The sequence below is a fragment of the Lycium ferocissimum genome, chromosome 8 (genome assembly GCF_029784015.1).
Source record: "Lycium ferocissimum isolate CSIRO_LF1 chromosome 8, AGI_CSIRO_Lferr_CH_V1, whole genome shotgun sequence".
Taxonomy (NCBI): Eukaryota; Viridiplantae; Streptophyta; class Magnoliopsida; order Solanales; family Solanaceae; genus Lycium; species Lycium ferocissimum.
The window spans coordinates 48,990,368-49,055,435 of NC_081349.1; the positions used below are offsets into that span (position 1 = coordinate 48,990,368).

Genomic DNA, 65,068 nt, shown 5'->3' on the forward strand with positions numbered 1-65,068 from the left:
AACAATTAATCCAAACAACAATAAAATAAATAGAAGCAGTAGAAGTCTAAATCATAAATAAACATAAGTGCGGAATCTAAATACAACCCCAGATCTGGTCTGAATCATACAAGAGCATCTAAGTAAATGTCTAGAAATACAAGTCCAAAATGATAAAATATCTGTCTGAATGGAAGAAAATAAAGACATAGATAAATGAGTCTCCAGGCAGCGGCTCGTCAGATGCTCACCCTAGACACTCGAAAGCAGGGCCTCGAGATCACTCGCGAGGGCTAGAAGTAGAGCCTGTCACGAACTCTGCACTCCGAAAAGAATGCAGCAAAGTAGTTTCAGCACAAACACTATGTACTAGTAGGTATCATATGCCGACAACAGTTAGATAACATAAATAAAGAAAGGAACTGAAGAATAGGCATGCTCGCAATCAAGTACAACCACAACACAATCCAAGAACAAATACCACAGGTGATAGGAATATCAAGTTAGAATCAATATAATGTATGAATGAAGTAATGAATGTATATGCAATGCAATGATATGCACTGGCCAAATGTAAGTCTCCGTACACACATGCTACGGACGGAAATACCTCCATGTCTCGATAGTCATGATCCATACGGGACCCGCAAATTCCATGTACTAGTCACTCCGCACATAGTCCAGAGATGACTTCACAACACCAACCACTCCGCACACATCCCATTGGTGGTTCCATATCACTAGCCATTCTGCACACAGCCCATAGATGGCTACTATATCAAGTACGTCCAAAGAATCTTGGATGTTCCCTTCTCACTTATCATCAACAGCACCAATCATAGGTAATATCAATGTATCATGGAAATGAGGATGAATGCAATGCATACTAACAATATCAAGTGAATCATATCAATCTCAATCTTGCCACGCATGGACACATGTCACAATATCAATATCAAGTCAATTTCTTCCTCTATCTATGATAATGTCTAGATAAGTGCGAGACAACCGTAACACAATCATAATACGACAACTAAGTGTCAAGTCCATTATCACACATATGGCAACAAGCTAATACATAACAAAGAGGCAACAAGCCCACAAATCAGTCAACAGTACCAATCCTAAGTAATCCATCCCAACTTTATACCCGAAGGCGTAACATGCTTTCTCCGACAATAACTAACTCTACATATGCTTCGCTAACCGGACTCTAACCAAAAGGTAAGCCGTAACCTACATCACCGCCGAGCTGGAGCCACGAACAATCAAATTTGAGCCTTGCCCTTCCGAAGAGCCTCCAAATACTCAAAGTCTAGGCATTATCGAATTCTAAGTTAGAAACGAGAAACAACAGTACCCATATTACTATACATTCGTTTGGATCAAAATCAATTAAGTAAAAGAGAGAAAACGGGCCTACAAGGGTAAAACGGGTATTTCAAAGATGCAATAGGTAACCCAACATTCTAGAAGTTCAATTCTACTCCCTAATTGCTAAATTATCTCAAGTATTGCTCAATTTCATTATTCAAGGCAAAACCCTCAATTTGGGTATACACCCTAACTTTCAATCTTTCAATTCCTCAAGTATAATGGAAGATTCAAGCCTATTGGTTACTAACCCATCAAATTGCATGCTTAGATTAGTCAAATCCATCAAGTAATCTCATAGTAAAAGACTAAAATTCAAATAACAATGTAAAAGTCAAAACCCATCTTCTTCCTTTAGATCTATAGATTTTCTACTATAGATTCAAGCTTAGGAAAGGTAAATAAAGGAAATCAAGGTTAGAGAGACTTACCCCAAGATGAATTCACTTAAAACCTCTTCAAATCTCCTTAAATACACTTAGAAGAAATAATTTTGGGAATGGGAAATGAAGGGTTTAACTTAGCATTAAATACAATCTGTCTTGCGTTTTCCACCGCAGAAGTAAGGGGTCCGCTATAGCAGAGCTCCGCCTGCTGGAGTGAAATCCCACTAGTCCAACTAGCTCGAGCCAGTGGACCAGGGACAATCACTCGAGACCTCCCAGATGCAAACTAGACATGTAAACATACATAAAAACACGCTACGGACTTACTCGAGGTCTCGAAATTCCCAACGGAGGTCTATTTGACCGGGTCAACACCCAATGGCCAAAACCATCTTTCCAACCAATAACCCAAAACGCCCCCGAGTGCGTCGGGAACCGAACTGAACATCCCACCAAGTTATAATCGACCATCCGGACATCTTAAAATTGACGGATTTTTGAAAAAGGTCCGTTTATTCAAAAGTCAACTATCGGTTAACTGTTTTTCTCTTTAAGGCTCTATTTCTCATAAGTCATCATAGATCTCGCCGATTACCTCGGGAATCGTGCTACTCATCCCTGCGGGTCAAAATTGTACTAATAAGCCTCAGGAAAAGGTCAACCGCGATAAATGGTCAAAGTACTATAATGATCAAACAGGTTTAAGGCAAGGAGAAATAATGTACCCTTTTTGGTTTGTTCCAGCTATGAAGTATTTCAGCAAGCTGCTAAAATCTCTAAGGAATGAACCTAATTTTAAGGTTCATCCTAAATGTGCTAAGCTGAATCTCATACAATTGCGCTTTAAAGACAATTTACCATAATTTTGTAAAGGTGGCAAGAAGTGTACGACACTGTTATATGAGTAATTTCAAAAGTTTGATGCATTATTGATAGCCTAATGTCAACACGAGTTCCATATACTTTGGAGTTGTAAGGCCTGATTTACAACAATGAATACTTGGTATGTTGGGTTTTGCTAGAGTATACCTTGGAGTACCTTTGAGCATTAAGAGGCTGTTTGTAATCCAATGTCTGCTAAATTTCTGTCATATGCAGGGAGGTCTTAATTAACAAAGAATGTCCTTTTTTAACAAAAGTTTCTCATCCCTTGGACTTCACTGGGTATGTTGTTGTCATTGTTGTTTCTCATCCCTGATATTTGCCATACCTAAGAAGATTGTACAAACTATTTAGAAAATATGTAGGAGGTTCCTATAGACAGAAAAAACTAAGATATCCGCGAAACCATTGCTGGCCTGGGATAAACTGTGTCATCTCGACCAACACGTGATCTTCATTTTTAAATGTGTTATTGTGGAATAGAGATGCAATATGTAAACTTCTATGGATACGTGCAAGAAGCAATACAAGCTATGGGTCAAATAGATGCATATATATTATGGGAAAGGAGGACCTATATGGATGCGGACACAATCAAAACAACTTTCGTGGGTGGTTCAGAATACTTTCAAGGCAACGAAATACTTGGAGAACACTTATGTTCTACTAGAATTGTACTGAATAGAGAATTCTTTTACTAATAATATGTATAAGAAATTACAAAGTACTTTCCAGAAATTAGGGTGGAGAAGATTGATGTGGAACAACCAAGGTTCTCCCCAATGGATATTTATATGTAAGTTAGCGATACATGAGAGACTATCTACCAGGGATAGACATCAGACTGACTACTTGAGGACTACCTACAAGCTTAACATGCCCTTTGTGTAATGAAGATAATGTGAGCATACAACATTTATTCTTTTACATCAGTAGGGGGTCATTAGAAGTCACATAGGTTGATAGGAGGACATAGGATGGAAGAACAGTATTTTAAAGGGAGTAACATCAAAATTGGCATATACAAATGTATTTAACAACTACAGTTTATTACCTATGGCTAGAAATTAAAGGAATCACCAAGTGTTCTAGAATAAGAGGAAAACAACTCACTCCATCATCTAATTGATAGAGCAAGAGGTGTATTTTAGAGCTAGTTTAAAACCTCAAATAATGATATCTTACATAATTTAATATATTTTCCTTTAATCCTAATGGCCTTAATGGATGGTGGTAATTTTAAAGGGGAGGAGCGATATGAGTGGCAATGTGCATACATAAGAGTGGGAGCTTCTATCCATGTCCGGTTTTGGTTCTATTTCTCTTTATTTGCTTTCTTTTTCTTGAGTTGAAATTTTCGTTTGATAGTAAAAGTCATTTTAATTACAAAATTTTCAAACCATGTATTGAATCAGACTTCTATTATTTTATATTTAAAGATAATATAATTTTAAAAATAATCTATTTCTTATATAGATGAACCAAGAACATAAGCATCATTTAATTGATGTTCAACTATGCTTAGAGTCTGTTTGAATGGGTTATAAAAGCACCTAAAAATTATTTTGACTTAAATACAACTAAAATAAGCCAATCTAAACATGATCTTAATCATACTATTTCATAAGGACCAAAATTAAAATTTATTAATATTCTTTTTTAAAAAGGAAAAACATCAAAATGAACACAAAAGGCCAAAGCCTGAGGTTTTATTAAACCCTCTTTTGCTTCCCTCTCTCCTGTCCGTCTCAAATAAAACCCCCTAGTCCCACCAACGCCAAATTAACTTCATTTCAACTCTTCGGGTCTGGTCATATAAGTCGTCAATGCAAATAAACAAATAGAAGATCAAAAAAGATGAGCACGGTAGATAAGATGCTCATAAAGGGCATCCGTAGCTTTGATCCAGAGAACAAAAACGTCATCACATTTTTCAGACCTTTAACCCTCATCGTTGGCCCTAACGGTGCCGGAAAAACTGTATAATCCTAACTCTCTATATTACTTGTATAAAAATGTTACTACTACTCCATTAGGTATTAGTCTGTTGCATAAATTTGTTGCTCAACTTCATTCATGTATTTACTTTTTTCGTATTTTGAATTCTAATTTTATTCGAGGATAAGTTCTATTTACGAACGTGAATTGCTATTTTCCTATCTCAGTGTAATTTCTGCATAAAATTGTTACTGCTAGTTTATTAGCTATTTGCTGCTCAACTTCATTCATGTATTTACTTTTCTTTTTGTTTTTATAATTTTAATTTTAATTTTGAGCAGAAGGTCTATGAACTGACGGTGTAAAAAAGATTTAGGACCCGTTTGGCCATGAGAATTCTTCACTTTTTTTTCCATTTTATTTGAAAATCAGCATTTGGCCATGAAAATTCCAAATACAACTTCAATTTCAAAAACGCCCGAAACCTTGTTTTCACTTTTTTCACTTTCAGTTTTGGACCATTGCATTTATTTTTTCTTTTTTAAAATTTTATCTTAATTTTTTATTTTTATAAAAATGTCCCCATTTCTGTCGGCCATCAAACTGTCGCATGTTCTACTATCCATTACCCAATATTCTAAGCTTCATAGAGAAAAACTGGACACTCTTTTGGTGTTGATCAGTTTAAAACAAATAATAAACATTAGAGTAAACGAATGTGGTTTTTATATATTGCATAAAATAATGCGGATTAGAGTTAACGAATGTGGTTTGGATAGAGGAAGAAAATAATAAGGATGGCAAATTCAGGTGAATTAGTCAGGTTGGGTGGTTCTGCTAGTTTTTGGAAATTGGGGTTATAAATTATATTTCATATTTTTTTAGGAAAAGTACATCCAAACAAACAAATATTTTTTGCAAAAACTATAATCAAACACAACTCCAACTTCAAAAATTCCAAATAAAGTGAAAAAATATTTGGTTTCTACGGCCAAACGCCTACTTATACTATCAGGTCACTTAAAATGCAACTGCAGGTAATTCTTTAAGCTCAAGTTGGGCACTTCGTTTTGCTTAGGCGCTTTAGTACAAGCTATAGTTGGCAAAGTGATTAGCTATAAGAAATTAGAACGTTATTGTAAAAAACCGTAATCGCTATTCTATCTCTCCCTCTATTTACGAATATGAATTGTTATTTTCTTATGTCAGTGTAATTTCTGCTTAATATGTTACTAGTTCATTAGGTATTAAGCGTTGCATAAATTTGTCTCTCAACTCCATTCATGTACTCCTTCCGTCCCAATTTATGTTGCACCGTTTGACTTTAAGTTTTGATTAAGAAAGAAAGGAATACTTTTGAAATTTGTGTTCTTAAAACAAATCTTAGACATTTGTGTTGTTGTAAATCATTTCATTAAGGGTAAAACAAGAATTTTAAAGTTGAGTTGTTTCTAATTATCGAAAGGTGACATTCTGTGTGGGACAAACTAAAAAGGAAATGGTGCCACATAAATTGGGACAGAGAGGAGTACTTACATTTTCTTATTTTAAATTTTAATTATATTTGAGTATAATTTCTTATTTTAAACGTAATTACTACTCTCTATCTCCGTTATTCACAAATATGAACTGTTATTTTCTTATATCAGTGTAATTTTTACATAAATTGTTACTAGTTCATTAGGTGTTAGTCGTCGCATAAGTTTGTTGCTCAACTCCATTCATGTACTTACTTTTTCTTATTTTGAATTCTAATTATATTCGAGTAAAATTTCTATTTTCAATGACTATAAGTTCTATGAACTGACTGTGTAAAAATAAAAAATTGCACTAAAATGCAACTGCAGGTACGCTTTAGTGCAAGAGTATTAGTGGTTGCATGAATTTGTTGCTCAATTCCATTCATGTATTTTCGTTTTTTCAATTTTAATTCTAATTTTATTAAAGTTCTATGAACTGATGGTGTAAAAAAAAAATTTATACTATCAGGTCACTTAAAATGCAACTGTAGGTAATTCTCTAAGCTCAGGTTGGGCACTTCGTTTCGCTTAGGCGTTTTATTGCAAGCTATAGTTGGCAAAGCGATTAGCTTCTTTGTGTAAAGAACCTGATCATTACAAAATTTAAACATGTTTGATTCTTTATATATTTTGACTGGATTGTAGCATTTCAATTGATAAATCATTTTATTTCTAGCTACAAATAATTATTATGTGCGTTCAACATTATTTATTCATGCAATGAATATATAACGTAACTCTTTCTTCATCAGTGCTCTTCTTTAATAAAGTCCACATTTAATTGTGCTTTGGTCCATCAGAATGTTTCTATGTTTTTCAACTTGGACATCTCTGGGTAGATTCCAGTTAAGTAGTTGAAGATGATCTTCATGTGATTGAATAACAGGCTTTCCATTGCCAGAGTAATTTGTATGTTCATTTCTTTTTGTAATTATTCTTCTTGCTGTGGGCAGACTATAATTGAGTGCTTGAAGGTTGCCTGCACTGGTGAGATGCCGCCAAATGCTCGCTCTGGTCACAGCTTCATCCATGACCCTAAGGTGTCATCTTTTTGGACTTACTTGAGAAGGAGTAAATATTTTTTAGGATCTTTACACAAATAGCTGGCTGGATTCATTGTTTATTTTCGTAGCCGTATACATCCATTATACACTGATTATATACATATTATACATGAATTACTCATATATTATACATCCGCTGGCTATTTTTAGTTTATTGGTTGGGTGTGCGGCTATTTAGTTTAATTCTTCTAAATTTTTTAACAACCTGGTCGAATTATCAATGGTCACCCAAAAGTTTAAAATCATGTTTTAAATAGCAGACTATCCTGACCCGATAAATCAGTCAATGATCCCATAACTGATACGAACTGGATAGTTTATTGTAGTTATCTTCTGTTTATATTATTTGAAGTTTGTGGATAAAACTGAACACTATGCTGGTGAAGGTGGCTGGAGAGACGGAGACAAAGGGGCAGATAAAGTTGCGGTTCAAGACAGCAGCAGGGAAAGATGTGGTGTGCATTAGGTCTTTTCAGTTAACTCAGAAGGCAACAAAGATGGAGTACAAGGCCATTGAGAGTGTTCTACAGACTATCAATCCTCACACTGGAGAGGTATCACTAATTTATTTGACGGTTTTGGTCAATTTGGTACTTCCCTGTCTTAGTAGAATTAGTCGAGGTTATATGTCTGCTGAAGAGGAAAATTTGACCATCGAGGGCAGTGATATTAACCTTGTATTCATATAGATCACATAAGACTGTTGAGGGTCATATATATATGAATGATAAGGATAAATAACAATTGAATGCATGATTTGTTAGAGATTATGTTCTAGAAATAAATCATGAATAAAATATTGATAAATTGGTTGGGTATATGAAGTCAGTAGCATTCTTGTAATGTTTTTCCGTCAGTTTGATTCGGTGAAGGAAGGACTTGGGCCTGTTAATATTGGGGTCAAAGGGAGGGAAATACTGCTACACAGGGAGGAGTTGTAAACTTGTAATGACAGTCCGTCAAGGTTCTGAAGAAGTGTTTATGTGGGGAATGGCGGGAGCTAGTCAAGAACTTCTTGTGATTTATGGAGGATGTAGCCAGATTACCTCCATTAATAGGAAACTGGAATGGGGGGTAGAGGTTTAAAGACGTAGTTTGTGGAAAAACCTCATGTCCAATTTACAAGAAGTGGCTCATTGTAGTGCTGTGTATTGGTCATAGCATCAGAGGATGAGCAGGAGCTGATTCAGATCCATCTAAAATTGCATGACTTGAAACATTAAATAAAAATCATAGAATTTTAGTGATTTTTTAGATTGATCCGATTTGGTGGAGGACCTGATAGCACAACAATAACTGGTGTATGAGGCAAAAAACAGTAGTGCGAAGGCTTGTTAGCTAATTATTTAAAAAGAAAGAAACTATGGAGTTACTTTCATTAGTTGAATCCACTGTCCTGCTCTAACAAGATCTACCCTACCATTCTCTCGAGTCTCAAGCATTTTCCTTAGTTTCTCTCTAATTTCATTCTAAAATTGTTGCAGAAGAAAACACAGTTGAATGATGATAAACAGGTTATGCATATTGCGCATGCACAATTGAAAGAAAAATGACATGTAAATGATATGATAACCAACAATGAGGTTTCCCCTGTAAAGAATATTATTACCTTATCCAGAAGACTTTAAAAGAGATAAGGAATCAAGGATACCAAATGGAAACTAAAGAAGCTATAAGCACAAGATGATTTTAAGTTTCCCTGCTTCAAAGGCTCAAAAATTGCCGGCATTTATACAACCTCTCCTTTCCTGCTTTTCATAACCTAATTTGACCACACAGGGAGATAAGGGAAGAACGTATGCAACGTAGTTTCAACCCATACCTCCTGGGATTGTTTGTAATTTAGCTACCATTGGTCAAGTTGTATGTGTTAAAAAAGAGAAGTTCAAAGAAACAATACCACTCCAAGTACAAAATCATGTAAAATATTTTCATTGCATGTGGATTTGGACTTGGAAATGCATCAGTCTTTATTTCTCAAAATAGAGACAGGATCATACAACTTTTAAGTATATCTCTTTATTTTTTTGGCATTGGTACATTTTTTTTTTGATGTGGATAGATGGGAAGAAACCACCTAGTGTTTTTTGCCTCCAATGGAAATTGAACTTGAGGCGTCATGGTTCTCAACCCACTCCACTGACCATTAGGCCATACTCTTGGGTGCTTTTTGGCATTGGTACATATTGTTTCTTTTTCTTTTTCATTCTCACGGGTAATTGTAATCTGTATTTTTGGAATATATGTGAGCCAGATTAAACCAAAAAAAAAAAAAAAAGAATCTACCTGAGCTAGATTAATTGCTCTGCTTTGTCTTTGTTATACTTGTCCAGTTAATTTCATATCTCTGCGGCTTGTGATATTGTCTATCATTTCCCGTAAGCGTACTTTATCATAGCCAATAGTAGTTCTTAGGATCTTTCTTGACAAAAAGAAGTTCTTAGGATTTTGCTGGGCTGATAGTAGAGGCTTAGACTTTAGCAGTAGGAAGAAATGGTTGGACAGGGAAAAAGTTTCTTTCTAAATTCCTAGCTTATTTACTTGCAGAAAGTCTGCCTAAGTTATAGATGTGCTGATATGGACCGAGAAATCCCTGCGCTCATGGGTGTCTCAAAGGCCATTCTTGAAAATGTGATATTTGTTCACCAAGATGAGGCAAACTGGCCATTACAAGATCCGTCTACACTGAAAAAGAAGTTTGATGATATCTTCTCCGCTACTAGGTATTTCTTGTTATCAATAATGGAATTGTCAATTCATTATCATAGCGTTTGTGTTGGAAATATGCATTCTTCTGTATTAACCGGTATAATCATATTCCTTCTTGAATATGCTTGAAATTCCAACACACTTCATTTTACTCAGTGAAGAACATTAAAAATAAGACTAGTTTCTGCCTCAGCCTTTGCGACATACCTCATTTTTTAATTTACGACATGTATTTTGTGATTGATCAGTAGTGTTTTAACGGAAAAGGTACCAAAAGGGTGTCCATTTGCAGTGTCAAGAATCACATATGCACCAGTTAGTACGATCTTTTTATGTGAAAATTGCACAAAACCTGGAATAGAATATTCAATCTTCCTCCGTTCAAAGCTCTTTGAATCTAATCCATGTTCATCTCTATGCTTTTTTCTGCAAATTGCTAGAGATACTAGTGCTTATAATTCTGTGGGTAGGTTCTTTCGGATTTACCGGATTTAACACTATTTAAGCTAACATTCTTGGTCCCCCAATTCTCAAGTTAGGGTATCTAAGATTTAATGGGTTTACCTGGATTCATGCATGCCTTGGTGCTGTCAAACTTACTAGTTTAGTTCTCTACGAGAGAAGGTTATTTGTTAACCACTTATTGAGTCATTATCATGATATCATCAGTGGAATTGAAATTAGTATGAGATTTCAAGCTCAATACCAAAAAATCACGGCTTCTGGGGGGTTAACCTTTTCACTAGATTTGGTTCTTAATCAGCATCTGGAAATATTAGTCAGAGATAAATTCAAGCTTTACAGTAATTTTGGATGGTTGTTCTTTCATGGTTACTTTTTTTTAAATTATCAAATGTGTCTTTTTCGCTGCTGAGAGCTTTTCTTTTGATTGGATCATTGGAAAAGTAAGTATTATTGATGTAAAAGAAACCCGCATTAAGAGAACACAGGGAGAAATTACATCCTAATTGAAGAGCTCACAGTGTATGTCTAGCTGCTGATTCAGAGCTTAGTTCATCATCCTACAGTGAAACAACCCATTTTGATCTTCAAATTTATACGGCATTGATCATCTTCCTCAAACATGTCTTATTTGGTGTTCCTTGAGAGGCTGAATTCTGTCAAGAGATAATTAGATAGTTAATTTGGTGCATCTCTCTGTGAGTTAGAGGTCCTTCATTATTATGGTCTAAATAGGTAGGTGATTTTCATGCAACAGCAGTTCTATGTGCGGTTGAGCTGCTAGGAACCAAAATGAAAGTGGTTTTCTGGTATGAAGGAAAAATTTTTCTTGCATTTTTGCCGATTTTCTTGCTTGGTGCATATTGTTTTTGATTTCTCTCCTAAGGCTCAAAAATGGATAACACCATGTCAGTACAGTTTAGTATTGTGCGTGTAACTTATTCAACTCACTCTGTGCGTTAACTTATGTTTTCTTTTACTGTTTAGATACACGAAGGCATTGGAGGTTATCAAAAAGCTTCACAAGGATCAATCTCAAGAAATAAAGACATATAAGTTGAAATTGGAGAATCTTCAGACATTGAAAGATGGTGCTTACAAGGTAATCAGTTCTTTCCTTCTTCCTAGTTCAGTGCAGTTGATAGAACTTATGCTTCTTGATATTTTTACTCATCAATTTATGATGTTAGAATCCTTTTGCTTGAAAATGGAGGAACTATAATTTTTGAATACCTTGTTTTAGACTAGATTATATAGTAAAGTGAAGATAAACTCCTATTCTGAAAACCAAGATAAATTTCCTATTCTGAAACAGAGGAATTTACGTTGTGTTTGGTATGAAGGAAAATGTTTTCCTGGAAAATGTGTTCTTGGAAAATAAGTGAATTTCTACTTATTTTCTCATGTTCGGTTGGGTAGTGGAAAATAAGTGAATTTCTTACTTATTTTCTCATGTTCGGTTGGTTGGTAGAAAACATTTTCGGAAAATACCCACCCAAGCCCCACCAACCCCATCCAGTACCACCACCCACCCTTTACTACCCACCCGAAGCACCCACCCCACACCAACCCCACCACCCACCCAACCATCACTCTCGAACGCACTTCATCTTCACCCATCCCTACCCCAACCCCACCCCCCCTCATCCACACCCTCCTAAATTTTCTATTTTATATATTTTATTTTATTTTTATAAAATTTTATAAAAAATGGGAAACTTTTTCTTACCCACCTCCACCCCACAACACACTAAATTTAACCACGCAAATTTCCCTTTTTTTATAAAGGTAAAAAAAAAATTCGGGGCCGGGGGGGGGGGGGGGGGGGTTGGTATAGAAACCAAAAAAAAAAAAAAATATGAAAACTTTTTAATTTTTTTTTTCTTTTTTTGGGGGGGGGGGGGGGGGGGGCGGGTTGGGGGTGATGGAGTGGATGAGGTTTGTGGGGTGTGGAGGTTGGTGGAATGTCACTTGTGGTACTTGTTTTCCCTAATTTTATTAGGGAAGTCATTTTCCTCATTTTTGAGGAACTCGTTTTCCTATAGAAACTATTTTCCAAAATTTTTGACCAAACGAACATGGGAAAATTGGAAAACATTTTCTGGAAAATGTTTTCCTTCATACCGAACACACCCTTATTGTGCATTTTGTTGAGCATGGTCGATAAGTTATCAAGATCAGTCCCCCACTTCGACAAACATCACTTGACAGATATTTTGTTGAAGGCTTGTTAGTGAGCACCACCGTCTTCACGAGTTCTCTGTCATAAATCAATATTGCTGTCCACTCTGTCAAAAGATTTCCAATGAACAGAAATACCTCCGCTATGTTAAAACTATTTGCTACTGTCTGTCTTTCAGCTGGTGGCGAGTGGGACTGTTCCCTGCTTCCCCTCTTATGCTGCTGTTAACAGTTGGATTCTTCTTTTAATGTACCCCAAGGGGTCGTTATTCCTGTGTATGTCAATACTTGAAAACAGGGTAACATCGTCTAACTGATGTTCTTGTTAGTGCTTAATCTTGGTTTTGAAATTTATTGTGATCTCCAAATGAACGTACACATTATTTATTTTACCGTGATCTTCCAGAAATTAATACTTCGTTGTTTTTATCTTTTTAATTTTCTGACCGTTAAGTGATGTGAATATGTAATTCTCATACAATTTTTTTTCACTTTAGTTGAGGACTGCACGTAATAAATGAATGCTATATTTAAAACATGTGCTAGATCCCAGAGGCAAACTTCTTGTAATTTGATCTTGTGTCTTGATCTAGTTGCGGGAAAGCATTGCCCAAGACAAAGAGAAGACAGAGGCACTGAAAAGTCAGATGGAGGAGCTTGAAAAAGAGATTCAGACTCTAGATAGTAAGATCCACCATACTGAAGCAACTTTAAAGGACCTTCTTCAATTGCAGCGAGACATAGCTACTAAAAATGCTCAAAGGAGCACATTGTTCAAGGAAAAGGAAAAGCAGTATGCAGCACTTGCAGAGGAGAATGAAGGTTTGCTGAACTGAATACACTAATATATATTCTTCTCTTCTTTCAGCGCTGGAGTAATGGCCAATTCATAACAGAAATGCATCAAGCCGAACTTAATTTACCTTGTTAATAGCCTAAAGTTGTATTCTTATTTTGTGTATCTTTGTGTGTTCATCCACTGAAATACTTTTTGGCATAAATTGATGTATTCAAATATTTCCATTTTGATTGTTAGACACTGATGAAGAGCTTAGGGAGTGGAAGACAAAGTTTGATGAAAGGATAGCACTTCTGGAATCAAAAATTAGCAAGTTGGAGAGGGAAATGAATGACTCAGAGATAAAGAGTTCCAACCTTAAGCAGTCCATGACAAACTATATCGTGGAGATCAGCAAGCTTCAAGCTGATGCTGAAGTAATTTGACTCGGCCTATGTGCTGGTTGATTTCTTAAAGTTCTCTCACATCTTGCTTCCCGTTCTTAAGGTTCTTTTTTCTTTCACTTTTTTGTGCCTTAGGCTCATGCAAAGTTAAAGAATGAAAGAGACTGCACTCTCAGGAAGCTTTTTGACAGATACAACTTAGGGGCTGTTCCAAGTGGGTCACTCAGTGATGATGTTGCTTTGAATTTAACAAATCGTATAGAACAACGATTAAAACATTTTGATAAGGATTTACAAGATAAAAAGGTGATTCTTTCATTGTATCAGACTATATATACGTATATTTAGCTATGCTCTGTTGTTTTAAGTTGTCAGTTTATGATTTGTTATTACTTTGATTCAGCTATATTGTAAGGCTTGAATGCCCTTCTCTCTTTGTTCCATTTCTGTTGATTATTCTATCCAATGGGGTATACCTGGGTCTTTAGTGGGCAGTCTTGCTGCTAACAATGAGTCGAGTCTTCATTGAAATGAAGTTTAGCTTCTTCATCAAACAAAAGTTTAGCTTTGGCAATATTTTATTAAATTTATCTTTTTAGGCATTGATCTTTTTCTTCAACTTAAAGTAGTCGTCTTTGGGTCCTAAGTTTTAGATTCTTTTTCACTATATGCTGTTTCATATAGTGCCTTGTCCAACTACAGAAGTTAAACGACATCATACCCGAAGTCTTAAGCTCTTAGATGCAGTCAATTGATCCTGTAAATGCTTGATGTTAGTGCTCCTGTGCGCACCCAAAGGGTTGCGGCTTCGGGTTCCCTTGTCATAAAAATAAAATAAAATAATTAAAATAATTCTATGTGCTTATGTTGAAGCTCCTCTATGTGGAGTTCAAATATCAAAACTTGGATGGATTTGATCATGTGGGCATACCATGATATTTCTGCTAAATGGTTGTTTTATTTGGCTTGGGTACAAGGGATTATGTTAATAACAGATAAAAGGGATTCTCCTTGCCATTTGTTAATTATAAGTGTAGGTTCAACCGTTCAAGTAGTACATTATTATGTATATATACTCTTTTAACAAATTGAACGTATGCGTTAACTATTAACCCTGTATTACCCCTATTTCAAGATTAACAAAACTCATATATGTTTAAGCAGTTATTTCATACCTCAACTATCAAATTGTACAAAAGCCAAAGTTTGTTCAAAGGTGTAGGTTTTCAATAACTAAATAGTCATCTTCTAATGCTGAGGTTGCTGCTGGTTCTGCATTATTTGTTCCATGAGTTAAGAAAACTTCCGGTATATAAGTTGTATATAAAAAGTAGAGCATCTGTACAATGGTTCTCTACGGAGGAGACACAATTGCCAATTATCTTTTTGACAGGAAGTCAGGAACTTCGTTAGTGCACCAAACTTCAATCAGAAAGCAAAAGATTAGCTCTCAGCTGACAAGATCTAAGCTGTATGCGCATGAAACTTTGATCTCTTTTCTATTGAGTTTGATCATTAAAACAAACGGTTTTTCTCTCCTCTCATCTCTCTTTCTAATGGTACCAGAGTTAACATTTGGTAAGCTTTGCAGTCACGCTTGTAAATTCGCATTAAAGTTGAAGTATGAACCCTAAAAAACGAGTTGCATGCCCGGGAGAGGGTAGAGTTATATAGTTGTCCCACATGTGTTGTGTAAGGGCTTCCAAAGGGGTTATGTATGTCTGGTGCTGCTCCACCTATTTGCGTGGGATGCTCAGATTCTTTCATATGGTAGTATTAGAGCCAAGAAGAGAAACTGATAGACACAGAGGTTTGGTAATGGATAAAAGAGATAGAAAATATAAAGGGCATTACAACATACCTTGATTTTTATTTATATAATAGCCAACTCTAACTACTTCATAATCATTTTGGATGAAGGCAGATAACTTCTAGTAACCACAAGGAACTGCCAACAGATAACTTCTAATAATTGTAAGGAACTGCTCAATCCTCCATGTGTGAAAGCTCCAGGAATTTGAGAAGATGCAGATCATTATCTTCTCCTATATTTCTTTGCTTCTTCCTCCTTGAATTATGTATGGAAGATACGTGGCTTTTCAGAAGCCACTGTGATTTAGGTCAATATAGTCGCCTGATAAGTTTTTCTGCAAGTTCGTGTAGCATCTTGTCATTTCCTTGATCTGTCATTCTCGAACTGTCTTTTTATCTAAATTTTACTGACATCATATGAAGAAGCTAACTTTCGCTTGGAGTAATGTTGTTCTAGGAATCGAATGAGGCAGAAATTGCAGCTGCATGGCATCAATACGACATTGCAAATCGCAAATGGAGCGAAATGGAGGCGCAAAAACAGGCTAAAGCAGATATTAAGGTTTATTCTTATGAGTAATATTATTTTGTATGTTAATGATGCTAAAATTGGCATTTTTACACATGGTTTGGTTCCATAACCGGATGCAGAATGGCATTTTGAAGCGCATTAAAGAGAAAGAGGATGAGCGTGATAAGTTTGAACTTCAGATTTCTGATGTTAATGTGGCTCATCTTGATGAGAGGGAAAAGAAAATGGTTTGATGTCTCTGCTTAATATTTCAACTCTTTTTGACGAACATTTTGGTAATGTGGCTAACACATCTTTGCCTTTCAGCAAATTGAATCTGAGAGGAAGTCTAAGCAGCTTGAAGAAAGAGAATTCGACTTAAACATAAGGCAAAAGCAGACTGAGATGTACATCGTAGACCAAAAACTAAATGATCTTCGTACTGAAAAAGATCATATGGCTGCTGAATCTGAGGACAGAATTAAGCTGTCTTTTAAGAAGGCAGAGTTGGAAATTCTCGAGAAGAAACATAAAAAGATGTAAGTCACATTTCATTTCATAATTTACATCCACAATTTTTATTGTGTTTATTATGGCTAAAGAAGAAACAGAAAAAGATGCAAGTCACAATTCCCTTTTTTTTTTTTTTTTGATGTGTGTATTACATACACATTTTTTATTGTGTTTATTATGGTTATACTCTTTTTTCCACAAGAGATGATGCTTTCTTTCCCATGAAACTAACAGAATGGATGATAACAAGGATAAGATAAAAGGAGTGTTGAAAGGAAGGCTTCCATCTGACAAGGACTTGAAGAAAGAAGTTACTCAGGCACAAAGGTTCGTTTCCCCATCTCTTGTGTACTCTTAATGTGTATGATCTTTTGGTTTTATTTATTGAAATTTGGTTATGAGACCATTCTTAGTCTTTTTAAGGCATGGAAAAATATTTCTCTTTTTGATATATGAAACAAAGGCGTGACTGCCATTGTTGTCAGATACGAAGCAAAATGTACTACAGGCATCAAAATGTACTCCACAGTGTTGGGGTAAAAAGGGCATTATTTGATATTTTTCTTTTTTCTTTGCTTAAAATATGCACTAATTGAATCACAGTTGAAAGCTAAAGTGCATACACGTGCAGATGTCAGTACTTTTTAATCATAATGACATATGTATACTTTAGTGTCATAGGCTTTATACTCTGTTCTCTCCCCAGTTTGAATACATCCTTTTGAAAAACTAAAATCCTAATCCCAATTGTACCCTTTATATTACTGGAAAAGGTGATCTCTTAGGAAGCATATGTGTCTGGTAGTCAAACAACTGAAATGACTTGGACTAGGATCAAAGTGAACGAGTATACTGCGTATGTTCAAGTCATCCTAGGGGGAGCAGCTTCGAGGTCACATGGAAGGCAAGCATTTTGTAGCCAATTGGCATAGACAGTTTGGTGTCTGAGGACCAAAGCTTTTGCAGGTGTTTTATGGTGCTGAATTGGAAAGTTTTTACCACTTTACCTGGGATTTCCTCTCGGAGCTATTATAAGGCAAGCATGATATGGGATTCAATGTTTGAGGATTGAGAATAAGCTTGCCACTTGGAAAAGCAACACATATCCAATGGAGGTCGATTAGATCTCTTACAATATGATTAAGTGTGATTCCTAGTTCTTATTCGAATATTGGTCGAAAAGAGATTGGATAAGTTGAGGGATTTCCCACAAAATGTCACCAAGTGCTATTGAATAGGCGTTGCTACCAGAAACAAAGGGAGCGTTGGGTGATAGGAGCCTTAGGAAGCACAATGAAAGCCTTTTTGTCAAATGAGAATGGAAGCTTTTAATGGAGATGGAGGATCTGGAGAACTGTAACTGTAAAGATCTGGAGAACCTCAAAATATTACTTGTAAAGATGGATGGATCAGTAATATAACTAAAGACCTATAAAAAGATATCACCCCTATTTTGCATAATAGAACTAAAGCTCCTCTTGGGTCTGCATTGTGGAAGCACATCATGATAGGGAGGGATGATTGCTTCGAATTTTACTGGGCTGAGGTAGAAGTGTGGGGAACATAAGATTTGGGTTGGACACGTGGCAATTTAGAATTCCAAGGCTGGTTTAACATCGCTGTACATCACAGACAACTATTGTGAAGAAGATAAAAGTGTACAATCAGCAGCAAAAGTGGAAAAAGACGGATGGCACATTCAATAACAACTACAACATACCCAGTGTGATCCCAGAAGTGGGATCTGGGGAGGGTGGGGTGTATGCAGACCTTACCCCTACCTTGTGTGATGCTGGGACATTGCAATAAATAATTCTTAAGAATAGAGAGTGGCAGCAAAAAAGCAAGGGATTTAGGAGAAGAAGCATGGCAAATCAATGTTACCCAAATGAATGCGCATGGAAGGTTGAGCGTCCTGATTCTGGACAGGAGACAGGATGGTTAATTCCTATTGAAATCTTACTCATCCATTTTAACAAATGATTTTTTTTTTTTTTGACAATGGTAACATTTCTATATATTAACAGGTATACTATACCAAACTGTATAGTCCCCAAGTAGACAATTACAAAAAAAGGATCATTCTAGCTATGTTTCTTTTACAAATTGTCTAGAACATCAAAAATATCTTCTGTTTCCCCTGAACATTCCTGTTTACACCAAAAATAAAAAAGGGATAAACAATTCATCTTCAACTTCTGTATGCTGCACTGCTTTTTCTCAAAACATCTCTGGTTTCTCTCTTTCCACACAGCCCACCAAATACATGCTGGGACAATCCTCCATCTCTCTCTCTGCATGGACAAGCTTCCTTCTCTGCTCCAGCTGTGTAGAGCATCTTTTGCCCTTGCTGGCATTACCCAACTGATCCCCCTCCAAATATTGAATAATCTCCGTATCTGCTCTGTTCCCCTCGAAAAAAGCATCTAGAGCATAGCTGAACTCCGGTACTTTTTAATTTTTCCCGAGTCAAAACAGCTTCTTTGGCCACCAGCCAAGTGAAACACGCTACTTTATAAGGAATTTTTACCTTTCATATCATCTTCCAGGGCCAACATACTACTTGGTTGTTAACTCTGTTCAAATCTTTGTATGCCTCATTCACCTTGTATTTACCTTGAACATTCCCTTGCCAAACCATACAGTCTCCATTTCCAGTGACCCCTTCAAACTGAGCTAAAGAACTATAGAACTCAGTTATCCTTCCCAATTCCCAGTGATTGAATAGTCTCCTAAAATTTAGGTTCCATCCCTGCTCAGACCACACATCAGCCACAGTTACCTCCTGTTGTTGACATAAGTTGTAAATATCTGGGAAAAGTTGAAACAGAGTTTCCTGGCCAATCCTTTTATCCTTCCAGAAGGATACCTTCATTCCATCACCAACTTTAAACCTTACCTTTCTTATCATCTTTGGCCATAGATTTCTGACTGATCTCCACACACTGCACCCATAAGGAATTGCTACTGGATTGGCGGTCCAGCTTCCTTCTTTCCCATATTTTGCTCCAAAACCTCCTTCCATTGAGGGTTTTCTTCCGAGGCAAATCTCCATACTTCATCAACAGACTCTGATTTTGAGCTTTCAAGTTCCTGATTTCCAACCCTCCTTTCTTGTTGATTGTTAAGATATCCCACTTGACTAAATGGATCTTCTTTTTGTCACTGTTGCCTTGCCATAAAAAATTTCTTCTGAGTCTGTCAATTCTCTACACTAGGGTAACAGCCTAACAGCTATTGGGAATATGGACATCATATATGTAGGAAGAGCATCCAAGACACTGTTGATAAGTGTCACTCACCCTCCCAAAAACAAGTAATTCATCTTCCAATTTGTCAACTTCTTCTCACATTTCTCTATATCTCCATTCCAAATCCCCACTGATTTACTCTTGGCTCCCAAGGGCATGCCTAGGTAAAAGTAGCACGATAGCTTCCATGTAAAGTCATATTGGATACCTGCATGGCTGCAAGCCTTAAAGATTCTTTTTAAGGTTGAGCTGTAGATCGGGAAGCATCGTGATACTGGGGTTCGAAGGTGCAAACAACAGCGTGTGAAATGCTTTATGCGTGAAAGAAAGTAGACAATCAATGACCTGTTTCATTGGTGAAGCTGGCTTCTGGGCAATGGCGTATGTTCTTCTAGATCTGGGAAGGTAATCAGTGCATAAAAACCTAAAGAAATTGTAGAATGCTATTCCTTTTTGCACCGAATGGACATTAATGGCGAGGGTAGAAGATGTTCTGAAAATGAAGTAACTAATTCTAACAACATTGAGAGAAAAAGTCTGTATACTCTTCTAGTTCAAACATGTAACTTCTAAAGATCTTCAAACTCTTTAGTACCCAAAGGGTGTGGCCTAGTGATCAATGAAGTGAGTTGAGAACCATGAGGTCTCAGGTTCAAATCCCAGCGGAGGAAAAACGCTAGGTATTTTTTTTCCCATCTGGCCAAGTCTTAGTGGAAAGAGGTACATGGTACCTCTGCTGATGGGAGGTAGCAAGTACTCTGACGTGCTTTGAAATGCTTTTCCTTGAGCTGAGGGTTTATCGAAAACAACCTCTCTACCTCTCAAAGTAGGGTAAAGGTCTGCGAACACTCTACCCTCCCTAGACCCCACTTGTGGGATTACACTGGGTATGTTATTGTTGCACGCAAGTTGGTTCGGATGCCACAATTAATAAAAAAAAAAAAGATCTTCAAACTCCTTTAGGATCCTTATGGCGGTAAGTATAAAGTTGTTGTAGACATTGTAATACCAAGAGAGCAAATCTATTATGTGAATAAACTGATAACTTATTAAAATTAGGAGTCTCGTCATAAGGAGGTCAAATTTGTAGGTGTTTCTTCTTTTTGGTATACTTCTTATACATGTGCATTTTATTGCCCATACTTTAAAAAATCTATTACTTTATCAAAAAATAATAAAACCACTTTAAAAAGGCACTGAAATTAGATCAAACACCTATTTTAGTTTTCTTCTGGGTGAAAGGTAGTTTGCATAGGCACAATTACAATCACGGGCACACCTCTATGTTATATTTATCTATTCTTTTTTTGGTAACATTTCATATTTACATCCCGTGTATGCGAATGGTTATTCGTCCATTTCAAAGATGACGTGGTTTTTAGTTACTTGATTGTCTGACATCTCTTTTTAATTGCTTACTTCTAACTTATAATAGTGTTCTATACATAATATAATTGGCCAAACCCATCGGGAGACACCTGTGGTTAACAACATTTTTCACTTAGACACCTCAACTAAACCTTGTATGTACCAATTGAGCACTCAGACTACATCGAATTTGTTCCAATTAGACACTTTTTGGACAATCAACTAAAATTACAAAGTGAGTGTAAGCCACTTGCAAGTAACGTGGCATGATGGCTAATTAAAAGAGGACATGTGGCATTTTGGGTGCAAAATAATAATTTAAAAATAAATAAAAAGGAAAAAGAAATGAAAATTTATTTTTCAGCAAAAGTAAATAATTAATTCTATTTTCTAAATCCCACCCCACGCCTACCGGACTACAACGTGCAAACCACCACGAACCACCAACGCCACTTGCTCCGATGAACTTCGAGCAATGAGCCATTGTTGATCTAGCCGAAACAAGTTCGACGCCAGCGAACTCTGAACGACTACGAACCAACTAAACACAATAATTTCAATTTCAAGACAAACAATTTCAATTCCAAAGTCAAGCTCATTGTTACCTGTTAGTTTTTGTGGCTATAGGGATAATTGATTTCTAACAGAAAGGTAAAAGGAGAACCATAAACAAGGTTTTAAATAGTAAGTTTTGCCAAGGCAAAAAATAGTCATATTAATGGTTTCACAGCACCCTTTTCTTGATTCTTGACATTTCATTTTTAGCTCATAATTTCCATTGACATAGATCGAAACCCAAGTTTATACTTCCACCATGTGGGCCGTGAATCACCACCATCCTTCACTCTTTTTCGAGTTCCGATAACCACCACAAAACCATCGGATTTCCTCCTTTTCGAAAATTAGTGTGGTGGTGGTCTGGTGGATGGTGGTGGAAGGTGGAGTAGGCGGCGGGTAGAAAGAGTGACGAAGAAGGAGGAATAAAATATTTTTCACCAAAAAAAAAGCTCCTCACGTGCTCAGAATCTAGAAGACACACAATGTGCCAAGTCGTAACGGAAAGTGTCTAAATGACACAAAAGTAGGATCCTTCACTGTGTGTCTAAATGGTACAAGGTTTAGTTGAAGTGTCTAAATGAAAGATCGTGCCTACCACAGATGTCTCCCGATAGGTTTAGCCAATATAATTTTATTAATGAAGCGGCAAAAGCACCGTATACTAGTATACCAAAAAGTAAAAAAACCTTACAAAATAACATGATTTTCTGCGAAAGATATGCAATCTTCTATACATATAGGAACCTCATGGGTGCGAATCATAAAGAAAAAGGAATAAGGGGCTATTCCTCAAAAGTAACGAAGTTATTCTCTACTTTTGTTAGAGCTCTACTATTTCTCATTCCATGGGGTCCACATGAGTACTAATGGAGCAACAAAACATATCCTGTATCTTTTATTCCGTCTTCAGAGGGTCCAGTTGAACATTTCTTCTTTCGCAAGACCTACCATTACCCACTGAATGTATAATGAGATGGTCCACGTCTTTATCGAGCATTTATTTACACATGAAACACCAATTGATATATGTAATTGTCCTCTTCCTCAAATTTTTAGCTGTCGAGATCACCCTTAGCTAGCCAAGTGACAAGTGAAAAACACACCTTTCTCACCCTAGGGATCCAAATAGTAAATATAGAAAAACTATCTCCTACCTTACCAGAAGCATCTCATAATAAAAGTAATATAAAATACTCCATCAGTCCCGCCCCCATCTCCATACATCAAGGTTATACTATGTAGTGCTTTGTTTGTGATGCAATTCACCTAGATTTTAGAATTCTGCAATTTCCCAGTCTTGCAAGTTCCTCCAAATTTGAAATCTCACTGGACTTCTTGACCTTGTAGCCTTCGTACCTGTTGGATTTGACATCTCCTTTAGGCATGAAAGTTTTTACATGTTTGAAAGTGTACTACTCAAAAGTGTTGGTCCCGCATCACCAGTGACCTCACAAATTTACCCTACTCCTGCACCTATCCTCCCAACCTTCAAAATATTCCTCAGCAGACCCCACCCATGAAGACGTGTGACATTCTCCTCCTTTATCCCCCCTCCCAAGACCCTGTATTTCTCCACAATGACCTCTCTCCGAGAGCATCATCATCCCAAATGTCCATAGTCACTTTTCTTTCCAGGCATTATTGAAGATCTTTGAATCTTTAATCCAGTTCTTCCCAACACTTTGGTGTCATAAGAGTTTCTCATTTTACCAAGAGAAACTTTCTTGCCCCGTTTGTCAAATTCCACAGAAAATTCCTTCGAGCTTTCAAAATGCTAGAGAACTTGATAGTTCAATAAAATGGAGCAGAATGCAGAACCATGATATTTTGTTATCTGTTTTCTACTTTTGTATACTTCTTGTATATGAGTGCTTCTTTTGCGCCCATTTCGTTTTTAATCAAATTATTACTTTATAAGAAAAAATGAAGCACAGATGATTTATGAAGATTCTCCAGTTATTTAACCTACTGATAGAATGGCACTGGTTGGTTTACAATTGACCCGTGAATCTTTGTTTTCCTCTGGATATGGCAAGCCCATCACCTAACACCACTTCACTACCTTGGTTGGAGGTGGAAGTCCTTTCACTATGCAATGATCAGCGGATCTTACACTTCTTTCGATCTCTGTTATTTTCTTCTATGTTTCTCTGTGCATCTTTATGTTTTTCTTTTATATATTCTTTTTAAGCTGTACCTTCCTAGCACAGGGCTCTCCAGAGAGAGGTTGATGACTTGAGTGTCAAAGCCCGCGAAGCTGAGAAGGAGGTCAATATGTTGCAGATGAAAATAGAAGAAGTTAATCATAACTTGACCAAATATCACAAGGACATGGACTGTAAGATTCATCTGTGCTTCTGTAATCTGATTCATGAAAATAGTCTCTTTTTTTTTTGTGATTTTTCAGAGGTTCTATGGAAAATTCCCCTATTGCAACTTGATAAAGTTTAAATAGTGTCCTCTATCAGATTCTATCTGAATCGTGTAATCTGGTTAATACTAGGGGTGGGCACGGTATGGTATATACCGAATACCATACCGATACCGAAGTTTTTAATAGAGATTTGGTATGGTATTTGGTATGAATTCTTTCTTTGGTATTCGGAATTTGGTATTTATAAAACTTGAGGTTAAATATATAGGTCATTACATCACATCTCATTTAATGCAATTTGTATCTAGTCAAAAACCTTTTATCCAATAGTTTCATGTCATGTCAGTCCTTTAATTTATTTTTCACAGACTCGAAATGGTGGAAATGGCCTATTCTCTCTGTATTGTATAGACTAAAGATTATGTTTAATTTTGGCTAATGTTTAAAATCATTCAAATTAAGTAATTGATTAATGACGAAAATTGCTTGTACTTTCTTTTAAATATGTCTATTTGTGTATGGTGTTAGTTTAATATAATTGAGAAAAGTGAATCCTTTATTACATGAGTATATGTTGTCGAAATCAAATAAACTATGGTTAAGTCCCGTAAAATACCGAAACCGAACTTAAAAAAGAACCATACCGAATTAGTTTGGTATGGTAACCACGAAGTTTCAAATATATAGCTTGACATAGCAAAGATAGAATTCTTTCTGAGTATTGAGGTTAACAGTCATTTCACTCGTGACTTGTCAAAACAATAGCAGTCATGTCAGTCATTTATTCACAACCTGTATTTTCAGTCATGTTTAAAATCATTAAGAGTGATACCGGAGTTGAAATTCTTATTGTAACCTTGGTAAGTCCCTCAAAGATAATTCTCTTAACCACTATATAGCTTGACATAGCAAAATAGCAGTATTGAGGTCTTCTCTTCCCGTCTTCTTTATTCCTTTCATGCAAGTTAATTAATCTCTTCAATAAAGTATCTTATCTTGAGCTCTTTTTTTCCCATTAATCTCTTCGATGATAATCCTTTGTGTAGAGGCCTTACAGAGATCTTTTCCCTACTGCACTGCAGCAAGAAAGAGATTTCTGGAATCAAAGCTCCAGTTGATGGACCAGGAATTTGCTGGTGTAGAGTCCTATCCCAAAATTATGGACTCAGTCAAAGAGAAAAGGGATGTCCAGAAAAGGTTGGTCAAAATAGCCCCATTTCCTATCACGCTTTCTGATATTCAATCGTTAAAGTTTTACTTTGTGCTAAAATACATAGGAAAGATTATGTTTTATATTTCTCTTCAGAGTTATCAGTTTGATGAGATACTCTTTTTGATTCTTCTATTTTCGAAATATTATTATGCTTAGATGAATGTGGTTGTGTTTTCGAATTTCATGCGATGATATGCAGCAAGTTCAACATCGCGGATGGTATGCGGCAAATGTTCGATCCATTTGAAAGAGTTGCTCGTGCTCATCATATTTGCCCTTGCTGTGAGCGTCCTTTCTCTGCTGAAGAGGAGGATGAATTTGTTAAGAAGGTCATTCTATTTGTTATTCTTTCTGTTGGAGGGCCATCTTCTGACTACTACATTCCTGATTCATTTTTTTGCTTTCACTGCAGCAACGAGTAAAAGCTGCAAGCTCTGCTGAGCATATTAGAGTATTGGCTATGGAGTCTTCAAATGCTGATTCTCGTTTCCAACAAATAGACAAGCTTCGTTTGGTTTATGAAGAGTATGTCAAAGTTGGAAAGGAGTCAATACCTCAAGCAGAGAAGAATTTAAATGAGCTAAATGAAGAATTGGACCAAAAAAATCAGGCTCTTGATGATGTAATTTCAGTTCCCGTTATATTTTATATTCTAGCATTGGAGCTTTTTTTTTTTTTTTGGATAATAAAAGGGCAGCCCGGTGCACTAAGGTCCCGCTATGCGCGGGGTCCAGGGAAGGGCCGGACCACAAGGGTCTATTGTACGCAGCCTTACCTTGCATTTCTGCAAGAGGATGTTTCCACGGCTTGAACCCGTGACCTCCTGGTCACATGGCAGCAACTTTACCAGTTACTCCAAGGCTCCAATGAAAAATATAAATAAATAAGACCAAGGTCATCCCTCATGTGAATGCCTGCTTTACTGGAACATCCTCTGCTTGCCTGGGCTTTGTCCCTCTTCAACTTCTCTTTATGCTTCCCTTTTTCCTGAGAAACTTTTTATGCTTCCCCTTTTCTGCTGCATTGCTGCTCTTTCTGCTGTTGTCGAATGTAAACCCTTTTACTGTGTGTAAGTTAAACCGCATATCAGGATCTGCTCGATTAAGTTAAACACCTTTTTCTATATGTTGATTTCGTGTTTTCTACTATTTTCAAATGCCAAAAAACTCTGCATTTGATTAGTTGGGTGCTCCGGTACATTGACTTGACAGAGTTTTGAAACGCGGATTTGGTTATATCCAAGTTTCCAATGTTGCTGCATTGTTGTTTCGAGCTTCCTGAGCTTCCTCAAGGCTTTGCTTAATAACTTCCTCCTGCTCTTAAACCACAACTTATTAGGAGTAGTAGATCCGAACCTTAGTTCACACCTAGATATGAAGTAGTCACGCGTTTGGTTGCTTTGGACTTCCATGCAATAAAACTATAAAATAGTGCGCGCCAAGCTTGAGGTTCAGGTGTTCGCGATAATGATCATCTTTACTAGATAAACAACGTATCACATCTTCTTTTCATCCACTGCTTATCATGTGTAGTTCTAGTCACAGCATTTCTGTATTACATGCCAGTAACCTCCCCTAGTTCCCTTGCGTGTTCAATTGTCTATAAGTAAGTTTTCTTGATTGAGCAGTTCGCATAGTTTTGACAAATTTTAGGCATCTTTGAAGTTTTATTCTGCTTGCGATTTGGCAGGGTTGGTGTATTTTGATTGAGTACTGAATTATTGATTCTTGTTGGACCTAGAAATATGTCAAAAGGATTTGATTGAAAAAAAGAGAGACTTATTTCAGAAGGTGTTAATGAACTCAGTGGCAGTGTTATCAAAAGCACAAAAAAGCTCTAAGGTCAGCTGGGGCTTTAAGCGCAAGGCGCAAATAAAGCGCGGGCTTTAATCAAAAAAGGCGCAATGGTGCAAAAAGACAAATATATATATGGTTAGACCAAGACTAATAATAACAAGCATGAATGAACAAATATATGGACAAAGAAAATGTAAAAACATTACGTTGAAGTGAAATATAAATTATCTAGTGTCACCTCTTGAAGAGAGGCTCATTGGCAAGGAAAAGTATGTCTTAGAGCCTTGATGATGACATTGAAGCGCACATAAAGCGAGGCGAAGCACTCAACCTGTTTTGAGCCTCGCTTCAGGGCTTAAGCGCGCCTTTGACAACACTGCTCAGTGGCATTGACACACAAAAGTGATGATCATTGCTTTAAAAAATTCATAGGAACGTCCTTTGGAGATCCTATTTGATGAGCAATAAGTTGTCACTGCTGCTTCCTCTTAGTGGTTAACTTTAGCTTAGAAGGCAATATTGTCTAGCATGACTGTGTAGGTTTTAAAGTACTGAAATCAATCAAATCATGCTATCAACATTCAAATAATGTTATTTGTGATATTGGGCACGCATTTCTCAGAGCTTGTAAGAGAAAGGGAACTAAATATTCATGCATGTAGTCTATAGAATTTTCTAATTGTACATGATAATCCTTTTTGCTGGCAGGTGTTAGGTGTTTTGGCTCAGATAAAGGCTGAGAAGGATGCAGTTGATGCGTTAATAAAACCTGTAGAAACATCTGACAGGCATTTCCAAGAAATTCAAGCTCTGCAGAAGCAGGTTGATGATTTGGAATATGGTCTTGATATGCATGGGAAAGGAGTAAAATCTATGGAGAAAATTCAATCAGAATTGGATGAACTGCAGAGCAAAAAGTATATAGTTAATTTCTGTCCACTAATCAGAATTTTTCTTTTCTGTATGTTATTCCAAAGTTGGATCATTTTATAAATTCTAAAAGGGCAGCCCGGTGCACTAAGCTCCCGCTATGCGCGGGGTCCGGGGAAGGGCCGGACCACAAGGGTCTATTGTACACAGCCTTACCTTGCATTTCTGCAAGAGGCTGTTTCCATGGCTCGAACCCATGACTTCCTGGTCACATGGCAGCAACTTTACCAGTTACGCCAAGGCTCCCCTTCATCATTTTATAAACTCTATTTTTGAATTTTAGATACTTAGGCATATCAGTACTAAAATGTTGTATACTTTCTTACGCTTTTAGACTGTAACTATTATCATGTCCTATAACTGACAACCAGAGACAATTTGTACACGGAGGTGGAGAAGCTGAGAAATGACCAGAGATACATGGAAAATGAATGTGCAAGTTTCCAATTAAGATGGGCTAATGTAAGAGAAGAGAAGTCACAAGTAGCAAACATATTGGACCAATTTAAAAGGGTAGAAGAGGAATTGGATCACATTGCTGAGGAGAAAAATCAAATTGAGCTTGAAGAGAAGGTAATTGTTTCACTATCAATATTTTATTAGGTTCATGATTATCATAGTTGCCTTTAGCTAGCCAATCGCATATAGTTTCATATGTTTAGGGCATGTACTCTTCTTCGTTAGTCCCTTTTCTTAAAAGGGGTAAGTTGTTTTGCTCCTAGCATGTATCGTCTTCGTGGAGTCTCGTAAAGGAGCAGTATATTGATAGTTACATGAAAATAGCACCTGTGATCTGTCACTTCTGTACTTGTTCCACGTCTGTCCCTTGTGTATCAGAAACTTGCAAGAACTACTCTTTTTTTGTATTAAAAATAACTGAGAAAAGGGCACATGTGACATACACCTTTAGTCATTACCTAAGTTCAGAGAGAAACTGATAGTTTTGTAACCTTTCTCGAAATAGGTGATGGGTAATACTGAAATAGGGCTCAAATTCTTGAAATGTTTGTTTACCCTGACAAAAGATCTCGTGGAGGGAGGATGATAATATTTGTAATCTGTCCGCGTTGGAAAATACCCAATGAAAACACATTTAAGGGCTCTAGGATCATGTTTTCCAGCATTCCTCTTGTGGACAATGCAGCCACAACCATACATCTTTGGAAGAACAATATATTCATTCTTAGTATCACATTGGACTTCAAATAAGTACCAAATCTTTTATCCATGTATTTTGTGCCATTGTCAGTTCTCATTTTTTATTTTTATTTTTATCTTAGCCTTAAATTAAGTAGAAATCATTATGAAATGACTGAAAGCAATAGAAAACTTCACTTTTAGCCTTCAACAAATGCACCCAAGTCATCCTCGTATGACAATCAATAAAAGTAACAAACCATCGTCTACTAGGCAAACACTATTTGAGTAGGACTCCATAGATCAGAATGAATAGTCATAAAGGTAGTCGTACTTTTATTATCACTCAATGATAAGAGTTTCTAGTATGTTTTCAATATTCACAAGCATTACAAAATAATGATTGAGTTCTTGAAAACAAACTAGGGTATAACTTATTGAAAACAAAAAACGATGGGTGCCCTAACCGTCATTCTTAATAAATTTTAAAAAAGGCCTGACCAAAGTTTTGAGTTCCATAAAAAATGTATAAGCAGTCATGCTATCTACTACTACTACTACCAATCCTCTTCCCGTTTGAAGATTTTCAAAGACACAATGATCAGGGAAGAATTTGATTGTATAATTTAGAGCTTTGATGATGGAACTAACAGAGAACAAGTTAACAAGAAATTCAGATACATGGAGAAAGGACGAAAGTTTAATATTAGGTGTACAAAGGCAACATACATAGTTTACCCGCTGACCTTGGACCAAATCCATGTGATACACTCGTTGAGTACAGGCAACCCTATACACACCCAGCCTTTTCAGAGTGCATCTAAGACACCATTTTGTTACTCCCATTAATGAAGTTACAAATATGGAGCTTTTGGCTACAATCTTAGGTTGTGAAGTTGTTATCCTACCAACTATCTACCTTGGAATGCCTCTGGTAGCCTAAGTCGCTTGGACTCTTCAAAAATGTTGACCGGTGCATGTCGGATCTTCCAAAAGTTGTGTATTTATGGAGGATCCAACACGGGTGCGGCAATATTAGAGAGTCCGAGCAACTTAGTGGTAGCTGAGTCAAAATCTACGGAAATCTGGAATATTGTGATTGAGAAGTGTGAAAAGAAATTGGCCAGATGGGAGACTCAATAGTTTTTGGTTGATAGACTGACTCTCATTAATTCAGTTCATGATGCCCTCCCAACATACATGGCGTCCTTGTTCCCAATTCCAACATGGATCATCAATAGGTAGGTTGGATAACATCAGGAGGAATTTTTTGTGTGGAATACAGAAAGGAAAGGATTTCACTTGTATAAGTGGAAATCACCGACATTTGGAAAGAGTTATAGGGGATTGGGAATTAGGAATCTGAAGATAAAGAGCAAGGCACTGAGAATGAAATGGTTATGGAAGTTCACTATAGAAACTCAGTTCTTGTGGGGGAAATTCGTTGAAGCAAAATATGAGGAGGAAGATAAATGGATGACCGAGGAGGTTACTATACCTTATGGGGTAAGCTTATGGAATCCTAACTTATGGCTCTTGGCTTATTTTTTGTTATTTTGGCTTAAAAACAAGTGCTTAAAAGGACTTTTTTATTTTACCCAAAACACTACAAAAGTGCTTAGTAAGTATTTTGGCTTAAAAGCACCTAAAATAAGCCAATCCAAACAGGCTCTAAGATTGAAGTGCTTATGGGGAAAAACATACTTTTGGAAGGCAGTGTTATCAAAAGCGAAAAGCGCAAAAAAGCTCTAAGTTCAGTTGGGGCTTTAAGCGCAAAGCGCAGATAAAGTGTGGGCTTTAATGAAAAAAGGCGCAATGGTGCAAAAATACAAATATATATATGTGTAGTCCAATACTAATACTAATAATAATAAGCATGAATAACAAATATATGGACAAAGAAATTGTAAAAACATTACGATAAAGTGAAATATCAATTATCTAGTGTCATGTCTTCCAGATAGGCTCATTGGCAAGGAAAAGTATGTCTTACGGCCTCGATGATGACACTGAAGCGCACATAAAGCAAGGCGAAGCGCTCAACATGTTTTGAGCCTCTCTTCAGGGCTTAAGCGCGCCTTTGACAACACTGTTGGAAGGATGACTGGCGTGAGGTTAGCAGTATGGAAATGCTATTACAATCTAGTTCTACACCAACAAAGGACTTTAGTAGAACTGTGGACACCTCAAGTTTGGAGCTTTACTTTCAGAAGACAGTTTCTTAACTGGCCAACACTCCCTCATACGACAATGTTGGTCTGACCATTGCTCTATAGAACTTACCCTTCAGCCTTAGAGGCACCTTCCTATCGCACAAAACCCCAGAAGCGAGCCTCTATTTCACTCACCCTGCTCCAATGTGGTGCATGACATCCTTGTCAATCTCCCCGGTACCTTGTATTATGGACCCTAGGTACTTGAAATTTCCTTTCCTAAGCATGGCTTGTGTATTGATCTTCACTTCTACCTTTGCCTCATGCACTATGTTACTGAACTAGCACTCGAGGTATGCAATCTTGGTCCTGATTAACCTAAAACCTTTAGACTCTGGGGTCTGTCTCCAACTTCTAGCCTCTCGTTAACTCCTCCGCGTGTCTCGTCAATCAATACTATGTCATCTGCGAACAACATATACCATGGCACCTCCCTCTGGATATGTCATGTCAATTCATCCATCACCAAGACAAACATAAACGGACTGAGGGCTGAACCTTGGTGCAACCCTATCATGGCCGCAAAATGTTCCGAGCTTCCTCCCACTTCTCTATTTCAACCATTCGGGTATTAATATGTGAGTTACATCTTTATCTTCATTCCATTCTCCTGAACGAGCCTAGAGATTTAAATTATTTGCATTTTGGCCCTGCAGTCCCATCTAGTCTCACCTCAACTTCTCTCCTATCGTCTTTGTCTAAATCTGCATGTATTTAGTCTTACTTATACTTATTCGAAAACCCTTACTCTCTAACGTGCTTCTCCATAGTTCAAGCTTTTTGGTTGACATCTTTGTTAGTTTCTTCAATTAACAATATCATCAACAAATAGCATACATCATGGAACCTCTCCTCTTGTATTGTGTTGGTTACCGTAAACAAATAGCGACTCAATGCCAATCCCTAATGTAGACCCACTGTTATGGGAAGCTCCTCTGTATCACGTACCATTATTTCACGCTTGTGATGACTCCTTCATACATGTCCTTGATGACATTTATATATTTAATATGAATTCCGTTCACCCACCAAAAGACCTTACGTGGTACTCTATCATATACTTTCTCTAGATCAATAAACACCTTGTGTAGGTCTTCTTTCCGTGATTAATTTCCATCAATCTGCTTAGTAAGAATATAGCCTCCGTTGTAGATCTACCAGGCGTAAATCCAAATCGGCTCTCTTTCCCTCTTATCGTGTTCCTAAGTCTACGCTCTATCACTCTTTCCCAGAGTTCCATCGCAAAACTTTGAATATCTCCTTTGTTCTTATAAATCGAAACCAGGGTACTCTTTCTCCACTATTGGGCATCCTGCCACTTCTTAGTATAGCATTGAATAGCTTGGAGAGCCATTCGAATCCTACATATCCAAGGCCCTTCCAAAACTCTATAGGATGCTATATGGGCCACAAGCTTTTCTAATCCGCCTATTTTTCATAGCATGCTTTACCTCTGACGTTCTAATTCTATGAGTGTAGCAAATGTTTTATCATTCACAAACGTGTGTAGATCTAAAATGTTGTTCTGTTTCGAGTTGAACAATTGATCAAAGTAGTCTTTCCATCTCTCTTTGATCTCGTTATATCTTGTCAACACTTGTTGAGAATCGTCCTTAATACATTCACCTGGTTTAGGTCCTTGCCCTTCTTCTCTCTTAGTAGTGAGCCAATTTTAACAATTCTTTCTCCCCTTCTTGTGTCCCTAGCTTTTGATACAAACCATCTAGAGCTTCCCCTCGGGTTTTACTAATAGCCTTCTTAGCTTGAGCTTCCCTCTTAGCTCTCTTGTATTCTTCAAAAGCTTCTTTCTTAGCTCTCTTGTATTCTTCAAAAGCTTCTTCCTCCTCTGCTTTTGGTAACTTCCTTTAACTCCGCATATATCTCCCACCTTCTTAAAAAGATCGATGCACCAAAGATGCGCGGGTAGACCTACTAAGTTCACCGCCGCAAGATCGTTTGGAAAGTGAGAATCTTCACAACCAGTTTGCTCCACCCATTCTTCTAACTTCAGAAAATTGCCATCAAACCATCTCCTACCATCATACAAAACTTTTGAAGCCTGAGACTCATCAGCTAATCTGAACAGAAAGTGGGTGTCACCCAACTGGGTCATTTTCAAAACATCAGCAACTCTCCAGGCTTGAAGAGCCCAACTTCTGACGGCCTCCGAGGATCCCACCCACTTGGAGAAAGAACCCAATAAACAAGTTTTCAAGGACCTTTTTCTTCTATGCACATGTTCATCTGGCATATAGAGTCGAGGATCTTTACCTGATAGGCATCATCCTTCTAGTTCAAAAACTGGCGATTCATGCATTTCGTTGAAGGACCTTTTCTTGAGCTTACTCGATTCTAGAGAGAAGTAGGATCTTCTTTCACTAGACTCCATATCAGATTCTGTTACTGTAAGCTAGATCCTTATTTATGTTCCATGTGGAAATTTTTTTTATCTTTATTTGAACCCTATCTCCCTTCATCTTCATCATCAACACCACCAAAAACCACTTTCCTCCATTGAAGCACCAATTTTCACTTTTTTTTTTTTTTAAAAAAAAAAAAGTGCAACTGATATGTTTTTAAAGAGGGTCCGTGTCCACCTCCGTCTCCACTGATAACCAGACATTTTGGTCGAATCGGCTGCGAGATAGAGAAATCCATCTAACATCGCCTCCGAACTCTCCGTGTGGCTGGTTTGGAATTCAAATAGGTTCTTGACATTAGGTAGAAATTGTGGGCAATGGGAGTGAAGAGTACAAAAATAGCTTTGGATATGAAAATTGTTTCTGTCTGTGGTGGATTTGGGCAAGGATGGTGCTGAGATCCTTTGCTCATAAATGGTGGGTGGTTGTTAATGTTTTGGTGGTAGCCATGGATGATGAAGACGACGAATGGAACTAAATTTGGTGCTTCTGGATGAAGATTAAAGTTTTTTCTTGGTGTTTATTTTTTTTTTTCCGTGGTTGAGAATGGAGGGTTGCTAGGTTTTAAAGAAGTGTCCGGCGACTGATTTTAGGAAGATGAAGAAGATGGAGTATCCTTTGAAGTGTTTTTATTATTATTATTATTATTATTTTATTTTTTTTATTTTTAAATTAACTAGATAATCTAAAGCCCGTGCTAAGTAGGGGCCCAATATGGCTGATTTCAAATTTTAGATTAATTTTATATATAGAAAATTTAAAATTTCTGGTACTATTTTGCCTTATTTAATAAAAATAAAAATAAAAATGAATTCTTGTTCACAAAAAACTTATATAGTGTTTTGACCAACATTCTATTGGTCCTAGCCAAAGTTATAGTACGTTGGTATTAATTATGAGAACATTCATTTCTTAAGTTGTAAAGCACTAAGAATTTAATATTCTATCCTTTTTTACTATCCCTTAATGCTATAAATCTATTAAGGTTGTGAAGATACATATTTGCTTCTTAGATTGAATTGTATCTTATACAACAACCGTCAGTCATTATATGTTGTTCTCTTGAAGGTCAATCCTTTCTAATTTATTGCTCACAAATAAAAACTAGAAAGTTCAGCGCCTAATTAAATGCGCTATCTTAATTGATAGCAGAAAAGCTGTTAGCATGATACAATATTTGCTTTTGTTCTTCTTTCATAGTTGGAAAGTTATATTTATATCAATTTAGTGAAAACATTACATGGAGTCTCACATCATAAGTGTTTTTTCTTTAAACCCTTTAATTTAAATTTTACTTACGTTTAGGATATATAGTTACATATCAAATTAATTTCTCAGCCCAGGTATTTTTCTTTTTTTTTCTAGGAGGTTTGTTCTTATTAATGTCAATTGCTTATATGATTTCTCAAATTGCAATTATGCATTCATTATTTTGTCATTTTTTCTTTCACTTATATTACCAATAAGTTGTATGTTTAAAACACAATTAAAATAATACTGTAGTTTGTGCTATGTATCCAAAACTTTATTATATTAACGTTTGTTATGAAAATAAAGTTTGCAAAAACTCAAATTCTTCCATATGATATTTCATGTGAATTATTAATACTTTTCAAAAGATATGACTTGTTTAAAAGGAAACTATTTCCCTCTCTTATCTGAGACAAAACAATAGCAATATTTAAGCATCAATTGATAACTTGAATTTTAATTTGATTGAATAGTCTATTGTTAATGTAGGTAAACTGGACCCAAACAATACTTATTATTTTTATCAAAAATTGATTTGGATAATTCTAGAATTAAATCAAACTTACATTAGTTCAAATTATTAAATTAATTTTACATGTTTAAAATGAAACAAAGTAGAAATTTGATTTTTTGTTTAAACGAAGAAGTACTATTTTAAATTTTTTTGTGAACACTCTTAGTTTACTCTAATTTCAAGTACTCCATCTAAGTCATTTTACTTGTCATGTTGTCTTTTGCACGTTTTTTTTTTTTTGGGAGGAAACGTCAGTTAGAAGAATAATTTGCCTAAATTAACTTTATTTTATGCTTGGACCTCAATTTAATATTATTTTTTCTTTCCCGACATTTATCTTTTTCCACACTTATTAGAGTAAGAATAAAAGTAATAAATGATTAAATTCTATCTTATTTTAAAATACAAATATTTTAAGTCGATTTATTTTAGTAAACATAACAAATAAATGACACGGCGGATTAGATTAGATCTCAGGCTATTATAAGAAAAGAAAAAGAAATTGTATGGTTTTGCTATTTACCTTTTGAAGAAAAGCAATAAAATGGGGTCCACGTCTTTAGCTTTAACATTGATTGCTTTTGCTTCTCCCAATGCGTTGATACACACGTGGCAGAATCTACAGCTATTGACTTAGTGGGGGATACATTGGGAATTACATGGATTTTACCTGATTTTTTTGAAAATTCAACACTTTCAGTGCACAATGTACAACTGCACTAAGCTAGCTTTTTGTTAAATTACGAAACTGCCCTTGGTTGTCCCAACACTCCACTCTTCTATATAATAGAAATGACATGTGTCAGAATTCATTTGCGTGTGCCATACACTTGTTGAGAAAAAGTGGTCAAACACCAAAGCTGTGTGTCTTAGACACACTGAAAAACTTTGGTGTGTAAAGAGTTGCGCGTGGTCGATGGGTGTCACACGAATTGTAAACTATGCATTCTGCCGGTGGACAAACAACGAAACTTGTTTCAGTGACAGGGTTTAAAGATCCACTGGTTATTTTGACATAACCCGAGAAGTCCTTGGGAGAGCTTGTCATGTGTCTATTCACACCAGAACCAATAATCCAAGAAGAAAATTAAGGTGAGCATTAAAAGTAGTACCTGATTACACATAATTAGATGTGGCAACAGTAGATGAGTCAAGTTTGAGAGATGCTTAATTTCATCAGAAGACAAGGTTTCTTCGTAGTCTGGCTCCTAGGATGTCTAGACATATTCTGCCGTATTTGCTTGAACCCTTGATATACCTGCTTGTTCTCTCCCATGACCTATTGTTAGTCTTCATCAGAAGACAAGGTTTCTGGCTCCTTGGATGTCTAGACATTTTCTTCCATATTTGCTCGACACCTCTTTATATACGTACTCGTTTTCTTGCACGACCTCTTGTTAGTCTACCATGTACCTTCCAGACTGTCTCCTTTGTATGATTGACTTTCCACAATAATCACAGTGCAAGTGATATTTACTAGAAACAAGTGCCTTTGGTTGTTCATAAGAAGCAGTTAACCCATATTTCTCCTGTGGCTCAGGATAAGGCATGATACCTCGTTGGCTTTCTTCCTACTGGACATAAGAGTATGCATCCTCAAGAGAAGGAAAAAGAATTTTATCAAGAACTTGAACCCTGACTTGAGCATACTCTTTGTTCAAACTGGCCAGAAAATCATAGGCTCACTCCCTTTTTAACCAATTTTTGAAATAGGACTGTATCCTCGAAACACATTTTTAGAGGTCCTGATAGTACTCTATTTCTGATGTAGCCCACTGAATTAGAGTATAATCAGTGATGATCAACTCATCTTGCTTTGTGTCGTGGATTTTATACCGAATTTTGAAGATCGGGGCATCATTTCCCTTGAGAGAGTAAGTGCATTTAGTTGAATTTCATATTTTTTTCCAGTAGTGTCAAGCAATAAATACAACAACAACATACCAGTGTAATCCCACAAGTGGGGTTTGGGGAGGGTAGAGTATACGCAGACCTTACCCCTACTTGGTAGGTATAGGGCTCTTTCCGATAGACCCTCGGCTCAAGTAAAACAGAAACACGACAATTATGAAAACATATGCAATAACAACATCAGGATAGTAAGAAAACTGAAGCAGAAGAGACAACAAGTAGTAATAGAAAACTAAGAATAGGAATACGGGGATATTAAAATAATACTAAAAAGACGAAAATTATACTAATTCTACTGGTTAAGAAAATAATACTAATCCTACTGGTTAAGAAAATAATACTAATCCTACTTCTAGCCTTCTACCTTAATCCTCGAGCTCCACACCCTCCTATCTAGGGTCATGTCCTCGGTGAGCTGAAGACTTGCCATTTCCTGCCTGATCACCTCTCTCCAATACTTCTTCAGCCTATCTCTACCTCTCCTCCAGTCCTCCAGTGCCAGCCTCTCGCACCTCCTCACCGGAGCATCAGTGCCTCTCCTCTGGACATGACCGAACCATCTCAACCTCATGTGATTATAGGCTATTTTCTCGCACATATTGTCTTGGTCATCGAGCATCGAGGCCACTCCTACCTTATCCCGAATATTTTCATTTCTGGACATGTCTGTCCTGGTAAACGCGCACATCTATCTCAACATCCTCATTTCCGCAACAGTGTCAAGCAACAAATACTGTTTAGAAATTCGAGGGTGCATGGTATTCAAAAGTCATGTCATAACAAGAGAAATATCAAGATTCCATTGACCATAACATCAGTCAAGTCAGGTGTTTTTTTTTTCTCTCCAATTATATAACCAAGTAATTTTCAAGTATTAATATCTAGTTTCACGAAGCTGATTTGTGTGAGAGATTTTTTATTGACTACTTTTGTGTCCCCCTATTGTTTGATTAACAATCCAAGCATTTTTTTTTTTGTGGGGGGAATTAGAACTCCCTTAGGGAAGAAAAAATTTCTAAGATGAAAATTTGCAGAATTTGAAATCCTAAGATAAAACCTTCAGAGAAGATACTATGTCCGGAAATAGGATTGGATTGCTAAAACTGGGCTGGGTAGGCTCGAGATAGGCGGGAGACCGCCAAGGAGTAAAGTTTTCCTCTAAAAGTCGTTGGAAAAAGTTTTACTCGCTGGCATGTGAAGCTAACACGTCACTAGAGCTGGAGCTGTTGGTGGTGTGCATGACAGCACTTATGGCAGTCTTTAGTGGAGCTGCTTGTTGGGTTTGGTCACCAGCTATAGAAAGCATGAGGTGGTGGTGGTTTTTGCACAAAACTGATAAAAAAATATTTTTTGCGAACAATATAAGAGGGAAGTTAACTCGACCTCTTGAATCACAAATGGAACCCTTGTGCTACCTAGGGAGAGAAATCAACTAAAAAAAAGACAGTAATGACTGAAATCTTGAAGATTCTGATGGAAGAAGAATTCCTTTGTATTTCTACATGTCTTACATCCCATGAGCAAGGGTACTTACACAAGAGGTCTTATTACTAATTTACGAAAGTCAATTGATCGCGGTACATGAATTACATATAATTACAACTAAATAAACTATCCTACAATCAAGCTAGTCAGCACTTAACACTCATAAATTTATTTAAGACAGATTTTATTCATAATTGTATTGTTGTTAGTTTTCTTGTTAATTTAATCCAACCTATTACAGATCTATCTTTGAAATTTTTACATGAACTATTTTACCTGTACTTTAATTTCTGCAATTTAAAACTAGAAATAGTATGGATATCCTGAGCTCACATTGCATGCTTTGTGAATTTCAGCATCTTGCAGAGGCTTTTGGTCCCTTGTTGAAGGAAAAGGAAAGACATTTGAAGCACCACGCGGAACTGAAAAAAGAACTTGGTAAAGAGTTGGAACAGCAGGCAGAAATTATAAGAGATTATCAACAGGAAGTACTTACACTTCGGAAGATTAACTCCAAAATTAAAGAGTATGTTTAATTAAATAGATGAAGCAAAAGATCATTCTCTAATTGGTCATATTGATAATTAGTTCTCTTGCAGGTATTATGATTTGAAAAAAGAACAAAGATTGAATGAACTGCAGGACAAGCAAAGCGTGTCAGAATCTCAGCTTCTAAGTTGCGAGTCCAGAAAGAATGAGGTTTCGGCTGAAGTGACGAAAAGTAAGGATTTGATGCGGAACCAGGATCATTTGAGACGCAACATTGAGGATAATTTGAACTATAGGAAAACTAAGGCTGAAGTTGATGAGCTCACGCATGAGATTGAATTACTGGAAGATAAAGTTCTGACGGTGGGTGGCTTCTCCACTGTTGAAGCTGAGCTTAAAAAGCTTTCACACGAAAGAGAGAGGCTACTTTCTGAGGTATGAGTTGATCTCTCTGTGAATATATTGGGAAATTATTTTTGGTATAAATATTCCACCGATAGACCTCATGTGCTAGCTTTCGACTCTCGATGAACATGTTACCCTCTAGAACTTTTCTCTTTTGGCTTCCATGTGACTTTCAGTAAAGGTTAGCATATATAAAAGCATAACCATGATGGGTGGTGTCCTTATATGGACTTGGGCAATCCTCCCCTCATGAGCTAGTTTTTGGGGTTGAGTTAGGCCCCAAATCCATTTCTTTACATGGTATCTGAGCCAGACCCATCCCAATTCTTTGTTTAATGATGTTGGGCCCCGATATTATATGGTCCACCCTCCAGTTAACGAGGTCTGGGCGTGTGGGGGAACGTTAAGAGTCCCACATCGGATACGGGATGCTAATTGGTCTCTTTATATGGATTTGGACTATCCTCGACCTATGAGCTAGCTTTTGGGGTTGAGGTAGGCCCAAGATCCATTATTTACATGGTATCAAATCAGATAGAGTTCCTGGGATAGAATCTCACCGCCACCCATTATCAAAAAGAATTTTCACGTGCTTGGCCCATGGAAAAAATTAAAATCAGGCCTACACGTGAGGGGGTGTCTTGAGAATATAACTAAATGTTAAAAGTGTGCTCTCTCTAACAGCTTAAGCTTTTAGATGAGATGGTCACACACTTCAATAGAAAGTTCAATTTAAAGGTCAATAATGTGGTGTGGTTTGCTTTTCCAGCTAGAACAGCAGTTTGTCTGAAAGTGGATTCTTTCTTGGACACAATTTACTTTTAAAGGTCAATATTTTTTAACAAGTAATTCATTACGCATAATTATCAAATTATTGCATCAACTACATAGTGAGTCTTGTAATTTTATTCAACATTTCACTTGGATACTATTCCTAATGAGTCTTGTAGTTGTTATTCGACATTTTACTTGGATACTGTTCCTTTATTCCTTGGTGGTTGTCATGCCTCTTGAACTCTTGGCTGACACCTTCTTTGCTTTGATATTCCTTTCTTTCAATAAAGCACAGTACATGTTTCAGAATCAACTCAAACCTCTGTATAAATTATTGGAGTTAATTCCCTAAAAGGTCACCCATGTTTAGACAATTGCCTCCTAGTATCACTTTTGTTTCTTTTAGGACTAGAATATCACTCAACTATCACCATTTTCCTCAAAAAATACTAAACATTACAAAACCCTCCTTCTCTCTTAGTTGGCATGCCATGTCACATTCAATTTTTTTTTTTTAAAATAATAATAAACTTATGGAATAATTTCAAAAACCTCCCTCCAAGTTTGCCTTTATAATACTTAGTTCCCTTTACACTAGCTTCCCTTGTTTTGACTCTTTGTAATTAAACTAATTTTAAATACTAAAAATTATTTATGTTGCTAATATACCCTTTTGTAACCTTATTTATAATGTTTAAACTTTTGACGATGATAGTTTCTCATTGATAGTAAGATTTTTCCCAATTTATAACTATCTAATTTTATAGGTAAAGTGTTTTTGTTTTGTTTTGTTGTGCTTGAAAATTTTAATCTCGAACGCTAAAACATGAAATTCAACAACTGTGATATGAAAATTGATTCAAAAAGCTTGGACTTCATACTGCTTCATTAATTATTTTTAAAGTCTCACGCTGTATATACAGTTTCCAACCCTTTTTCGTAGATATAATTATGCTCCTTCTACCAAAAAAATTAGTATAAAATTTATTGCAGTTATACAACTATAAGAATTTAAAAAATGGATTATTCATCTCACCCTCTAAATACTAAAAGTGTGATGTGCTCCTTTTAGCCCAAATATTGTTATTAATAACATGATTATAAGAACAAAGAGAAATATTACCGTAACAGAATTTAGGATTTCTCATAGTGATATTACATTAACACTAGAATTTAGGATTTCTTATTTAGATATAAGATAGTTTTAAATTTTTAGCCTAACTATTAATATAACAATCCTAACAATTAATATAACAATCCGAACAATTTTAGGGGAGAGAACTGTTACGAAACATTGTTCACATAATTAAGTTATAAAAGGGTAAATTTGAAATATTTAATTATTTAAACAAGTTTGGTTACAAAAATTGAAATAAGGGATGTTAATGTAAATATCTCAAACCACAAGGGAACTAAGTGTTATCAAGACAAATTTGGAGGGAGGTCTTTGAAATTATTCCATAAATTTATTATTAAAAAATAAAATTTTAATGTGACATGGCATGCCAACTAGGAGAGACGGAGGGTTTTGTAATGTTTAGTATTTTTTGAGGAAAATGGGGATAGTTGAGTGATATTCTAGTCCTAAAAGAAACAAAAGTGATATTAAGAGGCAATTGTCAAAACATGGGTGACCTTTTAGGGAATTAACTCAAATTATTGTCCTTCGAATTTACATGGTTACTCTTATTGCGGTTAAACAAGTGCCACGGCACTGCTACTATTGTCCTTCGAATTTACATGGTTACTCTTATTGCAGTTAAACAAGTGCCATGGCACCCTATCTGTTTATCAAAGCAATATCTCCAAGAACAAAGTCGATCTTAAGCAGGCACAATACAAGGATATTGACAAACGCTATTTTGATCAGCTAATCCAGCTTAAGGTAATATCTTAGTCCATTGATGCAAGTATATGAAGCTAATTGCTTAGTAATTTAAGACGTTAAGGTATCTAATAGTGTCATTGATGTACCTTTGGACAGACTACAGAGATGGCAAACAAGGATCTGGATAGATATTACAGTGCCCTTGACAAGTGAGCTCCTTATACTTTAGCCATTAGCTCCTTCTGCATTTTATGTTGGGTTGCATGCATTCTAGCAACAACACGTGCTTCTAGCATTCAACATTTTCTTCTAACTTGTTAAAAAATAGTCAAGATATATCATTTGGGAAAGTTCAAATATATTGTATTCTCACGAATGGAGTACAAAGATTTTAAATCTTTTTTCTTAAAACACTTAATGTATTATCTTTTTTGATAACCAAGAAATCCCCGAGGGGTAGTGATACACGGTTCGAGACGCAGTCAGTAATTAGTCCGCCTTTTGAAATTGTTAATCTCAATATTTTCCTTTTTCAGCTAAGAGGAATTTGAACTTAAGGCTCTACTCCTAGCAAGTTACTAGTAGCGTACTAGGCCACTAGTTTGGTGCGATACTTGGTCTTTTATATTGCTTTTAATTACTCTCAAGAAAAAACGAGAAGGAAGATATTTGGGGAATATGTTTCTTGATTATTCTTTGAATCATGTTGGGTGTAAATAGTGTTTACAAGTAGACTAAAACGGTAATATAGTATTCCTACTCCTAATGACAAAACAAAAAAGATGCTAAATAAAACAACAAAGATGCTAAATCTTTTCTTTATTTGCAAAGTACCGCTTCTTGCCGTACTTTCAATTTCCTAATATTGACATCCTTAATACTCTCCCTCTAGTTGGATTGTACACATTGTATGACAAGTTACATATATATGCTCCTAACTTAGTCACAAATTTACCTAATTTTGTGCTACAGAGTGACTTTGTAAAATATCTGCTAATTGATCATGTAAGCTGACAAAACTAATGAATCTTGACCCAATCTTGTGTGGAATGAAATGACAATCCACTTTTATATGCTTTGTTCTGTAATGAAACACTGTGTTTTAAGCAATGTGTACTACAACCAGATTGTCATAGTCTCATAGATCAGTTGCTATGCATCTCCTCCACAACTCTGCTCTTTGAGAAGTTTCTTTAGCCATATAAGCTCACATGTAGCCAAAGCCATTGCTCAGTGTTCAGCCTCTGCACTTGATGTAACTACTCTGTCTTGCCTTTTGCTTTTTCATGAGATTAGTTTCTCGATGCATGCAGTGCACGTGTAGTTCAATCAAACATTACAAAGTTCGTACCTAAATATAATACTCCCTCTGTTTCAATTTATGTGACCTTTTTCCTTATTAGTCCGTGCCAAAAAGAATGACCTCTTTCTAAATTTGGAAACAATTTACCTTTACGCAATGATTTATAGCCACACAAAATATATGTGACTCATTTAACACCACAAGTTTAAAAGTCTTCTATACTTTCTTAAACTCCGTGCCCAGTGTTCACATAAATTGAAACGGAGGGAGTAATATTTTAGATGTAGATATATATATTCTTAAAGGCATTAGTATGAGTTGTAAATAGAAATAAATTATATAAAAGGCTTACGTAATACTTTCCAACTTTATTTTTTCTACATTTTTTATTGATAAATATCCCTTCTGTAATTTGATAGCCTTTTTATTTTATTCAGAAAATTCTTTCAACTTTTTTATAACATCACTAAAAGGTGGAATTCTGTATCCCGCAATGGATAACCAAAACTAAAATTAGTAACTAAACTAATGCAAGGATCTAAGTAATACAAACGTAGAAATAATTTCACCTCTTCATTAACAAATGTTAAAGGTCACAAAGGTCCTCATTTTTGCATTCTTTTTAAGTATTTTATCAATCTTCTTTAACTGACATATTGATTATTCAATCAATAACTCTGATGGGGTGTTTGAGCTTAGAAGCTAGACAAACCAGCTTTTAAGCTTTTTTTGGTGTTTGGTAAACACCAAAAATGCGTATCAGGCAAAACAAGGCAAAGTTATAAGTCGGGCTTTACGGCTTAAAAGCTCCTTTAAGTTTGACAAACTATTTTGCTTTCTTATCCTGTTGACTTTGAGGAAGACGAAAAGGGTTCTTTGTACCTCAGTATGTTTTTACATCCCATGTGAGGAGTGTTTGTACAAGTGAATCCTAACTGATTAAGGAAAGATAATCAATTACAATATAATAAAATATTCTATACCTATAATTACGCTAGGAAAAAAAAAGTCTCCTAGAATCATGCTAATTAATTAACACAATCAACACTCCCCTCAAGTTGGAGCAAAGATGTCGCACATTGCCCAGCTTGCAAATCAAAGTACGAATAGTCCTTTTGTAAGCACATCCACTAGCTGCTTTTTACGGTACATGAAGCAAATTAAAGGTGCCACTTGTAACTTTCTCTTTGATGAAGTGTCGATCAATTTCAATTTTTGTGCGGTCACACTAAACAGGATTCTGTTCTATACTGACTGCAGCTTTGTTGTCGCAGTGCAAGGAAAGTTTTCCATTTTCTGGCAATTTCAATTATTTCAGTAGCTTTTGTATCCAAGGAAGCTAATTAATACCCTAGGCTACAGCTCTATATTCTACTTCTGCACTTGATCTTGCAACTACAAATTGCTTCTTACATCTCCAAGTAACTAGGTTACCTCCAACGAGTGTATGGTAATCGGATGTAGACCTTCTATCATCTAAAGATCCAGCCCAATCCGTGTATGTAAAAGCTTCTATTTGGAGGTGATCATGTTTAGAGAAAAACAAACCTTTCCCTAGAGTAGGCTCTAGATACCGCATGTGAAAAACAACCAGGATCTCGAGGATCATCCATGAACTGACTCACCAAGATGATTGAATAGGCTATGTCTGGTCTAGTGTGAGAGAGATGAATGAGTCTTCCAACCAACCTCTGATATGTTAAGTTCATTACCGACGGGGTAGAAGTAGCCGGATAGTATAACGGAGGACAAAGCTAACCAGTAAATCAAAGTGGAGGGGTATATTTGGCCCTTTTCCCTTTATTTTTCGGTACCTTTTCAATGTATCCTTAAAAACTTCAGTCAAAATTCAAGGTTGTTCTTTTTTCCTGCACTTTCTCTATATGAATTGTTCACTATCCCGTAGATTTTCTATTCTTCTATTCAAAATTTTGGTGAAATTATTAATTATTATATTTTACAAATAATTCACATTTTTGAAAGTTGGTACAAATAAATTGTATTTGAATCAATTCAAAATTAAAAATCTTGCAATAATCAACTCTTTTTAGTGTTAACAACTTTAAGAGCATTTAGTTTTTTTTTTTTTTTTTTTCCTAACAAAAAAGGGCTTATTATCACTTTTATACCGAATACATCGACTTATTTTCAGTTTCAGCACTTCTATCCAAACGTGTAAGTGGTTATTCATAAAATCATTACTACCCTCAAGAAGTGCTTTTCAACATGTAGTGCTTAAAAGTTACTTTTGTTCAGCTAAGCCAAACATGTTTTAGGTGATTTCTTCTCATTTTCTAAGCCACTTGTGCTGGTGGGAGATAGCAGGTATCCGATGGAATAGTTGAGATTGCACACATATTGGCTTGGGCACTGCTGTTATAAGCAAAAAAAGATATTGCCCTAAATAAGCTTCCTCCTTAGAGTAAAATGATTCTGGAAATCTATGTCGCAACATTTTCTGTCCTTTGGAAACTGTGACCAAATGAACCCAAGTGATTGCAATTGTGCATGCCACAAAATTATGCCTCCCTCCTGAATCATAATTTGAATAGAAGAAGGCATTATCAGATTGTCACCAAGCACAACAAATACTTTCTTAACAGCTCCTTGGATACAAGCAAGTTAAGAACATATATAACAATGAGTACCATTATGTATCATGCATATAGTGTGAAGGTTTGAGGATAGGGTAAGCATGTAATTTGTCTTAGTTTTTTAGTACCACAGACCAAAAGGAAACTTTCAACTTAAAGCAAATCTATGTTTTTCAGATGATAGTGCTAATAATAACAACAGTGTTTTTCAGATGTTTTTGTTGTTGTTGTAGTGCTAATAGAAAAGAAAGTGGGCTTCTGAAAATGAATAGGGGACTAGAAGAATTGAGGATTTACTGCGTAACACATTACCATTTGGATCCAACTGTCTGGTTGTATAGGTTCAAATCGTATTGGACGCAATTTATTTCCATATATATATTTTTTTTAGATTTCGATAGCAAGAAAGACTGTTTGAATATTTGAATCCAAGACGCTTAATTCCTTTTTTTTATTAAGATTAAGACGAAAGTGATCAATATTTCTTTATGCTTGTTCTGAAGTATAAAAACGGTCCATTTGTTCCTGAATAGCTTCTTTCAAAAGGGCTTCTGCTTCCTCAGTAAATATCTTGGTAGAAGATATGATTTCTTGGAACTGAAGTTTATTAGTTTTTAAGTAAGTACGTAGCTCAACAAGAAATTTCCTTGCCTGTCCAACTTCTAATGAATCAAGATAGCCGTTATGTAAATACTGTTTTCTTTTTCTCTTCTGGAATTAGAATTTGATTCATATCTGATGTCTTCCTTAATCTGTGTGTAATGTCCATGTGGGACACTGATATAACCTATACGAGTTGGATTTAATCACCTAAACTATGGGTTCCTATTGAAGCTCAGAAGTTAGCTTGGTCAAAATTGGTCAACAGCTAGTACACAGCCTAGTAAGGAAGGACATAAATCGTAAGTGGCGTATCTGAGTCATACTTGGTCTGATGCTAACACTAGTTGAGCACCATGGACGTGAGTTCCTCACCATGTGTCACAAACTTCTGTTAATAGTTTTTGATTTAAATATTGTTTGAACACATTGGAGAATCTTGTCACTTTGTTGGACACCAATGGATTTTTTTCTCTGATAAATATACATATTGAGATTTCTGACCATGCTTTCTAGTCAACATCCAATGAAGTGATGGGTATTCTCCAATGGTGACGAAAGTCATACTTCTGTGCGACACAAAACATATGTTCTTTGTCAGCTATAGTCCAGCTTTCTGTAAACATCTAATCATCTATAAAAACCTGAATGATTGGTGTAATTCAAAAATAATCAGAAGCAATAGAGTTTTTCCGATATATACTGTGTTTTGTAATCCTTCGACACTCTGCTACTGTTTAGATAACTAATGAGATTCGACTTCCTCGTATGTACATAAGAGAGTTAATCAATAATGAGGTCCTCTTATGGTAAACTAAATTTGATTAAAGAAATAGAATCTCCTGTTGTCTTGATCTAGAAGAAAAAGGAGATTTTGCTGATAGATTTAAACATTCATTATCGCTTTTATGACATGGTGTATGAAACTGCTGTATTGCTTTCTAATCTTTGTTAGACTGGTGTTTTCTGAGTTGATTCTACTCAATGCATGTCCCTTACGTCATATATTTTGTTTACCAAGTTTATTCTACTATCCCTTATGGTCATATAATGTTTGTTTCCTAGATAAAGGTTGTATCAAATTTTTAATTCTGTGTCCAACTATTTTGGGTTCACCTGCTTAATTTTTTTTTTTGGTCTTGTTCAGACTACGTCCATTACAACTATTTCTGTAGGTTGCATTCTTTTCAAGCATCTCCTGTGTACTTTATGAGTGTGAATTCTAAATACTTTTATGTTCTATTTGGTTTCTCTTGTTTCAGAGCACTGATGCGTTTCCACACAATGAAAATGGAAGAGATAAATAAGATTATCAGGGAACTGTGGCAACAAACATACCGGGGCCAGGACATAGACTACATAAGCATTCATTCAGATTCTGAAGGTTCCGGCACTCGATCTTACAGCTATAGGGTACTAAACTATCTTCAAAACCTGATGTGTAGTGCTTTATCTGCTGAAAAGAATTAATGTGTAATGGTACTCGAGAAGGTGAGATGAATAGAAGGAATCCTAACGTGAATGGTTATCTTCTGTGTATATTATGCGAAGAAATGGATCTTGAACCTAACTCAACGTCAAAAGCTTGAACCTAACTCAATCTCAAAGCTATCTCATGAGATGAGAATTGTCCAAGACCATATAATGAGACAACATCACATTTCCTCCCCTAATATGGGACAATTAACATGCCCCTTATGCACAAGATTGGACATTTGAAGAATATAATATGAGCCCCAACATTCGGGAACTAAGAATAAGAATGTTTCAGATAGACACCATATGAGAAAGAAGGAAAATTGAGAAAGAACACTGCTTGATTAAACCCTCAAAAACTATTGGGGTTTAAATAGTAACGCCAACGTGCCTAAGAAAGGAAAGAAAACCAATTACATGATTACAAGAAATCAGTCTAATTGATCCTAACCATATTTACATAATCTTAGTAATATTAACAAGATCCTAACACTCCCCCTCAAGCTGGCGATAAAAAGCGTATGTACCAAGCTTGCAACATATATAACTAGTTCTTCAACTGCCAAGGGCTTGATGAATATATCTGCAAGCTGATTATTGGACTTCAGAAACTTTGTGACAATGTCTCCTGAGAATATCATCTCTGACGAAATAACAATTAATTTTTGTGAGCTTTGTCGTGCCGAATTTCAGTTCTTTTAGTGGCTAATCCCTATGTATTCATATGTAACCACTATCATAGACTGATATTCTGCTTTGATTGATCTTGCAACTACATTTTGTTTCTTACTTTCCCAAGACCCTAAATCCCCTCAACTGGAATACAATATCCTGAGGTAGATCATCTTTTAGAGGGTGAACCTGCGCAATCTGCTTCTGTATATCTCACAATGTGCTCATGTTTTTCAATCTTCGTAAAATAAGCCTTTTCCTGGAGCAAATTTTATGTGTTGAAGGATGCAAATAAATGCATTCCCATTACTCGAATCTTGGAATTGACTTACAACACTCACTGGGAAGGCAATGTCAGGTCGAGTATTTAACTTGCCTTCCATCCGCCTATGTCTTCCATGATCACTAGGAGGTTCCCCCCGACTTCGCAGATGCTTAATATTTGGATCTATTCGAGTATCAATGGGCCTGCAGTCCATCATTCTTGCTCATCTAAGATATCAGTGGCATACGGATGTTAAATGGAAGTTCCATATTTGGATTGGGCAACCTCAATATTTAAGAAGAGCGAGGTCCTTGGTCTGAGAATGTGAAAGGATGATGCTTTAATTTGGTAATTTCATCTTCATCATTACCTGTGATGATTATATCATTAGCATAGACTACCAAATACATGCACAGATGCAAAGAGGAGTCCTGAATAACCATTCTGAATTTACCAAATCAGTCTCAAGGACACCGTTTTAGACTATAGAGTGACCGACACAATTGACAAACAAGACCACTAAACTCCCCTTGAGCAACAGAGTCAGGTGGTTGCTCCATGTAAACCTCATCCTCAAGATTGCCGTGGAGAAGAATATTCTATTGTCCAATTGATGAAGAGCCCAATGGCGAAAATCAGTCTTGGATTGAAAAGATGGACATATGTTGACATTAGCCATGAGAGAGAAAGTATCAATGCAGTCAAGCCCAAATATTGGAATGTAAACCTTTTGGCAACAAGACGGAGGCCTTAAGTCAATCAATTTGTACATCTGGACAAATTTTAACCACATAAATCCACTGACAACCAGTTGTAGATTTGCCTGGACATAGAGGAACAAACCCTTAAGTACCACTAGCTTGAAAAACATACATCTCTTCTATCATAGATTGTTGCCATTCTGGATGAGAGAGCTCCACCCGTAGACTTAGGGATAGAACGTAGGACAAAGAATACACAAAGGCATAATGCTGTGGTGATAGGCGATGATAACTCAAATCGACATAATTGAGATTAGGATTGAGAGTGGAGCGATTACCTTTGCAAAGAGTAATTGCAGGACTAGGAGGAAACAAGTTCGCATTGGGTGAGATATATGATGCAAGAGATGAATCATTCGGACCTGAGTGTTGGACGCTGACGGCGATGATAAGTGAAGAATGGTGAAGCTGTAGAAGGAGGAGTTGTAGGTGGTGGAAGTGGGACTATGGTGAAGCTGTAGATTGGAGAAGATGCAGAAGTGATAATGAAAGAATCCCAAAAGATGAAACTGGTACACCTCAAAAATGTCTAGGTGTTTACCTGAACTCTTGGATTTTGCTCCTGTTTTAGCCTCTTTTTTTTTTTGGTTTGTATCAGTCTTATGACTGAGTTGGGCTCTAATTTTGGCCCATTCCATTTCGTTTTGTATATCAAGTCTAGAACTCTATCATTATCATTCTATGCTAGCATGTGTCTTGATACCATTTAAGCTCTAGAATTCCATGGGTTGTTGAAATTAGAACAAAACATACCTAATGTAATCCCACATGTGGGGTCTGGGGAGGGTAGAGTGTACACAGACTTTACCCCTACCTCGTGGAGATAGAGAGACTGTTTCGAAAGACACTCGGCTCAAGTAAAGGATTTCAAAGCAATTTGAAAAAGGAAATACGGAAATGAAGGAGACATGACAACTAAATAAGGAAAGTAGTACATAGCATTCCGAAAACATGAATAACAACAACGAATAATGCGATAACCGAAGCATAAGAAACACAGGTGGTTAACAAAGATCGAAGAACAAAAAACTACGAGAATAGTGCTAATATAAGAAAGTAGAAACCGATACGACAGATACGATGCTCCCAACTACCACCAAGCCTATCCCGCAGAAAAATGAGACAACGCTCAACTACCTACTAACCTTCTACCCTAATGCGTGACCTCCATACCCTCTTATCTAAGGTCATGTCCTCGGTAAGCTGAAGATGCGCCATGTCCTGTCTAATCATCTCCCCTCAATAGTCCTTCAGCCTACCTCTACCTCTCGTAAAACCCACCATGTCAACCTCTTACACCTCCTCACTGGGGCATCTACACATCTCCTCTTCACATGCTCAAACCATCTCGGCCTCACTTCTCTCATCTTGTCAACCCCGGAGTCCACTCCCACCTTGTCTTGGATATCTTCATTCCTAATCTTATCTCTTCTTGTATGCTCACACATCTATCTTAGCATTCTCATTTCCTCAACTTTCATCTTCTGAACGTGAGAGTTCTGGCCAACGTTCCGCCCCATACAACACAGTCGGTCTAGCCACCTCTTTGTAGAAATTACATTTTAGTGATATTTAGTTTGAGTTGTTAGCATTAATATTGTCACTGTTGTATATTGGATGTTGCTAATCTTGATTGTATAATTAGAAAATTCCCATATATGGTATTTGTCAACTTCTTTTTTTCTTTTGTGAATTGTTCGCTTCGCACTTAAAGCCCCTGAACGTTTGTTGATATTCTTGCACTTATCTTTCTAAAATAATGCCTGTGATTCACAGGTTTTGATGCAAACTGGTGATACTGAACTAGAAATGCGAGGGAGGTGTAGTGCTGGCCAAAAGGTGATAGTCATCTCAATTTTGATTATTTCTTTAGTGTGTTCACTTGATTTATGTGCCAATAAAGCTTTGATTTGACCACTCCTTTTGCTTAGCTCAAATCCGAACCTGGACAGAACTTTCACTAAACTTTTTTTTTTTTTTTTTTTCCTTTTTCTTTTGAACTGTCTTTTACTGGAGTTTTCTTATTCTTCAGGTCCTTGCATCACTTATCATACGATTGGCATTGGCTGAAACTTTTTGTCTCAACTGTGGAATTCTAGCACTGGATGAACCTACCACAAACCTAGATGACTCCAACAGTGAGAGTCTTGCTGCAGCTCTGTTAAGGTATGTGTTGTTCATTTACTAATTATGAGCTGCTCCTCAATGTGAATTCTTAAGGTTGAGTCTTTGTTCCTTCAACATCACCAGAATTATGGAGGACAGAAAAGGCCAAGAAAACTTTCAACTAATTGTCATTACACATGACGAGAGATTTGCTCAATATATTGGTCAACGCCAGCATGCAGAAAAGTATTATCGCATCACAAAAGATGACCAGTAAGTATTATCGCATCACCTTCCCTTCTTGATCTATTTGTTTATTATCAACATGCTGCAGTATTTAACACTCAACCTTCTTTTTCCTCCCTCTTTCCAGTCAGCACAGCATAATTGAAGCTCAGGAAATATTTGATTGATATCACATGGTTTCAGCCTCCAGCAGTATTGTATATCAGATGCTTCACAGCTGGACCGAAGTACGTATCAGAAAGCTAGTAGTCCACCATATGATAGGAACTGGATAGGATAATCTCATTCTTCCTTGGTTAAATATTTTGTCCACTCTTTCTTGTATTATGTAATCTGTAAATTAGTGTTCATCTAATCTTAAATGATCTATGCTGAGCCACTCTTCTTTGTAAAATATTCAAGTCTGCATTTCCTGGCATTGTGGGAGATCGTTTGCAAGACATAACTGAAACAAGCAGGAACTCTCATGTATCAGATGGGGTAAGTTGTATCTGTTCAAAAATAGAGTGGTGTTTGTTAAGTCTATTAAAGAATGCAGAATAGCTAAATTACTCAAACCACTTGATTGGATTGCTGGCAAAGACTGATAGTTAATGATTTAGTCGAATAGTGGTAATAAAACTATGCTGCTTGGAAAATGATGCGGACGGGCGACGAACTCTTGAGTGAATTGCTTTTTGATTTTACGGTATAGACACTTTTGACCTCCCAATCTATGCCTTGGGGTAATGATTCCTCTCGGATTACGACCCTTACCACGTGTTGTCCGTTGATTCATTTCTGTTCTGTTCTGGGAAAATTTTAAATTGAACAGTTTTCAGAAAATTTATTTAAGTTTATCAAAATAAGAGCTTTACTCACCTGCAGCGGCGCTAGTAGCATTAAATGTGGGGTTCAATTGAACCCATAACTTTCGACGCGGAGCCTAAATTTATGTGTAAAAAATTTATTAGAGTTGCAATAAATAGTAAACATGAATCGGTAAATTTTAAAATACAATGGTTCAACTAAAAATTTTAAAATATTGAACCCATAAAGTTTAAATTTTGCATTTGTCTCTGCTCACTTGAACGGCGTACTTGAGCACTAATGCCTGCACACCCCTCGATTCTCTTTCTATGACTACTTTGGAAGAGAGTGTCACTACTCAATAGCTTTCTTCTTTACCCAATATAGATATTGAATAGAATGAGTTCGCTTCATGATTTCACGACATGCCAAATAAGGGATTGTTAGAAGCTCCTGTAACGGACAGCTATAGCCAACTATTTTTTACAGTAGACTTCGAGAATAATAACAAAAGCTCCGTATCAATTTTTATGAATAGACTGAGTACTTTTGAGCGTAAGATTGTATGTGTTCTATTAACACTACTGGTAATAAGAGACAAATCTACTACCGAGCCAGTTTTGAAAAGTCCAAACCAATTCATGTTTTTAAATCTATAAACCAAACCAAACCAACAAAAGTCGGGTTTTTACCTCGGGTTTTCTGCTCGGGTTTTTCGGGTTTTTTCCGGTAAAGTCTTCATAAAACATATAACTTATACTTCAAATATTTCGTCACAGTAAGATACGACGATCTAATTAAGATATTTATTAAGAAAATAACACAAAAACGTGATGAAAGATGACATTGTACTAAAATATTCAACAAAAAAAAAAAATTAATGAAATTGCATAAAATAAAATTATCATAATCTAAAAGTACTAAGTCATACTACAATAAATACAACTAATTTATAAGGCATGTAAAAAATGATCATAATCTAAAAGTACTAAGTCATGCTAAAATAATGCTACTAAATATTAATTACATAACTAAATATTAAAGAAAAAAATAAAATTCGGTTATGTATTTTCACTTTCTAAACTAATATAAAACTAAAGAATAGATATCAAAATTATTGTCATTCTAGTGTTAGATGAATTTCTTTTTTGTTAGCATTAGTATTGATTTGATTTTTGTTGAGTTTTATTTGAGCTACTAATATCATTGGGCTATAAAACTTATTACCATTCAAAAGTCTAATTCCAAGCTTGAAATAATATGTTAAAAGACAAAAAACTATGAAAAAGTTAAAGAAACATTTATAAATTACATTATAAATAAATATTTCTATGTATAAAATGTGTTTGAGATTTTATAAATGTAATGTCGGGGGTTTGATTCGGTTTGACTTTTTTTTAGTTAAAACCAAACCAAACCAATAGTGTTCGGGTTTTTCTTTTTAAAAGCGACGGGAAGTCAATGGCATATTACAACGGGTTTTCGAAGGCTTGGTTCGAATTATCGACACGGTTTTGTTTCATAACCCCTACTACCGGTAATAAGAGACAAATCTACTACCGAGCCAGTGAAAAGTCCTCTGAACTAATCAATAGCTGCTGCAACTAAAAATTAGAGGTTCATAATCGGTGCTCAAACGAGCATAGTGTATACATCTCACATGCGTTGCAAATCTGAAAAATTGCCCGCGAAGTGCACTAATAGGCCCCTCGGTGATGCTTGAATGCAATTCAAATTTGAGATTCTTGGGCGGATTTAGGCTCTAATAATTCAAAATTTCATACCTGGAGATCTGAAGAAAGAGGAGGGGTGGGGTGCTTGTAACAGCGACGGAGGAAGTGGCATATTACAACTCGAAGGCTTGGTACAATGACACTAGTATTTGTTAACAAAAAAGTAAATGGTGAGTAAATTACCAGAGTTGGATCTAGAATTTGAAGTCTTATGAGTTTTTATTACGACCTCAAACTAATATGTAATACTAGTAATAATTGTGTTCACAATAACATATTTATAGATATTTAGTGGATATTTTAATATATATGCATAGTTTGGACAAAAGCTGCTGCGTTCCCATGAACCCACATGTTACTCTTTGAATTCGCCACTGGTAATGTTATTGACCACCACTAAATGTTGGGACAAGGTTTAAGTAAAATATAAAGTGCTGAACATATAATGTATGTTGAAAAAATTATAGGCATTTCTTAACGTACATAAGCTGTCGTTGTTTTCCCTTAGCATTGTTTAAAGTGGAGGGTTTCTTCAAATAAAAAGGTATTGGGTCAACTATTCATCGAATGATATAGAATGTTTTCCATCTCTTCTCGAGAAACAAATACGCTATTTCTTTGCAACATTGTGCTCACTTTCAGGTGCAAAGTGAATTTCATCTCGTGCGCAAGACAAACTGAGCCCTACATCTCCCTCTATGTGTTTTCTTGACTGAGGTTGGGGGGACGGCTCTCTTAAAAGGGCTACAAGTTTTGATGATCCTTCTATACGACGATCTCGCCTTTTTTGACATGTCACTTTTTTTGTTCTTTCCTTTTGCCTCTTTCGACATAGGGGGTTGGTTCACAAGTACAACCTTTGTAACTTCATATTATACTCATGGATTACAACTCTTATTGATTTTTAACTCATTTTAAAAAAAAAAACAAAAAACAAGTGAATAATTGATATTAACAACATTATGTTAATAAAAATATTATTCTGAAGATTAGATTCAATGCCTCTGGTCTGGTTTACTTTGTACTTGACCAACTAGCAACATTAACTTTTTTAGTACAGACAAAGGGCCACTTACGAAAAAGTGAAGGCGTAATGTAAAAAACTCGGGAGGTTTAGTGCAAAAAAACCAAAAGCCAAGCTCATTTGATAATTGATCATTTATATTATTTGTCAACATATGTTTCAATTGCATATATTCATATATTTACAAAAAGTTTTCGATTCAGGGGTGTCGCCTCGGCATAGGGTGTGTCTGCCCCTTCGGTTTATTTCTTTGCGGTTTTCCTTACTAATAAACATAATTTGACGAAAAAGAAAAAAAAAGGGTGATGCGTAACCACACATTTTTCTTTTTTCCAACATACCCCATCCTAGTAATAGACAAGCACGTATTTGTTGGACACGTAAAAATTAGCACATGAAATATCAAAAGCCAGTGAAGATATTCACTTAATTCGATCAGTTATTCAAGATTTTAACAGAATACAAAATTATTACTTAAATTGAGAATTGGGTTAAGTGGATATAGGTTACGGATTAATGAATTGAAATCAGGTAGTTAATTGAGAATTGAGGGGAATTCGTTAGGTTTGGGGATTTTTTGGGAAACTTTGTTAATGGCGTGGTATATTTGGTCACATAATATACCAGAGGATAAACGCAGGTGACTGGTATTTTAAAGTAGAGGTAATTTTTTTTGGAAAAAAAATTTACGTGTTATAGCTACTTTTAGTACATAATTAGTGATATTAACTACCTTTTATTTTAATTACTTATAATTAAATACTTTTTTTTCCTATATGTTTCTAAAATTTTTCAATCTCATATTGCATATATTCATATATTCTCTTTACAAAACATTTTCTATTTTCGCTCCCATTTCGCATTTTTTTCATTTTCTCAAATCCCTAAAAAATTCTCTCTCTCCTTCTATCAACCACCACCCGGGCGGCCGCCCTCTCTCAAATTTTTTTTTGGTTTCCATGATTTCAAGTGTGGACAAATTAAACATAAGAAGGCAATTAACCTTTATTTTTTTTTTTATGTGAATGATGTTCCAACTAGAATGATCATTCATTATGGTTGACGGCTTATCTCCCATTGTGGGCAAGTTGTAGCCGTAAATGTTTTCCTGGACGCTGCCCATAAATTTAATTTTTGTTCGTGGCTAGTTTTTTTGGTGGTCTAGGGTTTTTTAGGGTTTTGAGAAGAAAAAAATATAGTATTTGTGTATGTTCTACTATATAACCAATTGTTTGTGGTTGGTGGTGTACATTTTTCTATATTTTTGTGTATTTTTTCAAATTAATACCCCATCCTAGTAATAGACTAAAAGCACGTAAGTTTTCTATATATTTGTGTATTTTTGTTAAAAATTAATCCATCAAATACATGTGATGCAAATTGTTATCAAATACATGAGATTTAATATAAAAATACATGGGGTTTGACTTAATTCGATTGGTTAGCTATCAAATTATTCAAGATTTTGAAAACTTCAAAGAATACAAAATTATTAATTAATATATGAGATTTAATATAAAATTGGGTTTGATTGATATAGGCTATCAAATACATGGGTAAATCAAGGATTAATGAAAATTGATAATCAGGAAGTTTTAATTTTGAGAATTTTTGATTTTTACGTTTGAATGTTTCGTTAGAAAATGGTTATGGAAAGGTAATCTGGGGATTTTTGTGGAAGGGGTAAAAAATACCAATTAATAGCTAATTAATTGATAATGGCCTTGGATATATTTGGTCATGTATTTATAATATACCAGAAAAAAGGATAATTTGGGAAAACATGCTACAAATGGTAATTTTTAAAAGGTAGTTATAAATGATAGGAAACTACCAAAAGGTAGTCATTTTGTTAATTTTACCTAATTTTTTTTTTTTTTTTTTTTTTTTTTTTTTTTAAAGGCAAGTATGGAAAGGTCCAAAATTGCCTCTCAGGTTTGTGGAATAGTTTACTTTTGCCCTTTTCCCCCCTAAGGACTCCATTTTGAACCTCAATTTATGCTATTCTTCTATTTCCCCAAGGCAGAAAGTGGAAGAGAAGTGCAATGTCATCAAATGAAGGTTGACTTATGAAATATTGGGGGCTGGGGTGGCAAAATCACAGTTATAAGAAAATGAAACAACAAATGGGAAATCAAATCAAAGTTCATATTCAATCTAGGAGTACTAAAGTCCGTCCTTCTTTGAGATCCTTATTTTGTGGATCACTAAAGTGAATGTTTAAATAGTGTGACTAATGCTATGTCTGTGTTGTACGTTGAATTCACGAGTTTTAATTAATGTCACAATTATAAGAGCGGAGAGTCTTTCAAGTAAAGTAGTATGAATTCTTCTAAACAATGTAGGCTGAACTTGTTGAAATGCTTAACGTGATTTAAGTCGATTGTTTTTATAATGACGTTGTTTGTCTGGATATTTTTTGGCTGCTATAACAAAATGTTATTATAGAAAACATATAATATACTATAATATAACATGAAAATCGGCTCTGAAGAAAAAATGATCATTATGGTGAAATTTATTGTAGAATATGGTTGTTACAGAAAAGTCTAATTGTATATGTGCCATTACAATTTCAGTTAAGATTCAAATTATGAGATTTCATATATCCACGCAAAAAAAGAATGATCAATACGTACAACTTTTCCCCACTTGATGATTATTACTGTTGGAGGCAGGGTGGAGCTAGAATGTCATATAGGGGTTCGGACAATCCAGTAACTTTTGCTTAGATAATGTATTTGTATCAGAAAAATTTATTAAATATGTATAAATATTTAATTACGAATTATACTTGAGCTATGAGTTCGATTTCAAAACCCATAAACTTCAAATTCTGACTACGGAGGATATGTTTAATTTAAGCGTTAATAACATATATAGAGTGGACACAGGAAAGCCACTAACATGTCTTGGGGTCCGTACATGTGATGCTTAACTTGATGCTCAAGTATAATTAGAATGTGCAATTTAAGGACGAAGCTCATTGTTCTCCTTAATTATTTCCTTAAGCAGATGCCTAAACAGCTACTTTTCAGGGGATGCACATGTGAAAGAGGCTAACCCAGGATTTGAAGTTTATGTGTTCCTACAACTATCTCAAGTTAATATTACAATAAGAGTTTGAGTTTTGTACACCGTCAGTGAAAACAAAATTTTACACTGTTTGGTTATTTAAGGATATATACATGTATGCCTCCTTTAAATGTGGATTTGAAATCTTGAAATAAGGTATGTTACCTGTTACAACGTGCAAAATTAACATGATAGTATAAAACTTATTTACAATGACAATGTATAAAGTCTTCTATATATACATGCATGCTCCACACTTCTTTAGCTTAGATATCCAAAGACACCAATAATAAATGGCAAACATGAAGGATAATTGCCATGTTCTTCTTGTAGCTTTCCCAGCCCAAGGCCAAATTAATCCATCTCTTCAATTTGCCAAACGTTTAATCAAGTTGGGAGTGAAAGTGACCTTCTCCACAAGTCTATCAGCAATGAACTGCATGTCTAATCGTCCCTCCATTGAAGGCTTAACTTTTGCTCCATTTTCTGATGGCTATGACAATGGTTACCCCAATTTTAACAAATCTCTCGATAAGTTCCAAGAGTTCTATGCTTCCTTCATCACTCTCGGGTCTGAGTTTGTGGCCAAAATCTTTACAGCCAGGTACTAGAGTAATTATTACTCTCTCTGTTCCAATTTATGTGACACACTTTTCTTTTTAGTTTGCTAAAAAAGAATGTCACCTTTCTATGTTTAGAAATAATTTAACTTTAAAATTCCCCTTTTACACATTATCAGATGATTTACAACCACACAAATATATAAATCTTATTTTAAACCACAATTTTAAAAGTCTTCCTTCATTTCTTAAATTACGTGCCTAGTTAAATGATGTCACATAAATTGGGACAGAGGGAGTATTACAATATTTTATGAGCTTAACTAATACAAAAGGGTCTAATCTTATTGGTTTAGATGAATCTTGTTCTAAAATTGGTCAAGAGTTAAATTGTATCGATTCCCCCCTCTTTAATCCCCATAAGCTAATGATGCGCTTCACCAACATTGAACCCCAAAACTTGCTTCGACAAGGGGAATCTCTTTTTGGGACAACTGTTTACTAAATGATTCTAGTTTTATTTCTTTTGCAATTTATGAACCTTTACATCATGGTTTAAGGATTCCTTTTGAGCAAACTGAAAATCTTATAACAAAACGTTAGACTACGATAAATTTTGTTGTAAGTTATTACAATTGTTAGACGACAATATTTTGTCTATAAGGTTGAGCAATATATGGGCAAACACTAAAAATGAGTCTAAAGTTGTCTGGAAGGGTAATCTTTCAAGGGCTATATTTGCACAACAACAACAATAACAACAAAATATTTGCACAGTACTTTTAAAAATAGGGACAAAACCCTACATGGTGACCCAAAAATGAGAAATTTGCCTAAATCAACCATCATTCCTCGTGTTATCCTATATATATTCCCTCACTAATTCCTGTCATTTGTTTTCTAGGGCAAAGGAGGGGCGCCCATTCTCACGTATTATCTATACGAGCGTACTCTCTTGGGTTGGTATAGTGGCAAAGAGGCTTAATGCCCCAGCCATACTTTTATGGATTCAGCCAGCCACACTTTTAGATATCTACTACTATTACTTCATTGGCTATAGAGATGATTTCAAGAATTGTTTATTAGATGATCAACCAATGGAGCTTCCCGGACTTCCTTTTCCTGTGGGTACTCGTGAGATCCCATCATTTTTACTTTCAAGTGATAACCTTATGTACTGGTTAATTCAGAGAATGAAAGAGCACGTTGAGTCAATAAATAGTGAAGCTAATGAAATAGTACTTGTGAACACTTTTGATACTTTGGACCGTGATGCTTTGAGAGCTATAAAGAATGTGAATATGGTGGGAATTGGCCCCTTAATTCCTTCACATTTTCTTGATGGAGAGGACTCTTTTGATACTGCCTATGGAGGTGATTTACGACATTGTTCGAAAGATTACATGGACTGGTTGAATTCCACATGTAATGCATCCGTAGTTTACGTAGCATTTGGTAGCTACTCTGAATTACCAAACCAAATGATGGAAGAGATTGCTAGAGGATTGGTAAAGAGTAAAAGACCATTTTTGTGGGTAATTAGGAATGGGCAAAAACCATTTGAAAATTTGAGTTGCAAGGAGGAACTTGAAAAGCAAGGAAAAATAGTGTCTTGGTGTTGTCAAGTAGAGGTTTTACCACACCCTTCTTTGGGCTGCTTCTTGAGTCACTGTGGATGGAACTCAACTCTGGAGAGCTTAGTTTCTGGGATTCCTGTTGTGGCATGTCCTCTTTGGGTGGACCAAGGTTGCAATTCAAAGCTTGTTCAAGATGTTTGGAAGATTGGCGTGAGAGTGAATGCGAATGAAGAAGGCGTTATTGAAGGGGCCGAGTTCAAAAGGTGCATTGATATTGTCATGGGGGATGGAAAGGAAAGGAAGGAATTGAGAAATAATGCTAAGAAATGGAAGGACTTGGCTAAAGATTCTATGAAGGAAGATGGTTCATCTAATGTGAATCTCAAAGCATATGTTCATGAGGTTCTTGGTAGCCGTGTATAATGATTAAGAAAGATGCACAAATTCTTAAGGGATCAGTAATACATTGTACTGCAACAAGTAAAATACAGAGATTATCAATGTTTTGTTTGATGTAATAAAAACTAGTATACAATATATAAATAAAATACGTGGTTACGTTTGTTTACTATTATAATTTTGGTCTGTCACTTTAGTTATTTTAATTCATATATCGCTAATACTAACCTTTTTTTTTATGAAGTTGTGTATCAATGTTTGATGTTAAGGACCTGGCTTGACCCTTGTCTGGCCCATTCATTCGATGCAAAAAATAGTTGAAAGAGTTGGGGGGGGGGGGGGGGGGGGGTTGTCACTGCTCGTACCATGGCCTGAGTGTAACACGACACTTGGAGCCTGATTGCATGTGACCGATTGAACCAACTGGTTGGCTGAATCGCATGTGGTATTATACTAAATGCGGAATAAAATATAGAAGAACGTTGTTCAACTAAAAGACTGACTAAATAACCATAAATGCAGAAATACTGAGATAAGTCTAAAAGTATAAATAAGTATCCGATATGGCTAACACAAGAGCCTACTAAACTCTAACTAACTGCAACTATAGTTTATGAAGCCTCTAAGGAGTACTGAAATATCGACCGTTCTATATGACAAGGCCCGCATACCTCGACCGATTGAAATCGTAAAGACTGAAAATATGATAATGCCCGAAGGAACTGGGGCTCACCAAGCAGCTGATACGAGAATCCTAGTGAGCAGATTCATCGTCCTGTAAATCGCACATACTTGCATTGTGAAATGCAGGCCCTGGGCAAAAAGGACGTCAGTACATTTGAATTGTAATGATATGTAAAACCAACCGAAAGAATAAATAATTGTGGGTTCTTTGGGGAAAGGGCAGCCCAAATCAATAACAGATAATATACTGAAACCGAAACTGAAACTGAACATATTGATAGTTGAACTGAACAAGAGAAGTAAAGTAATAGGTACTCCCTGTTCTGAATATGAAATCTCCTGTTTTAATTGAGTTAATAGTATGTGGCCTCGGCCTAATATAAGTGTACAAATTGGTGGCCTTGGCCAAGTAAGTGTGTCAGCCTATGGCCTCGGCCAAGTATACATATACATAAGACTGTGCCCTCGGGCAAAGATACATATATTCAATATTCAACACTTTATATTAAGGAACTGAGAATCATACTAAAATGCATATCACTAGAATACTGAACATTACTATGCTGAGACATGTATTCATGAACTGATTATGGAGTTTAAAGCATTAATTGTTCATAAGCATACTGAGTTTTCAAGACTGAGACTCATGGGATATCAAACACGAGTCTATACTGATTAGGTACTAAATTCACGATGGTATTTCTTCACCCAATCCCCGTTCTCAATTAGTCATGATTAACATCATTCTTCATCACCCATATGATTACAACAATCCTAAATTAACAATCCTAACCATACAATAGTTCATACGCTTTTTATTATCAAACCCATTAACTTATCTCTCAAGAACCTAGAGTCTAATCACCAATTCACAACTATGATCGATAAAAGGGTGAAAGAATTATCTTTTCGACGTTCTATCTCCTTGAATTCAAAAGCTAGGGTTTTCTTCGCCAATCAATATTGCCCCGATCGAAATTCTATGGATTAGAAGGGTTTAATCATGTAGTAAGGTATTAGGGACTTGAATTCAGCATGTAATCATCATAAAACTTACCTTGGAGGGTTCTTGAGGCTTGGGACTTGTTCTCTATGTCTCCGGGGTGATTTTTGAGCTTTAGGGAGTTAGGGAAATAATCTCAACCTTAGTATAGGCTTAAAAATACGAAATTCGAAAATTTGACCCAAAACCCGGCCCATCCGCGATGGGCCCACGTCGCACGCCCATCGCGGGGTGCTCTGCAGAGTTTTGGTCCAAAAGGCCCTTTTTGCGCGATGGCTGCGTGACGCGTGGCCATCGCGGGTCACTGCGTCTGCACAGTGTTTTCGTAATGCTCATAACTTCTCGTGACGATCTCTGTTAGATCCGGGTTTGCGATATGGATGGAAAGGTATTTCAACGCACTACAACTTTCATTGAGGAAGCTTTTCCAAATTCTCAACTAATCAAGGGGTTATGGTTGCTTGAAATATGCCCTTGGCCACTTTTGCGAAAACATGCAACCTTCTAAATTTCGTTGTACTCTCTTAGAACGAGTCAAGCATTAGTCTGAAGATCCAAGTTGTTTAGGTGGGTGGGGGTAGAGACCTGACATCTAGTACATAAGGATTGTAATCTACAATATGCAAAAGATATTGAAGGTAACCTATACAACTTCCATATATACTATATACAAAAGTAATCAACTAACAAAATAGTTATTCTTGTCATATCTTCTTTTTATGCTAGGAAGTTGAGATTTGTTTAGTTGAAATAGCCCCTTCACTTCTCTTGGTAGTTGCTGGTTAGAGTAGCAGAATGTGTTATTTCCCCTTGAGGATGCAAGTTTAGTAAAAAAGTCAACAATACCATTAGCTTCTCTGAAGCAATGTAATTTGGTGATATCTTTTCACTCTATCGCCTATGTAGTATTTTGGATAATCTTCTGAGTTTGAGATTGCTTGTGTCTTTGTTCTTCAGCATATCTACGATTTTAAGTGATTCCAACTCCAACAAAAGCTTGTCAAGACCATAATGTAAGCACCATTTCAGTCCATAATTAGCAGCCACTGCCTCAGCTTAATTATTACTGCCGCAGTTTATTGTCACTGAGAAGGACATAATCAGATCCCCATGTTAGTTTCTAATTACTCCCCCAATTTCAGCTTTTCCAGTAGTGCTGTCTTAACTAACCATCAATGTTTATTTTAACCAATGGTTCAGGAAGTTTTGTACCACACCACCTGCCTCCAATTACAATTGGTTTCAACTTTTCACTAGTGCTACATATCTTATTCCAGCCACCCTCTACGTTGATCCTTGGAAAAGTAGCAATGATAAAAGCTTTGATATTCCAGAATATCTGGTGCTCCAATTTGTACCTATTCATTTTCTTACTCCTCCAAATTTGTATGAAGTCCAAGATCTCCATATCTCCCAAAAAATAATCATATGCTTGACTTGAAATATCATTTGGTGCATCCTGTTTTTGGACATCACATTCCATCAGTGGTTGATAGTCTGATGTTTCAATGATTGTAAGTAATGTTAGGTCCAAGGTTTTACCTACTAATTTTGATGATAACAAACCAACACAATTATTTAATAAAAGAACATTTACTTGTGGTGAAATTATTTTTGGTACAGGTTTATTTGATGAAGAAAGATTTGGTGAAGATCTAAACAAAATATGAAGAAGAAGATATTAAGAGATGGAATTACGGGAGAAGATATGGAAGAAAAAGATTTGCCCAAATCAAGTTAGAAGAATCATGGAAAGGATATTTACTACAAT

The 65,068-nt window shown here is 36.0% G+C and overlaps 2 protein-coding genes across 4 annotated transcripts; both read left to right on the forward strand.

The window, feature by feature from the left end:
- The first annotated feature begins 4,399 nt into the window (after positions 1-4,399).
- On the forward strand, positions 4,400-52,871 carry LOC132068684 (DNA repair protein RAD50). Of its 3 annotated transcripts, none has more exons than XM_059462351.1 (27): positions 4,400-4,601; positions 7,033-7,119; positions 7,530-7,697; positions 9,691-9,866; positions 11,302-11,416; positions 13,089-13,317; positions 13,532-13,710; positions 13,813-13,983; positions 15,947-16,051; positions 16,141-16,248; positions 16,328-16,539; positions 16,748-16,840; positions 23,901-24,028; positions 25,147-25,261; positions 25,477-25,606; positions 25,690-25,899; positions 27,782-27,990; positions 28,375-28,576; positions 39,291-39,460; positions 39,534-39,858; positions 42,362-42,487; positions 42,587-42,639; positions 48,190-48,340; positions 51,878-51,940; positions 52,134-52,267; positions 52,352-52,480; positions 52,581-52,871. In XM_059462351.1, the coding sequence occupies exons 1-27, from the start codon at positions 4,479-4,481 to the stop codon at positions 52,618-52,620; spliced, it is 3,951 nt and encodes a 1,316-aa protein (XP_059318334.1). In that variant the 5' UTR covers positions 4,400-4,478; the 3' UTR covers positions 52,621-52,871. The 3 variants fall into 3 exon arrangements, with proteins under 3 accessions (XP_059318334.1, XP_059318335.1, XP_059318336.1); XM_059462352.1 differs by lacking the exon at positions 4,400-4,601 and adding an exon at positions 4,621-4,657; XM_059462353.1 differs by lacking the exons at positions 4,400-4,601; positions 7,033-7,119 and adding an exon at positions 9,206-9,322 and having other exon boundaries at positions 7,559-7,697.
- Positions 52,872-59,367: 6,496 nt separating this feature from the next.
- LOC132067029 (UDP-glycosyltransferase 75C1-like) lies at positions 59,368-61,659 on the forward strand. Its single transcript, XM_059460191.1, has 2 exons — positions 59,368-59,678; positions 60,539-61,659. The coding sequence occupies exons 1-2, from the start codon at positions 59,368-59,370 to the stop codon at positions 61,632-61,634; spliced, it is 1,407 nt and encodes a 468-aa protein (XP_059316174.1). The 3' UTR covers positions 61,635-61,659.
- Positions 61,660-65,068: the final 3,409 nt, after the last annotated feature.

What these genes read in the sequence shown, in the direction of transcription:
- LOC132068684 (XM_059462351.1), top strand. Translation starts at nt 4,479, where the DNA reads ATGAGCACGGTAGATAAGATGCTCATAAAGGGCATCCGTAGCTTTGAT. An exon ending in AAAAGGGATGTCCAGAAAAG is followed by an intron (nt 25,262 to 25,476) that starts GTTGGTCAAAAT and finishes GATGATATGCAG; the next exon opens with CAAGTTCAACATCGCGGATG. An exon ending in CTCGATCTTACAGCTATAGG is followed by an intron (nt 48,341 to 51,877) that starts GTACTAAACTAT and finishes TGTGATTCACAG; the next exon opens with GTTTTGATGCAAACTGGTGA.
- LOC132067029 (XM_059460191.1), top strand. Translation starts at nt 59,368, where the DNA reads ATGGCAAACATGAAGGATAATTGCCATGTTCTTCTTGTAGCTTTCCCA. An exon ending in GCCAAAATCTTTACAGCCAG is followed by an intron (nt 59,679 to 60,538) that starts GTACTAGAGTAA and finishes TTTGTTTTCTAG; the next exon opens with GGCAAAGGAGGGGCGCCCAT.